This window comes from Cucumis melo, chromosome 12 (assembly GCF_025177605.1).
Source record: "Cucumis melo cultivar AY chromosome 12, USDA_Cmelo_AY_1.0, whole genome shotgun sequence".
NCBI classification, from domain to species: domain Eukaryota; kingdom Viridiplantae; phylum Streptophyta; class Magnoliopsida; order Cucurbitales; family Cucurbitaceae; genus Cucumis; species Cucumis melo.
In genome coordinates this window covers 6,683,147-6,755,235 of record NC_066868.1, presented here as the reverse complement: position 1 = coordinate 6,755,235, position 72,089 = coordinate 6,683,147, and the positions used below count along the sequence as shown (strand labels likewise).

General features: G+C 35.3%; 3 protein-coding genes and 2 long non-coding RNA genes across 8 annotated transcripts; 4 read left to right on the top strand and 1 right to left on the bottom strand.

Annotated features, from left to right (window-relative positions):
- The first annotated feature begins 1,623 nt into the window (after positions 1 to 1,623).
- LOC127144252 (uncharacterized) lies at positions 1,624 to 3,319 on the top strand. The gene is made up of 2 exons (XR_007815853.1): positions 1,624 to 2,046; positions 2,847 to 3,319. It is a non-coding gene; the product is annotated as an uncharacterized LOC127144252 (long non-coding RNA).
- Positions 3,320 to 6,364: 3,045 nt separating this feature from the next.
- Positions 6,365 to 8,174, top strand: LOC127144137 (uncharacterized). Its single transcript, XM_051079698.1, has 3 exons — positions 6,365 to 6,728; positions 6,815 to 7,468; positions 7,549 to 8,174. The coding sequence occupies exons 1-3, from the start codon at positions 6,365 to 6,367 to the stop codon at positions 8,172 to 8,174; spliced, it is 1,644 nt and encodes a 547-aa protein (XP_050935655.1).
- Positions 8,175 to 12,993: 4,819 nt separating this feature from the next.
- Positions 12,994 to 14,918, top strand: LOC127144253 (uncharacterized). The gene is made up of 5 exons (XR_007815854.1): positions 12,994 to 13,111; positions 13,202 to 13,237; positions 13,330 to 13,428; positions 14,584 to 14,708; positions 14,790 to 14,918. It is a non-coding gene; the product is annotated as an uncharacterized LOC127144253 (long non-coding RNA).
- Positions 14,919 to 29,592: 14,674 nt separating this feature from the next.
- On the top strand, positions 29,593 to 37,190 carry LOC103501218 (polyadenylation and cleavage factor homolog 4). Of its 4 annotated transcripts, none has more exons than XM_051079953.1 (8): positions 29,593 to 29,854; positions 30,203 to 30,665; positions 30,873 to 30,974; positions 31,097 to 31,345; positions 34,012 to 34,806; positions 35,242 to 36,150; positions 36,250 to 36,798; positions 36,966 to 37,190. In XM_051079953.1, exons 2-8 carry the CDS (start codon positions 30,291 to 30,293, stop codon positions 37,008 to 37,010), a joined length of 3,024 nt encoding a protein of 1,007 aa, XP_050935910.1. In that variant the 5' UTR covers positions 29,593 to 29,854; positions 30,203 to 30,290; the 3' UTR covers positions 37,011 to 37,190. The 4 variants fall into 4 exon arrangements, with proteins under 4 accessions (XP_050935910.1, XP_008462968.1, XP_008462986.1 ...); XM_008464746.3 differs by having other exon boundaries at positions 33,997 to 34,806; XM_008464764.3 differs by having other exon boundaries at positions 29,593 to 29,858.
- Positions 37,191 to 47,293: 10,103 nt separating this feature from the next.
- On the bottom strand, positions 47,294 to 49,857 carry LOC127144136 (uncharacterized). Its single transcript, XM_051079697.1, has 3 exons — positions 48,909 to 49,857; positions 47,553 to 48,793; positions 47,294 to 47,503 (listed from the first exon to the last, which is right to left on the bottom strand). Exons 1-3 carry the CDS (start codon positions 49,855 to 49,857, stop codon positions 47,294 to 47,296), a joined length of 2,400 nt encoding a protein of 799 aa, XP_050935654.1.
- Between the last annotated feature and the right edge of the window lie 22,232 nt (positions 49,858 to 72,089).

The following is a 72,089-nucleotide window of genomic DNA, read 5'->3' as shown; positions in this document are numbered from 1 at the left end:
ATTGCCACCATAGACATTCAATGATCATGTTAAACGTTTGGGCTTTAATAGATATTGTTATTGAAATCAAGATTATGTTATTTGACACTTTTGAGCTCATTTATTTATTGTTTCTGATTTTATCTCATGGTTCTGTTCTTATGATTAGTATGTATATAAATGAATTATGTTAAACAGGACATCGTCTTTTGATAAAGAGTTATTGTTGGACTGTTATTGATTATCTTTATTATAGAACATGTTAATAGGACTATTTCAGTGATACATGGAATGGAGTATGTTAATGCAATGATGTATGACCGTCATGATTCTTTAGTAGTTTATTTGACTTGACATGATATGTTATGAAGTTTAATTTTGCACATTATGTTTATGAACGTATATGGTAAATAATGTCAATGGACTAAGAGGGAAAATGTTAGATTTATTTTAAATATAATATTATTATTAATGTGACCCATATGCATTATATGTTATTTTATCTGTTTCAGGCCTATTATTTTATTAGGCCTATTAGGAAAAATGATAATGTTCAATTAAACATCATGAGTAGTGTCTACAAATAGAACCTAAGTGATTGGTCGTCTCACTGCCTCATTAAGTAGTTCATTCTTTCCCATCAAGAAATCTAATTAAGTTTTAAAGAAGGCCAAGTGAGAGAAACTCAATTCCTTAAAAAGATTACTCATGAATTTAAGGTATGTTATTCTTTAACAAAATTTAATTTGTAAAATCATCTAGTTCAAAGTTCTTGGTACGTGTTGTTATATACAATGTTAGGGTTTTATTATATAATTATGAAAATAAAGTTTACAAACGAGTCATCGAAGTTCCTTCACGCACAGGATCCATCGAACATAAATAACATGCCTTGATACCAAATGATAAAATACTAAAATAGTTAACACTTGTGCTTCGAGCAGTTACCTCAATTAAGAACTAAAGAAACAGCAAAAGAACCAGTAAAAAAGTATAGTAACAATAACACAAGACATTGTTAACCTAGTTCAATGACACAACATCTACATCTGGAGGGTCCTTGACCCGAGATCAGAGATTTTGTCTTGCCTTGAAATATGAATCATAATTACAGACTTATGATCATCAATATAGAATCTACAACATAGTTTTAACATTTTGTACTTGAGTGATTCTATCTTACTAACTTGAGCAACAGTAAATTAATCACTAAAATCTATCGAATGCAACTTAAATAAAATCTCCCTCTTAACCATTAATCTCTTCATATTAAGGTGCATTCACTCTCCCACAGAGTGGTTCTCAATCATGATTCTCCCACAGAGTGGTTCTCAATCTTGATTCGCTATAAAAAAAGAAAAGCTTTCTTCATATTGTTGACTCACCCAAAGGAATTCACCGAAGTACTTCGTAGTTTCTCACTTTTTCTTTTCTTATAAAACACGTTCTTTTTATTGATCCTATGCACACCCGCAAACACGCCAACCAAGGAAATAAATGATAAACCCAAGATATGATCGATCCCAAAGAAATTGGAAAATTCAATCTTTACAAAAAGATGTTATCTCAATCTAGATATTTTCAACAAATGGAATAAATAAACAATAATAAATAATAGGAAACGGGACCACAAAAGAACACAAATCATCCTCTACACTCAGATCTTTCCTACATACTCCACTCCTCAGAGCATCCTCTACCCCTCTTCAATCAGCCCTATCCTCTTAATCGACACACCTCAATCTGCTCCAAAACCCTCTATCCTGGCCATAAACCTCCTCCATACTCTCCCTCACCTCCAAAACTTCCTCCACCATCAAGAAATCATCCCAAGTCCTAAAAAAATACCCAACTTCCCTTCCACCTCAAACATCTTCTACACTCTCGAATCATTTCCATATTCTTCACTTATTTTCCAAAACCATCTTCCAAACTCTCAAACCATTTCCTACATATTCCAAATCACATCCAAAATTCTCACTCACTTCAAGTATATTCACATACTCAATACTTCATGCATCATTTTCATATACCTGAAATGCCCATTTGTTTAAAAGAAAACTAAAGGTAAAAATCGGTAAGCTTCTTTTTCTTTTATTTTCTTTCTTCCATAGGATACATAAAAGATAAATGTGGTAAACTTTTTCTTTTAGTTTTTCATCATTTAATCCATTTCTTTTCTTTTGTGGTAAGCTTCATTTCCCTTATTTTAACTTCCTCCCTTCAATAGTAAATAGAGGTAAAATGTGGTAATTTTACCATTTGATTATTTTGCTCTTCATGTTTTAACCTATGTTTACTATTGAAGGGAGGAAGTTAAAAATAAGAGAGTTTACCACATTTATTTTCAATTTAGCTTCATTTAGTTGGGCTTAATCTGAAGCTTTCTACATATCTCCAATATATTTTTACAACTTTGCTTTAATCTTTAAATTGGAAATTTAAAGAAGAATTTTAACATCAATAGAAGTATTAAACCCTTTCATTTGTTTCAAATACATTTTGTAATTTCAATTCTATTTCAATATCATCATAAATAGATCTTACTTGATTCGTGTATGTCAATCGAAATTTCAATTTCATTGCAAGTTTAATTTCAAGAAAACATTCAAATTTGATTTAATTTAAAGTATTTCAAATAAAGCTCAATTTAAGTTAACTGAGTTCTAGATCTTTTCAATTTTAGATTTATATAAGAAAAAATAAAAATTATTTTTTAATTTAATGAATTTGTAAAACTCAATTTTAATTTTGTTGGAATTTTTGTCTAAAAGATTTAATGGAATATCTTTGACTAAATATCTTTGATTAATAAATTAATTAAAAGATGAGATATTTAAGAGATAAAATATTTCCCACTATTCTAGGAATCTTGGGGAGAAAAGAGGATTTATACATATAATATATATGTGTATAAATAGGACGTTACGTGGTGGTTACGGTATGACGAAAATCGAAAAACACAAGATTAAAAAGATCGTTCACATCAGGTGCCGACTGCTGAAGCTACTAGGTTCCAAAGGTACAATGATCTTATGTCTATGAGGTCGTCATGTTGATCATTGTAACAATATTTGATGAGTAAGAGACGAAACAGTGATTGGTATGATCACAGAGATCTTTAGAGGGATCTAAAGACGTTATCAAAGATATTCACGCATGTGTTCAGGGGGAGCCTGAAACTAGACATTGTGAAGATAAGTAATTCAGGGGGAGCCTGGAGTCTGATGTCAAGACGCATGTTATTAAGTTATATTATTGAACAGAGTACCATATGATGTATCAATGTATATTGACTCAAGTGAATATTAATAAAGATTACTCATCAGGATTGTACGCAGCTCCCTAGACGTAGGCAATGTTAACTGAAGTGGGTTAACAAAGTTTCAGCGCTCAGCGATTTCGTTCGTGGGGCGGTGTAGGCGGTAGCCGAGCGGGCTGCGTTCGTGGGTGGTGTGGCGGCAGACGAGCGGGTCGCGTGGACAGCAGACGAATCTTCACACGACCGACGGCAAACGACCGGCAGATGGTGAGCAGCGGCAGCTTTGGAGGACCTTGCGTGAGGGAGATAGAGAAATTGGGAGGGAAAAAACTTAGGTTAATTCCAAAAATTGGGAGAGGGAAAACTTAGGGTTAATTCCTTTTACAAAATTTGGGGAAAAAAATTGGTAAAGTAAAATTAGAAGAGGGAAAATTAATTGTTAGGGTTTAATTTTTTTACAAAATTGGGGGAAAAAGGTTGGGAAAGTAAAAATTAGAAGAGGAAAAATTTTAATTGAAAAAAATATATATTACTTGACAATTTTTTAAATGTCAAGTAATTAAAAATAATCTTGACAATTTTTTAAATGTCAAGTAATTAAAAATAATCTTGACAATTTTTTAAATGTCAAGTAATTAAAAATAATCTTGACAATTTTAACCTGTCAAGTATTTAAAAGAAAAAGACAAAAATTTGGGTTTTTTCAATCTCTCTTATTCTTGACGCTCTTTTATGTTATTTGACAGTTTTTCTTAAAACTGTCAAGTATATCAATTGTAAAAGCGTCAAGTAAACCCAGTTTTGTAGTAGTGTCCTCTTGATGAAATGCCTAAAGGTGATTTTCAGCCAGACAATGCGAAGACTAATTCAAAAATAACTGATGAGGTCATAAACAATGAAACTGTGCTTGTCCTCTCTACACATGTGAAAAAGAATCATCCTTCAAGTTCCATAATAGGCGATCCGTCAGCTGGAATCACTACCAGAAGAAAAGAAAAGGTAGATTACACGAAAATGATTGCTAATTTATGCTATGTGTCGATAATAGAACCCACATCTATTGAGAATGCTCTCAAGGATGAATATTGGATAAATGCCATGCAAGTAGAGTTACTACAGTTCAAGCATAACAACGTTTGGACTTTGGTTCCTAAACCTGATGGGGCAAACATCATAGAAACTAAGTGGATCTTTAAAAATAAAACTGATGAATCTGGGTGTGTAATAAGGAACAAGGCCCGTTTGGTGGCTCAAGGTTTATGCATAGGTAGAAGGTGTGGCTTTCGATGAAACTTTTGCACCTGTGGCTAGACTGAAGCTATTCGCCTTTTGCTCAGTATATCATGTTTCAGAAAATTTAAATTGTTTCAGATGGACGTTAAAAGTATCTTCCTGAATGGATACTTGAATGAGGAAGTCTATGTAGCACAACCTAAAGGGTTTGTTGATTCTGAATTTCCTCAGTATGTTTACAAGCTTAATAAAGCTCTATATGGATTAAAGCAAGCTCCTAGAGCTTGGTATGAACGACTAACAATGTATCTTGGTGAAAGAGGGTATTTCAAGGGTGAGACTGACAAGACACTATTTGTAAATAGAACCAACACTGATCTCATCGTAGCTTAAATTTATGTTGATGATATCATTTTTTGTGGATTTCCTAAAACACTTGTTAATGATTTCATTAAGGGATAGTTGCAAATTTAGCAATTATATTCAAAATAATTAAGTATGTAGCAACATTTTTAAAAAATTGCAAATATAGCAAAATCTGTCAAAATCTGTCAAAATCTATCAATGATAGGAGTCTATCATCGATAGACCATGTAGCAAATGTTGGTCTATCACTGATAAACCATAAGAGTCTATCAACGATAGAAGTGTATCACTGATAGATTTTGCTATATTTGCAATTTTTTTAAAATATTGCTACATACTTAATAATTATTCTAAAAATTGCTACCTATTATAATTACCCTTTCATTAACATAATGAAATCAGAATTCGAAATGAGCCTAGTAGGCGAACTGTCTTGCTTTCTGGGGTTGCAGATCAAACAGAGAAGTGAAGGTATGTTTATATCACAAGAGAAGTATGCCAAGAACTTAGTCAAGAATTTTGGTCTGGATCAGTCACAGTACAAAAGGACTTCAGCTGCAACTCATGCTCAAATTACCAAGGATACGATAGGTACTGCCATCGATCATAAATTGTACAGAAGCATGATTGGAAGCCTTTTATATTTAACAGCAAGCAGACCGATATTATCTATGCAGTGGGAATATGTGCTCGGTATCAGTCAGATCCATGTACCTCTCATTTAAATGAAGTTAAATGAATAATAAAATATGTTCACGGAACAACTGATTTCGGGATTCCGTACTCCTACGATACATCCTCTGAACTGGTGGGATATTGTGATGCAGACTGTGTAGGTTCTACTGATGATCGAAAAAGCACTTCTAGTGGATGTTTCTTTCTTGGAAATAATTTTGTTTCATGGTTCAGTAAGAAACAAAATTGTGTATCTCTATCAATAGCAGAAGCGGAGTATATAGCTACAGGGAGTGGGTGTACTCAAATGATATGGATGAAAAATATGTTGAATGAATATGGGATTATCCAAGATGTTATGACCTTATATTGTAATAATATGAGTGCCATAGATATATCGAAAAATCCAATCCAGCATAGTCGCACTAAGCACATTGATATAAGGCATCACTTTATTAGAGAACTCATTGAAAATAAGGTTATTACATTACAACACATTCGCTCAAACTCACAATTGGCAGACATTTTTACTAAACCCCTTGATGCAACCACGTTTGAGCATTTACGTGCCTGTTTAGGAGTTTGTAAAATATAGCTCCTTAATTAACTAAAAAGATGGAGCACTTTTACACGTTTCGTAATGATGGGTTTTGTCAGCGTCGTAGTCGGGATTAATGCCTATCTCTTCGGCTTCTATTACAACTTTTTATTGAAAAGAGAGAATAGTTAAGAAGGCTTCAAGGTTATTTAATCTGCTCGGTTCACTCTTAGTTTTTCAGTTTTTTTTCTCATCTTCTTTGTCCAACTATGACTTCGATTGCATTTGATTATCTTTAAGCATAGTCAACTATGGTGAACACTCGCAAGGGAACCTATCCTGACAAGTCCTCTAAAGAAGTGCTTGAAGCCTCGAGTTCAAGAGCAACTGTGCATGGTATACGAGTTTATTGGAGGTGCTTTAAAAGTACTCTGCCACAAAGACCTTATAGAATTCCTTCTGAGAAAGCACATGCAGACATTCGTAGTGGTTCGACTCAATCGGTACACGAAGAAATAGTTTCTGGGAATGTTATGAAAGATGCTGAAACTGCATCAACTGTATCTGAGGATCATCTCTCTGCCATGGACTCTGATGACCTAGATGATGTTCCTCTGGTCCAATTAGTGAAGAAGGTTGCTGCACTTGATGTTGTTCCTGAAAAATCTACTGATCGTGCCTTGTCTGATCACACTTAGGAGAGTTCATCATCTGAGGGTATCTTCGTCCCTACCCCTGGTCTTCATCAAAGTCCTCTGTAGAACCAGGACCATCGCTTTATTCTTCTCCAATTCAGTCTCCTACTCCTGACATTGCTGCTCTGTCTGATTCACATGCTACTCCGCCGGCTGCATCTAGCGTACCTGTAGGAGGAACTGAAGCTCGGAGTGAAGAAACCCCTTTTGATAATGTCGATGATGTTGAGCCTGTTGCCCCTGGTGATCATAATGACAAAGTTCTTGTTGTTGATACTGTCGATCCAAGAGCTCAACAAGAAACTCCATCACTTCCTACAGAATCAAAACCAGTTAGGAAGAAAGGTCAACAAATTCGACGAAACATTACTATCAAAGCTAGTAGAAAGGAAATTCTTCTCAATATTCCATCAGTCTCAATTGATGGTATATCATTTTATCTTGAGGAAAACGTACAGCATTGGAAATCTGTTGTGCAACGGAGGATAGCAGACAAGGAAAATATTTCAGACAAACATCATTCATGTGTGAGCATTATGAATTTGATTGAGAAGGCTGGATTATCTAAAACTATTTCTGACGTGGGCCCGTTTTATCCTCAACTTATGAAAGAATTTATAGTTAATTTCCCAGCTGGTTTCAATGACCCAAGTAGCCCAGATTATCAGACGGTTCATATTAGGGGCTTTAAATTTACAATTTCTCCTACTGTTATAAATGGTTTTCTGGGAAATGCTATTTCAATTAACTTTTTTCATCATCCCCGACAACTGATGTTTTGGCTTCTGTATTGTCTGAAGGGACATTATCCTCGTGGCCTGTGAATGGTATACCTGCAGTTGCTCTAAGTGTTAAGTATGTCATACTGCATAAGATTGGTATTGCCAATTGGTTTCCTTCATCTCATGCCTCTAGTGTTTCTGCTACGTTAGGCACATTCTTGTATCACATCTGCAATGATGACAAGGTAGACGCTGGTGCATTTATCTATAATCAACTGTTAAGGCATGTTGGATCATTTGGGGTTAAGCTTCCGATTGCTCTACCAAGGTTCTTTTCTAGTTTACTGCTACACTTAAATGCTGTTGTGTTAACCACCTCGGATGCACCTGGCCCTGATCCTAAGACATTAACACTGAGCTACAGACTCTTTCAGGGCAGTTATGTGCCTGACATAGATCATGATGTGCATTCGTCTCAAGGGCCTCGACTGTTTGATATGACGGATTGGGATGAAGCTACTGATGGGTTCTTTGTTGATAGGGAATTGGATTCCAGAATTCTTAATTCCCTTACAACCGAGTCTCATTCGCTATCTACTGCCATTAGTCTGATGTCTGAAAGGCGCTTGGAAATCGATTCTCTTATTCGTCATCTAAAGAATTTTGCTCCATCCTCAAGTCTAGGGGACCCTAGTGCTAATTGAAGTATTTTTTTCTGGTTCAAAGGGGGAGTTGGTGATTGGTGGTAATGTGCAGGTTGATATTGTTGTTGTTTTTGTGGTTTTGTTCGTTTGAAGATTGTTTACTTTGTGTGTTGTTTGTCTTTTAGTAACATAAGTTGTTTTGTTGTCCTTTTTTGATGACTGAAGAAATTGAAAACATTTTGTTCGTATTATGAGAAATGATTTCATCAGTATGGAAGTCTGTGATTTATGACACATTGTTATCACTTGAATGTGCGACATAGTTGAACCAAAAAAGAAATTATTTTTAGACAAAAGGGGGAGTTTGTTGGAGTTTTTTACTAAAAGATTTAATGGAATATCTTTGACTAAATATCTTTGATTAATGAATTAATGAAAAGATGAGATATTTAAGAGATAAAAGATTTCTCACTATTCTAGGAATCTTGTTGAGAAAAGGAGATTTATACATATAATATATATGTGTATAAATAGGACGTTACGTGGTGGTTACGGTGTGACAAAAATGGAAAAACAAAAGATTAAGAAGATCGTTCACATCAAGATTAAGAAGATCGTTCACATTAAGATTAAGAAGATCGTTCACATCAGGTGCCGACTGCTGAAGCTACTGAGTTCTAAAGGTACGATGATCTTATGTCTATGAGGTCGTCATGTTGATCGTTGTAACAATATTTGATGAGTAACAGACGCAACAGTGATTGGTATGATCACGGAGATCTTTAGAGGGATCTAAAGACGTTGTCAAAGATATTCACGCATGTGTTCAGGGGGAGCCTGAAGCTAGACATCGTAAAGATAAGTAATTCAGGGGAAGCTTGGAGTCTGATGTCAAGACGCATGTTATTAAGTTATATTATTGAATAGAGTACCATATGATGTATCGATGTATATTGACTCAAGTGAATATTAATAAAGATTACTCATCAGGGTTGTACGCAGCTCTCCAGACATAGGCAATATTAACCGAACTGGGTTAACAAAGTTTTATGTGTTATTCTCTTCCGCTGTCCCTCTAGCTATTACAACTGATATTAGCTTCAGTATTAACTGAAGACTTAATTTATTATCTCACTGTTTGTTCAAATTTCAATTTGGTAGTTTTCCCTAAATTTTCAATTTGGTTTTAATTTTGATTAACAACAAAATGATTTCCAAATGTTTGAAGAGTTTGTATAACTCATAAGAACTAATTCATGTTTTACTTTTAAAATGTGAATTGATTCACCTGAGACATTTCTTTAACATGATAACTATCATGTTAAGCCTAGGACGGAGTTAGAGATTTGTCAATCAATTTTCAAATTCTTAAGATGAATACCATGTGATGATAAAATAATGGATATTTATTCACTCGGACAAACCCAATTAAACTTTATTCTTGAAGTTATAGTTTGATTCAAGTGAGACATTTTATTTCCAATGATTTAAGGAAAACTTTCATAAGTGTAACAAAATCTCAAACTATTTACGGCCCATGTAACAAAGTTCATAAACTTAGTCATTTTTTAAATATTTCAAGTTTGTCCTTCCATCTTTCATTTCTTCCTCGCGATTTCTTTCATCGTCTTTCTCCTGCGATTTCTTTCCATCGTCTTTCTTGTTTTTCTTTTTCTTTACGTCATTTAAATTTGGGTAACCAAATCTAAATGACCGTATACAAAAAAATCAAAATCTAAAAGTTCGTGTATAAATAATTTCGAAAAAAAATCATTTAGATTGGAGTAGCCAAATGTAAACGATCGTGTAAAAAAAATTAAACAATTGTGTAAAAAAATAATAAAAGATCGTGTAGAAAGAATCTTGAAAAAAATAATTTAAATTGGAGTAGCCAAATGTAAACGATCATGTAAAAAAAATAAATATCGTGTATAAAGAATCTTGAAAAAAATCATTTAGATTGGAGTAGCCAAAGTAAATGATCATGTAGAAATAGTAAACAATCGTGTAGAAAAATTAAAAGATCGTGTATAAAGAATCTTGAAAAAAAATCATTTAGATTGAAGTAGCCAAATGTAAACGATCATGTAAAAAAAAGTAAACGATCGTGTAAAAAAATAAAACATCGTGTATAAAGAATCTTGAAAAAAATCATTTAGATTGGAGTAGCCAAAGTAAATGATCGTGTAGAAAAAATAAAAGATCGTGTATAAAGAATCTTGAAAAAAATCATTTAGATTTGAGTAGTCAAATGTAAACGATCGTGTAAAAAAAATAAATTATTGTTTAGAGAAATCTAAACGATCGTGTACCAAAAAAATTTTAAAAATCGTGTACCAAATTTTGAAAAAAAAATCGTTTACCCAAATCTAAACGATCAAATCTAAAAGATCATGTAACCAAATTTAAATGTAACCAAATTAAACGATCGTGTAACAAAATTAAACGATAGAATTAAAAAGATAAATTGTAGCCATATCTAAACGATCGCGTACCAAACAATAACCAAATCTAAACGATCGCAAATATATTACGTGCACATTGTTGACAGCGTGATTGATGGGACATTTTTGGTATTTTATACGGTGGGACTCTAGGCTTTTTTCGTTTTTGGAATTGTTCTATATAGTGTAAATAGTTTTTTCGCTTTGTTTTGTTTAAAAGACCCCTTAATTTAAATGCACCAAATATTTTTCATAATTTTTAGGCTACTTTTTATAAATGTAACAAAGCACAAAAATATTTACAGCCCTTGTAACAAAAAGCAAAAGTCCATGATGTCGGTACAATATTTTCATAAATTTCATATTTTCCCTAGAATATTGTGGACGATTTGTCACTTCTCTTTCTTCTTCTTCTTTGCGATTTATTCATTTTCTCTTCCAGATTTCTTCATCTCCTCTTCCAAATTTTCTTTCTTCTATTTCTAAATGATTCATTCTTTTGTTTAAATCTTGTATTTCATCTCAACGATTTCGACAAGATTTTTTGAAGCTACTTCCTTCCTCATATTCGAGTATATCAAGATCGTCTAAATATCATTTTTGTTGGATTTTATGTCATAAAACTTGTAAATAGTAAAGATAATCTATTGATCGTTATTAATAAAGTGTTATTATTATAATTTCAATAAGTATTATTGATTATAATATTGATTTTATCTTAATAACCTAAATCCAATAAACTAACATCCTAAGTTGTTTGATGAGTCTTGAACTATATGTTAAGAAATAAAGAAATCAATGTTCGAGATATAGCTTAAAGGGTATATAGTATAGGGATAAGGTTGGATATCTTATCCTGGTAACACTATGGATACTGCTCATTTTGTATTTGATACAAACGCAATGATCCAACGCATTTGTGTAGGTGGTATGCGTGTGAGGGTATCCTATGCAATGAGTTTGCATATATATAAGATCGAACCATGAAATAGTAACCACTAGATGTAACTCCATTAACTAGCACTACTAGAAAAATACCCTTTCTTGATGGTCGGTTTTTTCTTTTCTTGACGATTTTAAGAAAGAGGTGGTTTAATAGGAAAACCGTCAAGAATTTCGATGAAAAAGCAGAGGGGAGGCAATTTTCAGAATTCTTGACGGTTTTAAACCGTCAAGCAATATGAACGTTTTTCTTGACTATTATAAACTGTCAAGGATTATCTTCTAAATTCTTGACATTTTTAAAACGTCAAGATTTATTATAAAATCTACATTCTTGACGTTTTTCAAACGTCAAATAATAAGTAATTATATTTAACGTTTTATAAACGTCAAGAAATATCGATTGAATTCTTGACGTTTTAAAACTCAAGAATTTTAATGAAAAGGCGAAGACTGAGAAATTTTAAAATTTCTTGACATTTTTAAAACGTCAAGTAAGAGAATTTTCCTTGACGTTTCAGAAACGTCAAGAATTACTAAATTAATTGAAAAAAATAAAAAAAAATTAAAAAAAAAACTAATTTCTTTTAACTTTTTAAATAAAAAACTAACTTCATTTAAAAAAAAAAACTTAAACCCCCAATTTTCCCTTTCTTCCAACCTAAACCCCCAATTTTTCTCGCGCACCCCTCACTCTTATCTCTCTCGACCCACAACCCCACCCTTTGTTGAACTGGCAAAAACCCCTCAGACGAAAATCCCTCCACTGAAGAACCCTCCGCCGAATGTCAACTCACGACTCATCTGCCCAATAATGTCAAAGAACTTGGAGAACCACGACCCCTCCGTCGAAGAACTCGAAGAATGTCGTCGACCCATGACCCCTGCGCTGAAGAACGTCAAAGAACGCCTCTGCCGAAGAACCCCTCGCCGAATCTTCACCGTCGAATCCATTGATTCTTCATAACTGTGTGTGCCGCCACAGTCCCACCCGAAAAGCTTACCCAAGGTCGTCAGATTCTAGTAATTTATCATATATATATTCTAGCATCTTTGTCGTCCGACGATTCACTGCCATGAGCGCAAAGGAGAGAGATCTTGGAATGTCGCCTAGGACACTCGCCCGGCTCACTGGCTCCACCGTCCCAATTCGGCTTGGCTGCTATTTAGCGTCTATTCTTGTATTGCACCGCTTGATTGAGTGGATGCAAGTCATGAGGCTGTATCCTTAGATTAGAAGAAGGAAGTGTGTGAATCAAGCAGCTCTGAATTTAATCAAAATGATGAGAGCTCTACTGATTACAGGGTGATAGGTATTGTGGAAAATTTGCGTTGCAATTTATCTTGATTTGTTGAGAATTTCGTTAAAGAAGCTATCGAAAATATCAATCCCATAAGTTCTGTTTAAATAAGGGTTTACCATTTATCTCTATTCTATGTTATTTTTCTTAATTGCTTTGGTGTGAGATAGATTGAAATGACTGCTACAGGTGTGCTAGTGGATGGTGGGTGCCTATTTAGGCAATCGCTTATGGAGCTTGTTTGAGAAGTGGGGAAGAAGCTCCTGATGATGAACGTCAAAGAGAGCTCGATGATGAATTAAGGGCTAAGGTAAGACTAGAATTCATGCATAATCATCCATTTGTTGGTTAGTATTTTAGTTTCTATGTTGAATAACATGCATAATATTCAAAACTACAGGTCGTGGATGAGCTCTTAAAGAGGCGGAAGGAAATAGTAAGTTTTTCTAATGCACATTACACGGATTTAATATATTTGGTTGGATTAAAAAATGAGTGGTTGTGATTGTGATGATTGAAAATGCCTAGGTATATTGAAGGAGATTTTGATGCATATGTGAAGAGAATTCAGCAACCTTTCATGTGGGGTGGAGAACCTGAGTTACTTATGGCATCTCATGTTATAAAGTAAGTTTTTATTTATATTGCTAACCACAATTTTGTCTCATGAGTTTATATAAAAAATTTCTCCAAAACAAAAAAGAGAAGTAAGAAACAAAATTAAAACACTTTGTTCTACCAAAGAGGTATGTGTAATTAGGAATTGGTATGGATGGAAATTTAAAGGATGAGATGAATCCATATTGGCTATCTAGCTATTCTTTAACATCCAAATGTTGTAGAGTCAAACTGATTGTCTTCTGAGATTAGTTAAGGTACACATAAGCTGGCATGGGCACTTGGGGTCATAAAAAAATTAAATTAGCGCATGTGTTCTTATTGGTGTAAACTTCAACTTTTGAAGTGTATTTTAAACAGTTTTTATAGTTTATGATTTGGGGTTTAACTTTTTGTATATCACTTGATAACTTAGAATAAGGAAATCACTATCAGAATATATGCTATTTTTTACCTTAGTAGCACTAGTAGAATCTGTGAGTCAAATATTCAAACATGATGACATTGGTATAGTTTTTTAAAATAGTAGTTTTAAGTGAATCACTTTTCATAAATTAAGTGTTCAATCTAACTATATGTTTGTAGGTGTGCTTGACATAACCTTTATGGTTAAAACTTTTAAAGTGCTTTTAACCAATATAATAAAAAACTATGGGCTACCTGGCTAAAAAGTATTTTCAGTTTAATAATTAGTACTTAAAAAAAACAATTAAATTGGATTTGACATTTACTTTTAGGATAGTGGAGAATGTTTCTAAAGCTATTTATCCTTGATGCTTTTAAATTTTTTACAAAAGAAAAGTAGTTTCAAAATGTGTATTTAGATATTTTTTCAAGTATTTACAAGAAGTTATTTCACTCAAAAGCGTCATCTGTTACTTTTAGCCATTAACCAAATTTACTTTTATTTGTTTTATAAATTTCCAAAAATTCTTTGAACTGTTAGAACAAAACTTAATAAAAAGTTTAATAGGGATTTTAATCAGTAGGTTATTTCAAGAATCACAACAAACACTCTAACACTTATCAGCACAATGGTTAAACTCTCCAAGTAAAGACGTTTGTAGTTTTACATTCGTAGGGAACTTTTTATGGAGACAGCTTTGTATTGCATGACATACTATATATATGGCTTTTTTGTCTTGATGTGTGACACATCTGCAGAGTTGAAAGCAACTGTAATTGAATATTGAAAGCAACTATAAGTCGGGAGCACTGCGTGTGGATACTATGTCATGAAGTATATGAGAGAAATTGTAAATAGGGGAAGCATTGTCATATCGGATTCGGTATGTTATATATCAAACTATTTCTTTTGTGGGTATAATAATTTTCATGAATTCTAATCCATTTATTTTGCATGTCTACAGATTGATACACGAAAACCATACTCACAAGCCGAGTTAGATGAGGTGCGGGTTGAGTTGGTTGAGTTTTTGGGTTCGTACAATGATCTAGGACTTATTTGTCATCTCTGAAACAGGAAACTTTATTTTTTGTGGCTGATTTTTTGAAATGTTCATATGGAGGGGGAGGGGGAGGGGGTTGATTGATATACTTTTGGGACTTTGTTGAGGTTTAGGCTTTAGGTGAATTGTTGATAGGTGAACTGTTCATATGTAGGGGGTTGCCATTATGAAACTTTATGTATTGGGGATGATATACTTTTGGGCTAGGTTAGTTAATTAGATGTTGTTCAGTTCAATCTTGGAAATCTTATGAAATTATTTATATATATATTGGTTTTGTAAATGATATATGAATATGATGCAAAGTTTTGGAAATGATATGAATAGATGATGTTAAGTTTCCATTTGATGTATATTTGTTGTTTATATGTAGTTGAATTCTTGGACCAATAGAAGTATAATACAGGAACAATAATATAAATAAATTACAATTAAAAAAAATGGAAAATTGTTTGACGGTTCTGAAATGTCAAGAACAATAAATTTCTTCACGGTTCGCAAATGTCATAAACAACGAAATTCTTGACGGTTCAAAAATGTCATTAAAAAGCATAATCTTGCGGTTCCCAAATGTCATGAAAAAGAATACTTTTGATGGGTACAAAATGTCATAAACAATCACTTTCTTAACGATTAATAAATGTCATGAAAAATGCATTCTTAACGGTTTTAAAATGTCATGAGTATTTGTATTGTTGACGATTTTTTTCATTCATACTCACATTCTTGACGGTTCTAAACTGTCATTAAAACTTATACTCTTGATGATTCTAAACTGTCATGAAAAATTGAATACTTGACGGTTATAAACTGTCAACGTTCATAATTCTTGACGTTTTTCACAACTGTCAAGAAATTGCCTTTCTTGACAATGGATTCAACGACGGTTTTAAAATCGTCAAGAAACCGTCGAGAGAGTAGTTTTTGTAGTAGTGTAGTTGGGTTTCTATTTCATTAGGATGACCTAGTTAACTTAGTCTTAATCCTAACTTAGGTATCGGTGAGAGTGGCCAAATTGTCAACTCAATATGTTTATCATTTTGGGGATAAGACCGAGTGGGAAGCTGGAAATATAATCACACAAAATGGAATTCACTCCTTCCCGACTTTAGAGTAAGTAGATAAGTATTCCCTTAAACGGTGTCTCAAGGACTTGAACAAAGGGCCCTACCCTCTCTATGGCATGATAGGAGTTTCTGTTTATTTGTTGGACCATAAACAAGTTGTTCATTAGAGGAGCACTGGTATTTAAGGACTAGAAGTAACCCATGGGTAAAACGGTAATTTGACCCAGCTGATGCTACGAATACTTGTGAAGGATTAACTTACTGTTATTGGTCTATATCCATGGACACAGAAATATAACTACAATGAGAAGAGTTTAGTTATGAGTCTTTAGTGGAGTGTACACACAGTTAATAAACATTGATTAATGTGGTTAATGAGTTTAACCAATTAATCTCATATTATTGTAGTTTTTGATATGTAGGTCCATTAGGTCCCTTTCCTAGCTCGTAAAGGGTAATGAGATTTATTTGTATTGGTTGTAATATGAAATGTGTTCAAATTTACTTTGGGAATTAATATAATGTATAATGATATAGGGGTCTTTTCAAAAATATAAAAAAACGGTAAAATATTTACACTCTATAGAACAATTCCAAAAACAAAAAAAGCCAAGAGGCCCACTGTGTAAAATACCAAAAATGTTCCATCAACCACGCCATCAATAACGCGCGTAATATATTTGCGATTTATATGCGATCGTTTAGATATGGTTTAATATACATCCGATCGTTTAAATATGATTATAATTTATACGCGGTCGTTTAGATATGGCTACAAGGCGATCCTTTAGATATGATTCAATATATACGCGATCGTTTAGATATGGTTCAATATCTACGCGATTGTTTAGATATGGCTATAATTTATACGCGATCGTTTAGATATGACTATAATTTATACGCGATCGTTTAGATATGACTACAATTTATACGCGATCGTTTAGATATGGCTACAATTTATACGCGATCGTTTAGATATGACTACAATTTATACATGATCGTTTAGATATGGCCGCAATTTATCTTTTCAATTCCATTGTTTAATTTTGTTACACGATCATTTAGATTTGGGGACCCAAATCTAAATGATTTTTTTTAATTTGGTACACGATTTTTTTAATTCTTTTACTATACGATCGTTTAGATTTCTTTACACGATCATTTACTTTTTTTACATGATCGTTTACTTTTTTTACACGATCGTTTACATTTGGCTACTCCAATTCAAATGAATTTTTTTCAATATTTTTTATACACACGATCGTTTACTTTTTTTAAACGATCGTTTACATTTGGCTACTCCAATCTAAATGATTTTTTTCAAGACTCTTTATGCATAATCTTTTATTTTTTTTACACAATCAAATTCACTTTTTTTTACACGATCGTTTACATTAGGCTACTCCAATCTAAATGATTTTTTTTTCAAGATTCTTTATACACGATCTTTTAGATTTTGCTTTTTTTTTTTACACAATCTTATACACATTAGATTTTGCTATTTTTTTTTTGTAAACAGTCTTATACAAAGTCGTTTAGATTTGGTTACCTAAATTCAAACGCATAAGAAAAGAAAATAAGAAAGACGATGGAAAGAAATCGCAGCGAAAAAAAAGAAGAGGAAAATAAGAGAAACGATGGAAAGATTATGTAACGACCCAACTTTCCGGACTAAGCTGAGGTCACTACCAAATACCAAAACTCGACCATTCAACATAAAATTTAAAACGGACCAGTTACGATTCATTAAAGCATTAGAAACCTTACAAAAAGACAGTTTCGGGCCCTATTTTAAATCAATCATAAAAAGTCTTAAATAAAAACTCAAGACATCAGTTCAAAATCGCAAGTCAAATATTCTGACAAAATACATAGCGGAAGCGATAAGAAAACCAGACGCGTCCATATGGCCTTCACGCGTCCTTCCTGCCTCTCGTCGGTCTGCCCCTCGCTGTGCCCTTACCTGAAAAGTTAAAGAAGAGAAAAGGGTGAGTATAAACATACCCAGTAAGGGACCCACTACTGGGCCCGTTAGGGGACAACAGTTTACTTCCTATTCGGGGGTGCCCTACATAACAGTCTAGTGGTTCCGTAGAACGCACATATCAGTCTAGTGCTCCCGAAGGATGCACATATCAGTCTAGTGCTCCCGAAGGATGCACACATCAGTCTAGTGCTCCCGAAGGATGCACTCATCAGTCTAGTGCTCCCGAAGGATGCACATATCAGTCTAGTGCTCCCGAAGGATGCACCTATCAGTCTAGTGCTCCCGAAGGATGCACACATCAGTCTAGTGCTCCCGAAGGATGCACCTATCAGTCTAGTGCTCCCGAAGGATGCACACATCAGTCTAGTGCTCCCGAAGGATGCACCTATCAGTAAGGCACACTACCCCATAGATGAAGCTAACCGTTACCCCTCAGTCCATACTAAACCGTCTACATCAGTCATACCCCAACGGCATTCATATTACAGTTTCGTCATAGGCTTTGTCAGTCAGATAGTATAGGTTTAAACAACTACACCCTCAGTTGCTATACGCATCACCAATTCGCACACCATTAGGGAAAACCCTAGTCCCAATCTACTAACCAACCAAAACCGGACTCACTGTCCTTCCCCGTCCAAACTCCATGATCAACATTCAGACCAATGCTTTACTACATACTGAACCGTAACTTCAAGGTCCATCAACATAAAATCTCAATTTACAATTAGCAGTCACAGTATCTTTATATCAGACAAAATATAATAACAGTGCTTAACAGTCAACACACATACAGTTATTCAGTACAGTCACTAACGTGTAATCCCCTGTGGATTACTACGTTTTCAGCCTGGATCCGGGGTCCAGTAGTAGGAAAACCCTTACCTGATACTCGGTTATGCCCCTCGATCGAATCCACGCTCAACAGATCCACCTAAACAAAACACGAAGGTTTTAGTTGATGACTTTAGTAGAAGTCGTTTTAAAAAGTCAGAAGCGACATCCGTTGACTTACCCAAGGAAAGGAAAACTACCTCCAAGCAAGCCTACCGCGAGACCCGAGAACTCAAGCGTCAACTCTGTACTACCTTCAAGGGAGAAAAGTAGGGTCATATCTTATTCCAATATTCAAACTCTAATCGGATGTAGCAACATTAGGGAATTCATCGAAAACAATCCTTACCGAAGACTCACCGTGACCCGGAGCGGAGGAAGGAAGGCTTAGGTGGCTTGGTGAGACAAGGAGCTCGGCTCGGCTTGAAGGCGTTCGGCTCGGCTCGGCTCGGCTCCACCTCGGCTCGGCTCGGCTTGGCCTCGGCTCACAGCTCGGCTTGTGGCTCGGCTCAACTCGGCTCGCGGCTCGGCTCGCGGCTCGGCTCACTCGGCTCGCTCGGCTCGACTCACTCGGCTCGGCTCACTCGGATTCGTGTGTGGCTCGCGGCTCGGACTGGAAGCGGGTCTCGGGTTAAATGCGGGTCCTCGGGTCGGGTTGGATGAAAACGGCAGCCACGGTGATCGATTTTCCCCCGGCGAGCGATGGCGGCGGCGATTCGCGGACGACGCACGAGGAACGCAGCTGGCTGTTTCGTGGAGCGGCGACGAGCGGCGGCAGATCTGCTGTTGTGTGAGGCCGAGAAGGAATCGGAAATGGATGGGGAGCCGCGGCGGACGACGGTGGCTGGTGGCTTCAATTACCGTGGATGGACGAGGCGGCAACGACGTGAGGCTCCAACGTGCGACGGTTGCAGGCCAGCGTTGAACGGAAACGACGAAGAAGAATACTCGTCGGGTGAAGGTCGGGTGAAGGAAAAACGGAAGAAAAAGAAGAAGAAGAAGAAAATCGGGGGAGGGGGGGGGGGTGGGCGGCGCGCGAGGGTTTCCTCTCTTTTTCTTTTTAAAATATATATATATATATATATATAAATTAAATAATAAATAATAAAAAAAATTATTAATATTAAAATAAAATGATAAATTACCTAATGATAATAATATAAATAAATATTATATTATTATTTTATCGCTTTACAAAAAAAAATCCTAAATTCCCGAAAAATTCACATAAAATACTAAAATTTTACCTCGATCTTCGGGGCGTTACAGATTAAACGACGTAAATAAAGAATTAAAAAATAAGAAAGATGATGGAAAGAAATGGCAGAAAAGAAAAAGAGGAAAGAAGAAAGACGAAATCGCAGGGGAAGAACGAAGAAGATGAAATAGAGGAGGAAGACGAATTTCGAGGAAGAAAGAAAGATGGAAGGGAAAATATGGAATATTTAAAAAATGACTAACTTTATGGGTTTTGTTACACGGGCCGTAAATAGTTTGGTGTTTTGTTACATTTACAATAGTTTCCCTATATTATAGTATAAAGTTTATATTTTAATTAAACTTTATTATATGAATTTAATTTTAGATATAATTCAAAATTAATTTTTTAGAGAATAAAATATTTGAATGAGCTCAAATATTAATTTAATGTGGATAGGTTCCCATTAAAACTATAAGTTAAATTTTAATATGTATATGATTAAAACGATAGGTTATGAGAAAAATTTATATTTGAATATGATTTAAATTTGGTTTAAATTAAATATAAGATATTTAATTTAGCAATTAATTAATGAGGTATTTTCAAAAATATAACAAAGCGACAAAATAGTTACACTATATAGAAAAATTTCGAAAACAGAAAAAGATCATAGGCCCACAATGGAATATATCAAAAATGTCCCGTCAACCACGCTGTCAACAACGCACGTGATATATTTGATACACGATCGTTTAGATTTGACTATTGTTTGGTACACGATCGTTTAGATTTAGATAGTCAAATCTAAATGATTTTTTTTTTCAATTCTCTAGACATGATCATTTAAGTTGGTTACATGATCATATAATTTTGTTACACGATTGTTTAGATTTGGTTACTCAATCATTTAAATTTGATCGTTTAGATTTGGCTTTTTTTTCAAAATTTGGTACACGATTGTTTAGATTTGGCTAAAGGAATTTTTTTAAGATTCTATTCGTATACAATCGTTTAGATTTGTTTACACGGTCGTTTATTTTTTCAAGATTCTTTGATACATGATCGTTTAGATTTGGTTAAACAATTTTTTTAGAATTCTTTGTACATAATCATTTAGATTTGGCTATTTTTTGTCACCAAATCTAAACGACGTTTTTTTCAAGTCTTTTATATTTAGTACACGATCTTGAACAACCAAATAAAAGTTTGAAAAAATATATATTTTTTATATTTGATACATGATCTTAAACCAAATAACAGTTTGGAAAAAATGAGGAAAAGAAGAAAGACGATGGAAAGAAAAAAAAAATCAAATCGCAGACGAAGAGGAGAAGAAAGACGATAAAAGGAAAGGGCAAACCTGGAATATTTAAAAATGACTAACTTCATGGACTCTGTTACACAGGACGTAAATAGTTTACCAGTTTGTTATATTTATAAAAATTTCTCTTAATTAATTAGAGAATTAATTAATAGTTTAGTTTAATTTGATTTAATTAAATTAAAACTATAAGTTATGTAAGAGATATTCATTTAAATATGATTTAAATGAAATATTAATTAAATATGATTTAATTAATTATTTATTTTATTTAATGTAATTAATTAATTTAATATTAATATTAGTTTATTAAATTAATAGGGAATGTGGGTGGTTTTTCCACGTTCCCATTTTCTTGAAGAGGGAGATACTGGTACGTCAGAAAACAGAAGCGTTCGGGAGGAAAACTTTGGGTACTATGCAATTCTTTTAGAAAGAAAAATTCTCTATAAAAAAATTTCTTTCTAATTTTAGTTCTCACAAACCAAGATCCCTGGCTTAGAGAATAAGAAGGTCTCTAAGTGATGGTTCCTCAAAATTAGTGATTGGTAGATATAGAATCGTCAACGAACGCAAGTATTTTGTATTTCTTCTCTGTTTTTTGTATAAACATGTTTTACCATAGAAATTAGTTTCTATAATTTTGCCAATGTACTGGTATTTTTAGGTTCCCAAATTAAATTTGAGTTTAAGGTCTTTGTTAAATCTTCCGCTGTGTAGGGCTCTCATCCCTTCAATTTTGACATGATATAAACGATCATTTACCATGATCAAAACAATCGTTTAAAGTTGAATCATTTTTCTTATCGTTTAAAATGATCTGAATGATTGTGTTGACATGATTTGAATGGTCTCTTACCATAGTTTACACAATCATTTGGAATGGTTAACACGATCATTTAGCATGATCATTAGATTTGAAGTTTTTAATGATAATTTAAATTGGACTACTTGATCACTGACTATAATCAACATGATCATTTTTTATGATCAATATGATCGTTTGTCATAATCAACACAAACATTTAAATTTGAAGTCTTTTTCCTATTGTTAAAAAAAACTACACAATCGTGTATTATGAGCTAAACGATAGAAGATTATTCGTTTAAACTGTAGTACACAATCGTTTAGAAAATTAATCGGGTGTTGATTGGGGCATTTTTGGTATTTTCCATTGTAGGCCTATGAGCTTATTTTGTTTTTTAGAATTGTTCTATACAGTGTAAACATTTTACCGGTTGGTTATATTTTCAAAAAACCCCTTTAATATAATAGAAAAATATTTTCAAATAGGTGTTGTAAGGTGCTAATACCTCCCCTACGTTCATTGACTTTTAAAACTATCTTTAGTAAAATAAGACTAGTTTATTTATTTATCTTTTAAAAAAAATTGAGTAACTAATAACACCCTCAGATTGATTAGTGACGGCTCCAAACCATTTAACCTTAAAGGGAAGAACGTCAATTGCTTCATGTCACAATAACGTTGCGAAAATATTCAAAGTAAATGGGTAAATGATAAATGTATGCTATAGCAAAGATTATGAACAAGGAAAATTTTGTAGTTTCCCTTTGTTGAGTTAAAGTAAGAACAACTCGAATGTGCAGGCATGTTCATTTTATACGATTCTTTAAAGAAAAACCTTCAAGTTTTGAGTCTTATTGAATTATTAGCTCATTGATTCAAGAAAGTAAGCTTTAATTGCTTTTAAAAGCTAATAGTTCATCTATAAAGGGCACTTCGACAATGTGAATAATACAACTCTTTATCAAAGCGTGCAGGAATTAAGCAAATGTTGAGAGAAGAAATTTTTTGAGGGTAATGCAGTCATATCAACTAAGGCATGTAGTCACGAGAAGGGAAATTTTGGATGATGGTGACATCATTTAAAGAAGGTGTGTCATACCTACTGATAGAATACGAATTACGCTATCTTGCTCCACTTAATTTATGATTCTTTACATGGTTAATGTGCTGAAGAGGTAGAATTGATAGTTATGAGTTGATCGGAGTTAATTTAGAGCAATTAAGAGCTAGAAAGAGCATCTGAACTTCAAAATAAAAATTGCCCTAAAGACAACGCACGACGCCTAGCGAAGCGCACTGTGATGCAAATTTCTAAGAGTTTCAATTGTTGAAGCACCATGCACTCCATTAAGGCACGAGGATTCGAAGATTAGTGGACTCCCACAGAAGGTGTCGAAGTGTTTCATCGCTAAGCTTCAACAAAATTTCTAAGTATCGCAGTTAAGGCACGAGGATTCGAAGATTAGTGGACTCCCACAGAAGGTGTCGAAGCGTTTCATCGCTAAGCTTCAACAAAATTTCTAAGTATCGCAGCGCTCCGCCAATTTTTTAAATATTTATTTATCAGGTCTTATTTTTTTTCATCGCCCAAAATTTGGACTTCCAACCCCCAATCCCCTCTCTTCCCTCTTTCACTTTTCTCTTGGGTGTTCATGTAGTTTATTAGGTAGTTACAAGCCTCATCTTATTCACATTTAGAAGGAGGTAAAGTTTGAGTTTCTTAGCTTAATAGCTTGTGGATGAATTCTTTGTAACTTTGGGAGAATTTCATTAATGTATAAATTCTTGCTATAAGATTAATTTGAGTTTATTGTCATGGAATGCATAATTTTATTGTTGCTTAATGACCAATGATTTATTGTATGGTTTGAATGCTTATGAGATTGATTTATGGTATGTGACATGTAATCATAGTTTAATCTCCAAGAGGCAATAGGTTAGTTAGGCTTGAAGTTATTATCTATGATGAATCGTATTTTGCCCTATCAACCTAGAAAGAAACATAGTGAGTGTTTGACTAGACGATGGAAGTCAAATACTCATTCTAGCATCTCCCTAAAGCTTAATGTGGCGAGGTAAATATGTTTAGTATGATTTCATCTATGCATGTTTAACTAATTAGATAATTAGGACCATTCATTGGAGTTTCGATCAACAGGGCAAGACATAAGTGAGATATTTAAGTCATAGGTGACAATTCAATGATTAGAGTAGCACTAAATGATTCCATTCCACAATGCATCCCGATTAACTATACTTCTATCTTTATATTTTCACACTTAAATTTCATGCAATCAATTTCCTGTCAATTAATTTAAAACCCTCGTTTTTATCGCTTTCTATAGACCGATTTAACATTGAGAAATTTATTATAGGTTTCTTGTGGTTTGACCCTAAACCTGTCGCTATTACTACGTTTTAGTAGTAGTTGTTGTTTAGTTCGGTGACTTATAAACTTTATTTGATTTGGACAAAGTTTGTAGGCAACGACAAAAATCTTTTTGTCACCTACTTACAAATAGGTTGACCCTCGTTCGCATTCAGCTTATCGACTTACAAGCTGAGAAGGTTAGAGTATCTCCCTTATCTGAGTATCTCCCTTGTGACTATCTGAATTTCTCGTCCAAACATAACTTGTCGTCTCGATTAGCCTCTAATCCTTCTAACCAATAATAGAAAAAAAGTTCTTATGCAACCCAAAGCACTACAGATCGTTTAAGGAGCCATTTAAGGCTCAAAAGAGAATTCATCATTTGTTGCAAGCATCAACTGATTCTAAAGAAGCTCAACGAAGAGGCCCCCTCCAACCTAAGTTATTTACCATAACCCCCACACCACTCAACTAAAAGCTGGAGTCAGAAAAGCTTGCATCTGAAAGAAGAGAGAAACCCTCATAAGTTGAATCGTCATCCTATAGGCCCTTGCATGACTATAGAAGCCTATGGATTCGATCTAGTAGGTGGTGGGCTGACAATTGTAAGATGGGTGAAGTGAGAAGGAATGCCTTTTTAAAGAATTTGAGGATGAACTAGAGTCAAAGGCTACTATTCCGACTAAGTGAAATAAGTTTGAAACATTTTCTATTTTTTTTCATTTGTTGCAACTGATACACAAGTCTAAAGAGAAGTGCCTTTTAGCATAACTCTACCCGACAATGAGTGAAAGGGCATAATGAGGTGTGTTTTATTTGCATGACAACATAATAACGACAATGATATTGACAAAAGCGACAATGTAAGGAAGCAGAAAAAGCATTGAGACATACCTTGCTAAGGGTGAAAAGAAAAGAAAAGAAAAGATGGGTTAGAGAGGAAAGAGAAAGAAAAATAGTTAGTTTAGAGGGAAATAAATCAAGAGTTTTGGGTTGCAGAACCTAAGTAGTTGCCTACAAAGACCAATTTAATCATCAAGCTTATCCAACAGAGAGACATACGACTTTTATGCAAGAAGAAGATGAATTGGATGACTTCTTCAAATATGACGTCAAAAAGCATGCCCGGAAAGAGGCTAGATCGATGAGGCAGGAGGATGTGCTACAATAAAAATAAATGAAAATGATGGTAAGTATACGAAACACAAAGAAGGGTCATTAGATTGTCATATAAGAAGAGGTCACGCCCCGCTAAAAAAGATTTCATGCGACCAAGTGAAGACATGATTGCCTATACATTCAACGCAAATCTCCCGTGAGATAGCACGTGAAACGCCTAGTAAGCGGAATAAACACAACACCAACTTAATGCGAGAAGAGACTCATTTTGAAATAACCAAACCTCATTGATATTTGATAAAATGGTACATTTAAGACAACTACAAGAGTTTCTCTAAACTAAAAATATACAAATCTCAAAACAACTTTTCACTCTTTTTACCTATCTTCTACATGCTATGCGAGTTGATAGTGGTTACTACCAAGATGATACGTGCTAATCAACATTCTATTCTCTAAAGGACACTTCGCACAAGAAGAAGATTTTTAAAGTATGCTAATCTGTTAGAATTTATGTCCTAAAACTCATAGTTTGTAGTTTAAATTATATTTTATTCAATGAAATGGTTATTAAGTACTTATTAGTGAAATTTGACTACTATAATCTTGAATCCAATAAACTAAGGTCTCGAGGTTATCTAGTGTAGACTTGAACTTTATGTAGAGACATAAACATGGATCAAGTTCGAGTATATAGTCTAAACGGTTTATAGTGTATGAATAAAGTTGGACGCCTTATTTTGGGAATGCTATGGATACGGCTCGCTTTGTAGTTAGTACAAATGATATGATCTTAAATCATTCATGTAGAGACATGGGAGTGGGAGCATCCAATGTAAAGAGTTTACATAAGATTGGAACCATGAAATAGTCACTTTTAAGTTATAACACCGTTGACTATATAAAATTTGACTATTTCGATTATGATAACCTAGGTAACTTAATCTTAATCTTGAGCTAAATATGAACTTCTATTCACACGAAATTATCCTTAAATCTACATAGGTGAGGGCAGCTTAACGACGTTAACCCAACAAGCCTCCCATTTCTGGAGTAAGACCTGGTAGATTGCTATAGACATAGGATGCAAGACAGAATTCACTCCTACCCACTTTATGGTTAGTACAAAGGTTGTTCCCTTAAGGACTAAATCCAAGTCTTGAACAAGGGGCCCCACCCTTTCATTGGCCAGACAGGGATTCAGTTTATAGGTTGAACCTTAAACCAATTGTTCAACAGTGGTTCGGTGGGACTTAAGGAACAAGATGTAGTCTTAGAGGTAAAACGATATTTTGACCCATATGAGGTTACGAACAACCTATGAAGGATTAACTTACTGATCATGGTTATATCAGATGGATAGAAATATATCTATAGTGAAGGGAGTGCAACTACGGGACTTTAGTGGAATGACCCGTTAGTTAACAAATGTTGATTAGCTCAGTCTAAAAAGGTTTAGCTAGTTAATCTCAGATCGTTGGAGTCCATGATCTATAGGTCCATTAGGTTTTACTGCTAGCTCATACGGAATTAACTTATAACAATATGTTGAAATAATTCGAATTGTTCGAATTAGGTAAAGAAAGAGAAGTCGACAAATATATTTGATATAGCTGTCGAGATAGAGCTTTATGTTAAAATGTGATTTAAATATTAAAAATATGAATATGGATTCATATTTGAAAGCTCGAAATTGATGGAAATGGTCAAAGTTGTAAAAAGTCAAAATGTTGACTTTTGACTTTAAAAAGTCAAACTTTGACCAGTTTTATATTCAAATGTAATTTGAATTTCAAAAAAATGAATGTGGATTCATACTCAAGAGGCCAAAATTAGTCAAGTTGGGCAAAATGGTAATAGTCAAAATGTTGACTTTTGACTTGAAAAGTTAAAGTTTGACTATGACTAGAATGGTCAAATGACCATTTTGCCCCTTGACCAAAGTTAGTGAGAAAATCTAACATTTTATTTGATAATCCCACTAACTCTTGGTGGACTAAGTGGAAGATAATGATGATGACACCAAGCCCACTAAGAGAAAACGGAATGGTGAATAAATCCACTAATGGTTACTGGATTGTGAGATGTTTGATTTTGGTGATTCAATTACAGGCAAATTTTGCATGTAATTTGTTTATAAAATGATAGTTATTTCAAAATTTGAAAAAATTTTACCACTTTGATTTTCACTTAAAAAAATTAAAATCACCAAAGTTTTTTCCCAATTCTTCCTCCAATTTCCATCCATCTCTCTTTATTTTCTTCATTGAACGAGTCCCACAACCCGGTTCTAAAATAATTAATTATCTTCCATAATAATTAATTATTATTTATCTTTCTCCAAAAATAATTAATTATCTTCTTACAAATAATTATATTTTCCCAAAATATAATTATTTTACTTTTTCTTCCTTAATAAATATCTTTTCTCCAAAATACAATTATCTTTTCCTTAAATAATTATATTTCAACAAATATAATTATCTTTTCCTTTCACATAATAATTATATATATATTTCCACATATACATATAATTATCAAATCTCCAACAAACTTTTCACCCCACAATTTAATTAAATAACATTCATAATTATTTAATTAAATTCATCTTCAATCAACACTAAAAATCCATAACTTTACTTAATTCTCTTAACTTACCATTTAATCAAAAAACTCAACAAACACCACATGCCAAAACATTTAATTAATTAAATATTCATCCAAGAAATATTTAATTAATTTCAATTCCCATATAAATCAAATAATTCTTATTAAATGAATTCAAAATAACGCCCAATAAATTAAATCTAATTAAACAAAATTAAGATAATTAACTCCAAAATTATCTTAATTTTTGGGGCGTTACAACCCAATTCGGTTTCAAGGCTCAGATAGAATTGCTAATCGGGAGAAGTCTGTTTGAGATTGTCTGTTGTAGGCATTATGTATTGCTACCCCTTGTTGATTATCTTTGTGTAGGGGGCAGCCCCTAAGTTCACAAAATTGCGAAGGAATGAAACAAATGACCAACATCGCTCGAGCATGTCTAAAAAGAGCCTTGAGACGGATGAAGAAGATGGTAGATCAGAAGCGATGCTCCCTCGAGTTCGAGCGGGGGGATTAGGTTCTCGTCAAGTGGCGCAACAGTGGCATATGACTATTTATTGGCAAAAGAAAGAAGATTGTGAAGTCGCAGAAATCCTTCTTGATAAAGCAAGGAAGAGTGGAAGACCCATGGGAAGTATACATGAATTCCTAGTGAAGTGGAATAACCTTCCCATGGAAGAAACAAGTTGAGAATGTGTCGGAGACTGAAGAATTCCAGCTTTGTCAGTTGACAGGATGTCAACCGCTTAGGCAGGGTAGAATGTCACGGACATGCTTATCCAAGGTGTTGTTTGCCTATGGCCGCATGCCCAAATACCCCAAAATTACTTTATCTTTATGTCATGTACGTAGTTTAGTCTATTGCCTTCATTTTCATGTCACCGGGCTAGAGTATGACGTTTTGGCATTTTTATATGCAAGTCTGCCAAGACTAAAAATGTTCAAAATGTACTATAAAGGAGACATAGTAGTTGAATCCTCGACCAAGCCTCGTTGAACTCTTTGCAAGTTTAGCTTTTCTTTATAATTGACAGTCTTCGATGCTTACATTTATGATGTTTTCAATGATTTCATTTCCTTTCTCTCTCACGTTTTATAAAACAATTTTCTCAAGAACGTGAAGGGAGGCTACATGATATCGCGAGTTCGTCCATGACTTTCGAATTTTATACGACTAACTTGTTGACGGAATAGAACAAGTACCGTACAATCGTGTTTGAAAGGCTACAATTATGACACCAAACGCCCTGTTAAAGAGTATTTATTCCTATATATATATAATATTCTCTCCAAATTTTCACAAACCGGTTTTAGAAGAAAAGAGTTTGATTGAGTGACCCAAACCGGATGACTCTAATTTAATCGAAAATCGAAATATACTCAATTTAGGGCTGTTCAAATAAGGGGTGCGGCTTTCGATCCTCTTCGGGGTTCTCAAAACGTGAATCCGAGCCAATCTGTGAAGTGCGCGAGCGAGCGAACGTATCGGGGCCCTTTGCAATAAGAGGCGGCTGCTGGTTTAGCGTCCGTCGACGGTGCCTGCAACGGAGCAAGCGCTGAGCAGCGGCGGTGTGGGCACGAGTCTGGGAGTGCTCTGCGAATGATTGACTGGTAGTTCTGCGTGAAGACGGTGACAAAGTGCAGTGGACGGTAGGTAATTATCTGATCTGAGTTCTATGTCTGAATGATTGATTGACTGGGCTAGGTTGTCCGCCGATGAGAAAACTGAAAAACTTGCCGGTGGAAAAGGGCTGGGAATTTTCTTTTCTTTTCTTTTAGGTCTCTGATGCCATGTGAATGTGATAATTTTCTGTTGAACAATCTTTGCATAGGTGAATAGGAGACTGAACTGTTAATTTGGAGAATTTAAAGCTCATCCGTATTTACGTTAGAGCTAATATTGGCAGGAAATTGATAGTGTAGACTGGCGAATAATTAAACCAAGCCACACCATATCTCTCTCTAAAGCGCTCTTTCTTTGTTTTTCTCTCTCTCTAGCTTCTTCTATGGTGGGAAGGAACCCTAATTCAGTTCTCTTCCCTCCCTGGCGGGGTAAACTTCTGAACTCAATTACACTTTGCATTTCATGACCCGTTTCATGGAATCGGAAAAGCTCTTAATTTCACGAGGAAACCCTAGAAATTCTGCATATCCATCTGACCGCCCAATCCCCACCACCAGCGGCAGGACTATGCCCAATGAGTTGCCACAAAAGCCTCCCCCTTCTATAGCTCACCGGTTTAGAGCTCAGCTTAAGCAGCGGGATGATGAATTTAGGGTTTCTGGCCATGATGTTGTACCCCCTCCTACCGCTGAGGATATTGTGCAGTTGTATGACCTCATGTTGTCGGAGCTCACTTTTAATTCGAAGCCCATCATTACCGATCTCACTGTTCTTGCTGATGAGCAGAGAGAACATGGGAAGGGCATTGCCGACTTAATTTGTGCGCGGATTCTCGAGGTTTGTTTCTGTAACTATATTTTCCTCTAATTTGAGTTGAGAATACTCTTTCGAATGTTTCACTGGGGTTATCTGTCGGGCACATATTCCTTATTTTGATTTTATGGGGATTTGAGCTATAAAATATAGGCTTTTGTCACTGATTAGATTATTATATTTTCCGAGACCTTGCGGGGTTCCAGTTTATCACTTCAAAATTTTGTGCAGGTTCCAGTTGACCAAAAACTTCCTTCATTATATCTATTAGACAGCATCGTTAAGAATGTTGGGCACGAGTACATCAGTTATTTCTCATCTCGTTTACCTGAGGTATGTAAATTTTGGTTTCTGGTACACACTCTTGTTTCTTGTGTTTTCAATAATCATACCGGTATTAGTTTGAATTTCACAAGGTTTTCATCAATTCTTTGTTCTGTTTTTTTGGTTCTAAGGTGTTTTGCGAGGCTTACAGGCAAGTTCATCCTAATTTGCACAATGCAATGCGCCACCTCTTTGGGACTTGGGCAACTGTGTTTCCACCATCCATCATTCGGAAGATCGAAGCTCAACTTTCTCAGCTAACAGCACAAGAGTCATCAGGTTTGACATCCTCGAGGGCTTCTGAATCTCCTAGGCCAACTCATGGTATTCATGTCAATCCAAAATACTTGCGCCAGCTGGAACACTCAGTGGTGGATAAAGTGAGCATCTATCACTTTTGATTCTTAGAATAAAATATTGAGTTTGCTTCTGTCAATTTGAATATTTTTCATCCAGCATTCCTTTACCCAAAAAAATTCATCCAGATGCTTTTCTTGGCAATGTCATTCCCCCCTCCCCCAACACTCTCATTTTGTGAGTTCAACCAACTCTAGTGAATGAATAACTTTTTTTTTTTTTAATTATTGTTGTTTTTTAATGAAGAAATTTGATTTTTCAATCCCAGCCATCTATTATTTATGTTGGTGCCTGGGGTTGCATTTGGCCTATATGTGTACAGAAGGTGAAAAAGATGATATATGGGGGTTTTTATCTGTACATTAGTTGTGCTTTTCCAGAGAGAGATTGAAGATCATGCTAGCCTTTGCTCAAAATAAGAACCTGTAGAGTTTAGCTCCTTGACACATTACTTGTAAATAACAACTATGGAGACGTAAATTCAAATTAAGTGCATAGCACAAAGTGATTTAGAAAAAAAGAAGAACCAATATGAATATGTGATGTTGAGAGAATGAAGGAAAAATGTTCTTTTCTAGAGATGATGTAAGCCTAGTCAATTTAGAAAAATTATTGTTGATGGGTATTAATACTTCTACTATAGAAGATGTAGCTATGGGCAGAATAGACATTCAAGTTTTGGTTCTGTTCAGACTAGCTTGTACAGATCTCAATCAATCTCATTGTGCAATTGCCTGACCCACTATATTTTTTGTCAAAGATGTAGCTACATTTGTTTCTTCTTCTTTATTTGAAGATTTAGCTGAATAGGAAACTTTAGAGTTCCAATGACAGAAATCTTTAACCCTCCGTTTGGAGCCTAGAAATTTCAAGAAATGACTTCAAATTCTATAATGAGTGTATTAAAAAGCCCTCCTAGGTGCTGGGAAGAAGTGTAGCTTCTTGCCTTGCACAAATAATGTAAGGATTAGGCCTGTGCCGTCTGTGAAGCCCTGAGCCATGGGAATTTTCATTATTTTAAATTTAAAAAATTATGTTATTAAGGTTTCATAAAATTTAGTAGGCCTAAATACATAATTCCTTGTGTTTAGTTTTTTCTTTTTCTTTTTTGTCATATTCCACCTTATTCCCACTTTAACTATGCTTTCTCTCCTTTAAGTTGTACTATTATACATACCGTACCTCACAAATAAAAATTTCATGCCTTTTCCCCCTTACCTCGTGCTTAACTCTAGAAGACTATCGAGCTCTATTGTGCCTTGAGCTTTAGCAACTTTTCAGTTTTATCCTTTTTAATAACATTTAAATAGGGTTAATTTAGTCTTTTAGGATGGATTAGGGTGTTTATTCTGAAGACTATTTAAGCCTTGCTATTAGGTTGTAAAAAGAGTTTTTTGGCATATTGAATTTAGAATGAGATTTTTCTCTACGTTGATAATGGAGATTCATCACCAACCTTTGCAATTCTTGATCTAGGGAAGCATACTTGAATATTCAAGTAAGTCTGATCATCTTGCTTGTGGAGTGTTCAAACCTTAAGTCTTATCTCTTGGTCTTCGATCAAAAGGTAATCCAATTCTAGTCCTTCCTTTTGGGTTGTTATCAAATTGACTTGAGGGTTTTAGAATTTGATATTAGGGGTTCACCAATTGGTTTCTAATCAATTCCTAGGGTTTTCATTTCACTGCTTGTGATTTGAAATTTGAGAAACGATTTTGAATTGTTTATTTTCTTTGGAACGATAAATATTTAAAATGAATGTATTTAAAATTGTGTTTGGATTATATATAGTTCATGATAAAGTAGATTTTAAATCATTCTTTTTCTTGCAGTAATTGTGCATTCATTTGAGATCCCCCAAAATCTTGAGGTTTCGAACAATTATAAATAAATTATGACAGTCTATTATCTTCATCTTTCATAATTTGGACTCTTTTTAATTATTTTGTTGGTGGGAGGATACTAGTTGTTCTTGCTAGGATTTATATTTCCAAAATAACAGAAATGAAGATAACAAGAAGGAAATGAAGGTCACAAAAAGAATAAAAGATAGCCCCAGCCAAATCAAGAGGGCTGGTATCTCCCAAAAGATTATCACAGCCCTTCTCCCACTTATTCCCAGACAATGACCCTACACCCAGTCCCAACAATATAATGACATTCCTTCTCTCACCCAACACTGCTACACGGCTGGAGCACTGTTTGTCTGGGGTGAAAACCCTTCTTTCCCCTTCTAGAATTAACTTTCGTAACTGGAGGCCCGATAGTTAGTTTCGTATTTAAGTGATTGTAGTTAATAGGAGAGCCCTTTCATCATTTCTCTGCTTGTTTTGGGTGTTTGTCTTTTCGTATTTTGTCTACAATTTAAATTTGTTTTATGTCAGAAAATAGGGGGAAGATAGAACCATGTTCCTCAGGCGCTTTTGTGCAGCCGATTGTGTTCAAATATGAGATTCCTATCCGATACAGTGTTGTGTACATCATATATATATATATGTATATATATATATATATATTTGAATGTGCATGTGAAATACATACACAATGCACACAAGCCTCTCGATGTGATTCCTTGACATTGATTTAATGCAATTAGGACTGAATTTTGTTCTTTCTTTCTTTTTATAATCTCATGCGTACATGGTAAAGAAATAACATACAAATGCGTAACTAGCTTTTAGCTTTACAGCATACCCAAGATTCAAGAGGGACCTCAGCTATAAAAGTTCATGATAAAAAGCTTGCTTCTGGATATGAAGAGTATGACTATGATCATGCGGATGCTCTTGAACATGGTGGAGCTCAAGAATTCCATTCAATGGGAAGCATGGGCCATGATTCTTTTTCCCTTGGAACAAATAAAGCAAATGTAAAGCTAGCAAAATCATCTCTGTCTTCAAGAATTGGACACCATAGACCTCTACAATCACTTGGTGATGAACTTGAATCAGTCAGAGCCTCACCCTCGCAGAATGTATATGATTATGAAGGTTCTAAAATTCTTGATAGAAATGAGGATACCAATAAATGGAGGAGAAAGCAATATCCTGACGATAATATGAATGGACTTGAAAATACTTCTTCATATAATATTAGAAATGGACATGCACTTGAGGGACCAAGAGCTTTAATTGAAGCATATGGAAGTGATAAAGGAAAAGGTTATTTAAACGACAATCCACCTCAAGCTGAACATTTTTCTATTAGTGGTATAGACAACAAGGCAACTCCGGTAACATGGCAGAACACTGAAGAAGAAGAGTTTGATTGGGAAGATATGAGCCCCACATTAGCTGATAGAGGCAGAAATAATGATATGTTGAAACCAACTGTCCCACCTTCAAGATTTAGGACAAGATCAGGATTTGAAAGATCAAATGCTATGCCTATAGAGCCAGGAATGAGAAGCAATTGGTCTAGTCAGGTTCAGCTACCGGGTATTGATTCCTCCATAGTTATTGAAGATGTGGTCCATTCAACACCTGTAAGTTTCCTGAACTTATTTGCTCTGTCATCTCTTTATTGTCATTGTTATCATTTGCTTCTGGCATTTTATTATCGTTCTGGATCAAAGTAATCAGTAATTAGTATTTTTTGTGTTTTCAATCTGGTGATTTCTCATATTACTTGACATTGGATTCTTATCATACACTAGTAGAATAAACCTATTAGATTCTCAGAGCTTGTTAAAGCTTTGTTATTGGTGATATACCACCTTTTCTTCCACTTGTCCTTTCTCTTTTTCTTATTGGCACCACTTACTGAGAGGCGTGTAAGACCTTATGTGTTCAGATTCTATAGCATGCATTTGGTAATTATTTTCTGTTGAGAAGTGTGTAGTAGGAACACTGCATTCCACTAGGTAATTATAGTATGGGTTTTTTTTTTTTTTTTTTTTTTTTTTTTTTTGATTTTGCAGGATATTTGGAAAATGCACAATCACATTTCTCAGACATCTCAGAACCTCATGAACAATAAAGGACCGGGAAGAAATTTCCAGATGCCTATGTTGGGGAGAGGCATAACTTCCTCTGGTGGTGAGAAGATGTCACCCTACGGTGACAAGCTTTTGACCAATGATGCTTTACATAGGCCCACTAACATTGCTTCGAGATTGGGTTCTTCTGGTCTTGACTCTAACATGGAGTCGCAATCAATTGTACAATCTATGGGCCCAAGGCATCCTCTGAATCTTTCTAACTCTTGCCCACCCTCCAGGCCTCCTGTTTTTCCTGTACCAAGACACAATACAAGTCAGTTTGAGTCTCTAAATGGTAGCAATTCTTTCATGAATTCTGCAAATAGGACTTTTTTGCCTGAGCAGCAGATGAATAACTTGAGAAATAAGGAGCTAAGTCTTACAACTAAGTCACCACAAGTTGGCAACCAACATACTGGGCATATTCCTTTAACTCGGGGAAACCAATTGCAGTCCATGCCTTTAAAGCCGCAATTTCTACCATCTCAGGACATGCAAGATAATTTTAGTGGATCAGCAGTACCTCCAGTGTTACCACATTTAATTGCACCATCTTTGAGTCAAGGATACATTTCACAAGGACATCGCCCTGCTAATAGTGAGGGTTTGTCAAGTTCTGCCCCTATTGGACAATGGAATTTGTCTGTTCATAATAGCTCCAGTAACCCTTTGCATTTACAAGGAGGGCCGCTGCCACCTCTTCCACCTGGGCCTCATCCTACTTCTGGTCCAACTATACCTATCTCTCAAAAGGTTCCTGGTCAGCAACCTGGAACTGCAATTTCTGGCCTCATAAGTTCTCTCATGGCCCGGGGTTTAATCTCATTGAACAATCAAGCTTCTGTACAGGTATATACATCTGGGTAGTACCCCTCTTAATAGCTTTAGTTTGGGCATTTAATTTTTTCTACTGTTATATTTTATCCACTAAGAGAGTTAAATGTTTAGGATTCTGTTGGGTTAGAATTCAATCCAGATGTACTCAAGGTGCGACATGAATCAGCAATAACTGCTCTATATGCTGATCTTCCTCGACAATGCATGACCTGTGGTCTTCGATTCAAGACCCAGGAAGAGCATAGTAATCATATGGATTGGCATGTCACTAAAAATCGTATGTCAAAAAGTAGGAAGCAAAAGCCTTCACGCAAATGGTTTGTAAGTATTAGCATGTGGCTTAGCGGTGCAGAGGCTCTGGGAACGGAGGCAGTTCCAGGATTTTTGCCTGCTGAGGTCGTTGTAGAGAAAAAAGATGATGAAGAACTGGCTGTTCCTGCTGACGAGGATCAGAAGACATGTGCATTATGCGGAGAACCTTTCGAGGATTTTTACAGTGATGAAACAGAGGAGTGGATGTATCGGGGTGCTGTCTATATGAATGCACCTGATGGACAAACAGCCGGCATGGATAGATCTCAATTAGGGCCCATAGTGCATGCTAAATGCAGGACTGAAACTAATGTGGTTCCCTCTGAAAGTTTTGACCAAGATGAAGGGGTATGCTTAATATTTTTTGTTTCTCTCCCCTAGACCCATGTCATGTATACATTCCTTGTATTTCGCCCTCTAATTTGGTCGATTGTTGATGTATACCAGGTGGTTTGTTAGCTGCAAGATTCTTCTTGTGTTTATTTAGACTCACACTGTTAAATTTTTTACTGCAGGGAGTTAGTGAAGACGGTAATCGAAGAAAACGATTGCGGAGCTAGCCTAGATGGATTTCTTTACTCTCTTTGTAGCCTATACAAGTTTTTTCCACATGATTTCTTGTTCTCACAGTAGTGTTAGCTAGAATTTACTTGGATTATGCTTGAATCATTGTATATTTAAAAATGGAAATTTTCATGCGCAATATATTGCAATCTAAGAGAGGCTAACCCTCAATCTCATCTTCTGTGCTGTGGAATTTCAGTTAGATCTAAATCCTTATCTTTCAAGGGTTGGTATGTACGTTGGAATGTTTTACTTTGCAAATATCTTGTAGGCTTTCGTATAGATGAATAATTTGAGTCGGAATCGTAGTCGTAGTTGTAGCTGCTTGTTACATCTATGCTGTGTTTGACTTAACATCTGCAGGGGATTGAATGGAGCTTTTAGTTGCGGCTTATCAGATCTTGCTCGATGTTTATCCCATTCAAACTGAAGCCCCAAGATACACACGATGGACCATCCACAGAATCTTTTTTGTTTTTGCTTTTTGATAATTAATTTGAGTTCTCTTTGTAATGTGTTATTTTTTTCCTTTGTTTTTCTTGGTTCAAATTGCTATGAAGTTGGATCGAGCTTGTACTGTGACAATTCATGAACAATGCACTATGTTTAATGTTCTAATTCGCTAAATTTGCAAGGACTTGGTTTTGTTTAACGACTGTGTGGATTCAATTCTAACTTTTTTGTCTTTTAATATGCTGAAGACCCCAATTTTGGTTTGGGGTTAGGAAGATTTGTTTTGAGGCAACAACTCTAAGATACGATGTAGATCTTATTCATAGGACATCGATGACAGACATAATGTAAATTTCTATATTTATGTGAAAGGGACAGGTGCAAAGAATTGGAAAAAGTAGTTTTTAATTAAATAAAAGATTTAATTTTCTTTTTTATTATTTCAATCTTATTATCTTTGGTGATCAAAACATAAATTAGTTAATCGATATACTTTATTATATCACTCGACGACAATTTTGTTTTAGCTTGAAATAGATATTGAGGGTGAACACCTCTAGTGGTGTGGTCTCATTCTTACATTTTAGCAAACTCCATCAGTGAGAAAATTCTCACTCCATTCTTTGATTTTCATTTCCATAAAAATAAAATAAATAGACGTGTGATAGACATGAGTGATAGAATTTTCTATTGTAGCGTGGGCTGTGTGAAATTTATAGAAAATTTATATTTCTAGTATATGTGAAAATAAGCATATCTCAATTGATAGAAAATATGTCCTATTGAAAAAATATATTAAATAGAATGTTTATTATCTATCAATATCAACTTATCTCAATTAACGTAGACTAAATACTCTTAAAGAAAAGATATTTGAATGCTTATTCAAATACCATTTTAACGTTTGTGGTGGAAAGGGAATGAAGAGAGGAATACAAGAAAAATCTTATGATATTATAAAAGTCATAGAGCGGAAAGAAGGAAATTGTCATTTGCAAACTTGATAGGTTTTCATCTTTCACAAATAGCACTTGTTTTAGAAATTCATTATTATATGTTTTTTAGTATTTTCAATTGATTCAAATCTCTCTCCATTGTCTGACTCTCTTAGACTATTATTATTTTTTAAATATAATTTTGAATCAAATAATATTCTTTAGTCAAGTGAATTAAAGGGAATTGTAAGGGAGTGGACTTTAGCTCAATAGAATAGAGTCAAAAATCAAGATAAAGGAATATATTTAAGATAACATGAAATTTGATCCAAGCTTGCTATGAATTAGAAAATTCATATTCTAATCCTTATAAATTACACACTTTTATAGGGAAGGATTCTCTTATGGTGAGAACCAATTCGATTTACCACCTTTTTTACTGGTTCAAGAGTCAAACTATAATCGATCTTTTTGTAAGTTGTGGATTTACATTATTTTAATATTTTTGAACAGGATTAAGATCAAACCTCTAAAAATTTTTTTTGGGGCTTATGATCCAACCAATACACTCGAATCCTTTGTCGGGTTCAAGAATAAACCAATATGCACAAACTCAAGGTGCACCCACACCTACAAATCCTAATTAAAATGATGAAACTAAAAACCCACAAAAATAACTATTAAACCTATCAAGGTAAATAAAGCTGATCTCTTTGGTCCAATGTTGTCTACATAGAAAATAGAATGGGAAAATGTAAAAATGCAAATATACACATAATAGGAAAAAAGATGTGGATGACAAAGTCTTTGTGGACACATCAAACAAGTTTTTGGGTTCGAATAGGAAGCAAATTCGAAAATGTCATTCACAACTTTCTCATGAATAAAATGACAATCTAACTTCATATGTTTTGTGCGTTCATGAAAAATTTGGTTAGATGCAACGTGAGAATACCAATATCATTCTCACGAAATAAAAGAGGAAGAGAAGTTAGACAAATGTAATTCTAGATATCCAAATAAACTCACAACTGTTAGCAAAACCATAGACAATATTTAGCTTCAAGAGATGAACAAGAAATAGCTAGTAGTTTGCTTTTTAGTAAATAAAGGAAGCACCCATAAAAACATAAACCAGCAGTGTGAGTCCATATATGAAGTCCAATTAAAATCCTAAGTAGGCCTTAAAGCTGAAAATTAATACATGAATGAACTTTTCAAAATACCTGAGAAGATGATAATCTGAGTTCCATCAAGATGACACTAACGAGGTTAAGGTAATGACTAAGCTCGTGAACTGCAAACACAATATCAAACCTAGATAGATTAGTAAGACTTAGAAGCTTGCTAATCAAACACAAGATTTTGTAACAAAGGTTCTTTATCAAAGACAAACGAGTATTGGCGGGTTCATAATGACATTGAGAAAAAAAAATACCTTAAAATGTCCGAGCAAGCTCTAATCAAAGGCTATGGAGATCACCAAGATCCTTTAGAACTTGATAACATCATTCAAATGAGATTTAAAACTATGAATATTATCAAGAGAAGTATCGGGAGAATAATATCATCAACGTAAACCAATAAAGCAACAAAGCTTACATCATACCCCACAAAAATAGAGCAACAACTTGGATTGTTTAGAACCAAAAAGAAGAAAGGATGAGAAATTTTGCTAGAATTGAGATGTCTATTTGAGTCCATATCTAGACTTACTCAAAATTGAAAAAACAGTGAGATAATCAATTAGGACTCGAGTTATTACTAAAGCTAATAACAGTTGTAATAGTTAGAGGGGCAGCAGAGAAGAATAACACACAAAATTTTGTTAACCCAGTTCGGCTAATATTGCCTATGTTTGAGGAGCTGCGTACAGCCCTGATGAGTAATCTTTATTAATATTCACTTGAGTTAATATATATCGATACAACATATGACACTCTACTTAATAATATAACTTTATAACATGCGTCTTGACATCAGACTCCAGGCTCCTCCTGAGTTACTTATTTTCACGATGTTTAGCTTTAGGCTCCCCCTGAACACATGAGTGAATATCTTTGGCGATATCTTTAGATCCCTCTAAAGGTCTTCGTGATCATACCAATCACTTGTTTTGTCTGTTACTCATCATTAATTGTTACTACGATCAACATGACGATCTCATTGACATAAGATCATTGTACCTTTTTAACTCTCTAGCTTCTGCGGACGACCTTGATGCAAAAGACCGTCTTCAACCTGTATTTTTTGCTTTTTCTCTGCACACCACCTAAACTGCGTAACGTCACATATATAATATATGTATAGATCTTCTTATCTTAACAAGATTCCTAGAATAGTGGGAAATCTTTTTATCTCTTAAATATCTCATCTTTTAGTTCATTAATCAAAGATAATTAGTAAAAAATATTCCATAAAATCTTTTAGACAAAAACTCCAACAAACTCCCCCTTTTTGTCTAAAAGAGAATTTCTTTTCTGGTTCAACTGATTCGCTGATAACAATGTGTCATAAACCACAGACTTCAGTACTGATGAATTCATTTCTCAAAAAAATGAACAACATGTTTTCCATTTCTTCATGCATAAAAAAACACTTGTTAAAAAGAAATATACAGGCTTCAGTACACAGTCTTCAACCAAACAGAAAGAACAAAAACAACAATCTTCAACCAAACAAAAACAGCAACAAAAACAGCAACACTATCCGCCTGCACCCAAGCACCACCAACAGCAGACAGCAGCCATCCACCATTCCCCCTTTGAACCAGAAAAAAAATACATTAATCAGTACTGGGGTTCCCACGACTTGAAGAAGGAGTAAAAGTCTTCAGATGCCGAATAAGAGAGTCGATTTCTAAACGCCGTTCAGACATTAGACTAATGGCAGTGGCTAGGGAACGAGACTCAGCTGTAAGAGAATTAAGAATTCTGGAAGCCAATTCCTTATCAACAAAGAACTCATTAGTAGCTTCAACCCAATCCGTCGTATCAAATACTCGAGGACCGCGAGTCGAAAGCACGTCATGATCTATGTCAAGCACATGACTGCCCTGAAATAGTCTATAGCTTAGTGACAAAGTCTTAGGATCAGGGCCAGGTGCGCCTGCGGTGGTCAATATAGCAGCATTTAAATGTAACAGTAACCACGAAAAGAACCGTGGTAGAGCAATTGGAAGCTTGGCTCCAAAGGATCCTACATGCCTTAACAGCTGATTGTAGATAAATCACCAGCATCTACCCTGTCATCATTGCAGATACGATACAAGAAGGTGTCCAACACAGCAGAAACACTAGAAGCATGCGATGAAGGAAACCAATTGGCAATACCAATTTTATGCAGTATTGCATACTTAACACTTAACGCAGCAACAGGTATACCATTCACAGGCCATGAGGATAATGTCCCTCCAGACAATTCAGAAGCCAAAACATCGGTTGACGGGGATGATGGAGCAAAGTTAGTGGAGACAGCAGTACCAAGAAAACCATCTATAACAGCCGGAGTAATTGAAAATTTAAAGCTCCTAATATGGACCGTCTAATAGTCCGGGCTACTTGGGTCATTGAAATAAGTTGGCAATTAACAACAAATTCTCTAATAAGTTGAGGATAAAACGAGCCCACATTAGAAATCGTTTTACATAGTCCAGCCTTCGCAATCAGATTCATAACGCTCACACATGAATGATGTTTATCGGCCGTTGTACAACAAACTTCCAACGCTATACGTTTTCTTCAAGATGAAAGGATATACCATCGATTGGGACAGATGGAATATTGAGAGGAATTTTCTTTCGACCAGCGTTAGTGGTAATGTTTCGTCGAAGTTGTTGGCCTTTCTTCCTAGATGACTTTGGTTCTGGGGGAACTGAAGGAGTTTCTTGTGGAGCACTTGGATCGACAGAATCAGTAACATGAACTTCTTCATTATGATCCCCAGGGGCAACGGGTTCAACATCATCAACATTCTCAAGAGGGGTATCATGTTGTTCATTTGGAGCTTCAGTTCCTCCTTCAAAAGCAGTAGGCGGAACATCTTGTGAATCAGTCGGAGCAGCAATGTTCGGAATAGGAGGCTGAATTGGTGAAGTGTAAAGCGATGGACCTGGTTCTATAGAAGACGTTTGACAAAGACCAAGAGTAGGAACGAATACACCCTCAGACGATGAGCTCTCTTGAGAATCAGACAAGACATCATCATTAACACTTTTAGGAATAGCATCAGGCACAGTAACCTTCTTCACTAATCGGGCCAGAAGTACATCATCTAGGTCATCAGAGTCTATATCAGAGAGATGAGCCTCAGATGCAGCCGGTGCAGTTTCGGCATCCTTCATAACATTCTCAGAAACTGTTTCTTCGTGTAACGATTCAGTCGAACCACTATGGATGTCTGCATGTGCTTTTTCATATGGAAGTTTATACGGTCTCCGTGGTGGAGTACTCTTGAATCGCCACCCATGGACTCGTATGCCATGCACAGCTGCTCTTGGATCTGAGGTTCAGGCACTTCCTCAGTGAACTTGTAGGTTCCCTTTCGAGTGTTCACCATTGTTGAATCTTCTTAAGAGTAGTGAACTTCAACTAAGATCACAGTTGAATATGCGAAGGTGAGGAAATCTGTCGATTCGCGTAGCTTAAAAAGCCCTGAAGCCATCATAATTGCTCTCACTTACCAAGGTGGATCTCTCACTACCGAAGAGATAGGCGTTACTCCCTATTTCGGTGCAGACAAGTCCATCATTACGGATCGTGCAATAGTGCTTCGTTATTGTACCTAATTAAGGAGCTATATTTTACACACTCCTAAACACATTCATAAATGCTCAAACGTGGTTGCGTCAAGGGGCTTAGTGAAAATGTCAACTAATTGTGAGTTCGAGCGAATGTGTTGTAATGTGATGACTTTATTTTCAATGAGATCCCTAATAAAATGATGCCTTATATCAATATGTTTAGTGCGACTATGTTGGACTGGATTTTTCGAAATATCTATGGCACTCATATTATCACAATACAAGGTCATAACTCTTTGCATAATCCCATATTCATTTAACATATTTTTCATCCATATCATTTGAGTACACTCACTCCTTGCAGCTATATATTCCGCTTCAACTGTTGATAGAGAAACACAATTTTGCTTCTTACTGAACCATGAGACAAGATTATTCCTTAGAAAGAAACATCCACCAGAAGTGCTTTTCCGATCATCAGCAGAGCCTGTCCAGTCGACATCACAATATCCCACTAGTTTAGTGGATGTATCGTAGAAGTACAGAATCCCGAAGTGAGTTGTTCCATGAACATACTTAATTATTCATTTAACTGTATTTAAATGAGAGGTACGAGGATTTGACTGATACCGAGCACATATTCCCACAGCATAGACAATATCAGGTCTACTTGCTGCCAAATATAAAAGGCTTCCAATCATGCTTCTGTACAATTTGTGATCGACTTCAGTACCTACCATATCCTTCGTAATTTTAGCATGAGTCGCAGCAGGAGTCCTTTTGTGTTGTGACTGATCCAGACCAAACTTCTTGACTAAGTTCTTGGCATACTTCTCCTGTGATATAAACATTCCCTCACTTCTTTGTTTGATCTGTAACCCCAAAAAGCAGGACAGTTCACCTACTAGGCTCATTTCGAATTCTGATTTCATTATATTAATGAAGTTATCAACTAGAGTTTTAGGAAATCCACCAAAGATGATGTCATCAACATAAATTTGAGCTACAATGAGATCAGTGCTGGTTCTATTTATGAATAGTGTCTTGTCAGTCTCTCCCCTAGACTATCCTCTTTCACCAAGATACATTGTTAGTCGTTCATACCAAGCCCGAGGAGCTTGCTTCAACCCATATAGAGCTTTATTCAGCTTGTAGACATACTGAGGAAATTCAGAATCAATAAATCCTTTAGGTTTTGCTACATTGACTTCCTCGTTTAAGTATCCATTCAGGAAGGCACTTTTAACGTCCATTTGAAACAATTTAAATTTTTGACAACATGATATACTGAGCAAGAGGCGAATAGCTTCAAGTCTAGCTACAGGTGCAAAAGTTTCATCACAATCAACACCTTCTACCTGTGTATAACCTTGAGCTACCAAACGAGCCTTGTTCCTTATAATACTTCCAGATTCATCAGTTTTATTTTTAAAGATCCACTTAGTTCCTATGATGTTCGCTCCATCAGGTTTAGGAACCAAAGTCCAAACGTTGTTACGCTTGAACTGTAAGAACTCTTCTTGCATGACCTTTATCCAATATTCATCCTTGAGAGAATTCTCAACAGATGTGGGTTCTATTGCTGATACATAGCATAAATCTGATGGAAAAACAAAAACCAAGCAAAGACATGTAGCAGCGGAAGATAAAGATCATGCTTTACTCTATATGCATCTAAACGATTTAAAAGCTAACATGCAACTACCATGCGATGAACCTAAACGAAGTGAGAGGAAGGTAAACGATGAACTTACCTTTGTAATTCTGAACTTCTTCTTTGATCCAAAACTTTCTCTTCCTGAAAATCACGAGCAAGGACAACCACCAAGCTGACCTACTATACTTAGGACCAAGAACTGAGTTGTGGGACTCGGTTATGTCAAGTAAAGATTGAGAGATGTGAGTCGATCGTTTAGGTGTTACAAGAGCAAAAAGTTCATTCTTTTCTCATTCGGTAATGAGAAATTTTATATGAAATCTACATGCAAATTACATGCAATATTATTTCATATAAGTTCAACACTTCATTAATCCATTAATTATCAATGGGATTAGTAGCTTCAAATTCAGAATTAATTGCCACATTTCCCATTAACCGTTAATTAATAGAATAATTAACCAAAGGGGCATTTTGGTCATTTGAAAAACTTTAGTCAAAGTCAAACTTTGACTTCTCTCAGTCAAAAGTCAACTTTTTGACTTTTTACTAATTTTTTCGTCTTGACTAATTCTAACCTCCTGAGTATGAATCCGTATTCATTTCTCTAAAATTCAAACCATATTTGAAAATAAATCCGGTCAAAGTTCAAAATCAACATGTTGACTTTTTAATCGTTCTCTAAACTTTTAAAGCTTTTAAATATGAATCTATATTTATATTTTTTTAAATCATATTTAAACACAAAGCTCAAAGTTTATATTTACCAAAATATATTTGTCGGTTTCTCTCTCTCTTCTCAATTCGAACAATTCGAATTACTTCAACATACTTGTTCTTAGTTGAATCCATATGAGCTAATAGGGGAACCTAATGGACCTATAGATCATGGGCTCCAACAATTCGAGATTAACTGGATAAACTCTTTTAGACCAAAGTTAATCAACATTTGTTAACTAAAAAGTCATTCCACTAAAGACTCTTAGTTGCACTCCCCTCACTATAGATATATTTCTGTCTACCTGATATAACCATAATGGGTAAGTCTATCCTTCACAGGTTGTTTGTAATCTTGGCTGGGTCAAAATACCGTTTTACCCCCGAGATTACATCTTCCTTCTTAAGACCCACTGATCCACTATTGAACAATTGATTTAAGGTCCAACGTATAAACCAAAATCCTTCTCGGGCCAATGAGAAGGTGGGGCCCCTTGTTCAACACTTGGATTCAGTCCTTACGGGAACAACCTATCTACTATCCCAGAAGTGGGTAGGAGTGAACTCCATCTTGCACCCTGTGTCCCTAGCTATCCACTCGGTTTTACCCCTGAAATGGGAGGCTTATCGGGCCAGCGATGTTGAGCTGCCCTCACCTATGAAGATCTAAGGATACTACTGAATGAACAGAAGTTCATAGTTAGCTCATGATTAAGATCAAGTTACCTAGGTCATCATAAATGAAAATAGTCAGTTTATAGTTTACGGTGTTATAACTAAAAGTGACTACTTCGTAGTTCTAGTCTTATGCAAACCATTTACATAGGACGCGCCCACACCCATGTCTCTACATGAACGATTCAGGATTACATCGTTTATACTAACTACGGAGCAGGCTACATCCATAGTGTTTATCCAGGCACCCAACCTTATTCATACATTATAGACCATTTGGACTATTAACTTGAACTTAATCCATGTTTATGTCTTTACATGAAACTCAACTATATATGACAAACTAGTAAATAGCCTTGGGACCTTTAAATTTATTGGTTTTAAGATTATAGCATTCAATAATAAAATTTATCGAATCAAATAACAAAGTATGATTTTTAGGACATAAACTCCAACAAAATTAGCAATCATTTTCGTATAATCTACCATTTCTTTTCTTCTGGTAGTAATTTCGGCTGAAGGATCGCTTATTATGGAACTTGATGGATGATTCTTTTTCACATGTGCAGAAGGGACAAGCATAGTTTCATTGTTTATGACCTCATCAGTTATGCTTGAATCGGTCTTAGCACTGTGTAGCTGTGATTCACCTTTAGGCATTTCGTCAAGAGGAGTAGAAGTAACTTCAGGTGTCACATGGGTCTCATCATCCTCAATATTAAACTGATTGACATTAGACTCAAAATCATTAACCACAACATTGATTGTTTCCATGACTATTCCAGATTTAATATTGAAGACTCTGTACGCTCGACTATTCTGAGAATAACCAAGAAAGATCCCTTGACCAGACTTCGCATCCCACTTACGATGATACTCTCTATCAGCCAAAATGTAACAAGTACTTCCAAAAATATGAAAATACTTAACGTTTGGTTTCCTTCCCTTACATAATTCATACAAAGTAACTGTCATACCAGATCGTGTAGTTACCCTGTTGTGAATATGACATGCTGTGTTTACAGCTTCTGCCCAAAAATTCAAAGGCAAATTTTTGGCATGTATCATAACTCGAGCCATTTCTTGTAACGTTATGTTTCTCTATTCAACTACTCCATTTTGCTGAGGAGTTATGGGAACTACAAATTCATGATGGATTCCTCCAGTCTGACAGAAGTTATTCAGATCTTCATTATCAAATTCCTTCCCATGATCACTACGAATCCTGATTATCTTTTGCCCCTTCTCACGTTGCAAGTTCAAACATAGACTAATACATAGTTTAACAGTATCTGATTTTCCATTTAAGAACTGAACCCAGGTGAATTTGGAGTAGTCATCCACAACAACTAACACATACTTCTTTCCCCCCCAAACTTTCAGTTTGCATGGGACCCATGAGGTTAAGATGTAGAAGTTCAAGTACTCTGATCGTATAACATTTCTTTAGCTTTCTGTGGGAGGTTTTGGTTTGCTTTCCAACTTGACAGTCACCACAAAAGAATTTTTCATTTATGTCTAATGAAGGAATGCCTACAACTGCCTCGTTTCTGATAACTTTATTTAAACTTCTCAAGCTGATGGGCCCCAATTTCCTATGCCACAACCAGGTTTGATCAACTTTAGTTAAGTGACATATGTTTGAGCCATTTGAAATCCAATGATAACAGTTATCTGCTTCCCGTCTGCCACTCATGAACACTTGATTATTCTTGTCTGTAACTACATAACCAGTATTGTTAAAGTTTACACTGTATCCTTGGTCACATAGTTGACTTACACTAATCAAGTTTGTCTTCAGTCCATCCACATATCTAACTTCATTCAGATAAGGTAGATTACTTTTGTCAATGTTTCCTTTTGCAATAATTTTTCCTTTGGCCCCATCTCCAAAGGTGACATGTCTTAAGGCACATTCTTCTAACTCAGTAAAGAAGGATCGATTGCCAGTCATATGTCTTGAGCATCCACTGTCAAAGTACCAAGCATCAACATGGGTTTGGACTGTTGTAAATGCTACATTGCACTTCTCAGAAGCCTTCACCCTCCAGATCCAGTGAGTTCCCCTTACATCATCATTCCTTTTGATGGTCATATACTTATTTTGCTGGTTTACAAGTTTTGGTCTTTGCTGATGTCTCCTATCTCTCAGTAATTTGTAGCAGAATGACCGTATATGACCTCTTCTGTCACAATAATAGTAGACCCATCTGGAGAATTTGGCACCTGTATAGACACTCAACTTTTTACAACTGGGGTCAGTTGTTTCTTCTACTGAGGCTGGAACAAATTTTACTTCTGGAATAATCTTAACACCCCTAGTTGAAGTATCAAATCCGAGGCCATATTTACTTGAACCATTTTGCCCTAAACTCAGGATTGAGTCTAAGCTGTCAGTTCCAGAATTCAACATTTTCCCAGACTTAATTGTCTGATCATACACATTTTGTACTTCTTTCAACTTTACTTTTAGAGATGATATAATCCCCATCAAACGTTCATTTTCATCCATTAAATCTTGAATTCTTTCTTTTTGAATAGTTTTGGCTTCTGAGTCTTCCTTCCTCAGGATTTTGAGTTCTTCAAGAGTTAGCTCTTTATCTTCATCAATATCGGAACACTCACTTTATCATCATCTGAATCCTCATCAGATAGGGTAGCACAATAATTTGTCTTTTGTCTTCTAAGATAAGTGGGCATTCGGCCTGATAATGACCAAACCCGTCACATTCTCTACATCTAAACGACCTCCCTACATCCTCTTTTTTCTTTCCATGGTCGCTATTTCTTCTGTAAGAGGAGTCATTAACCTTTCTTATAGAGTTCTCACCATCATGTCTTCCACTTTTTTCAGTTTTTCCACCAGTATTCAAACTTTTGAACTTTCTGGCCATCTTCGAGAATTGCTTCGTTAGGAGAGTTATTGACTCATCTTGATTAGCTTCATTACCAGACTGATTTACAGTGTTCTCTTGATCATAAATTGATTTGAATGCTATCCCCTTACCTTTCTTACTTTCTCTATCCGAAATAGCCATTTCAAACGTAAGTAGCGACCCAAATAGTTCGTCAAGTTTTAACGTCATTATATCTTGGGCTTCTTCTATGGCAGTGACCTTCATGTCAAACTTTCTGGGTAAGGAGCGCAACACTTTGCTAACAATCTTAGACTCTGGAATCTTTTCACCAAGTAGTAACGAATCATTAGCTATCTCCAGGACCCTCTCATTGTATTCAGAGACTGTCTCATCTTCAGTCATTTTCAAGGCTTCGAATTTTGAAGTTATCAACTGCAGTCTGGATATCTTCACTTTAGAAGTTCCTTCAAATGCAACTTCCAGTATTTTCCACGCCTCTTTAGCAGTAATGCAGGAATTAATAAGTTTGAATACGCTTAAATTGACACCGTTGAAGATAGCATTTATGGCTCTTGCATTTCCAACCGAAGCTTGTTCTTCAGCATCTGTCCAGTCAATTTCTGGTTTTGGCACTGATACTCCATTCATAGTGATCATTGAAGGCTCATAACCACTAACAAGTGCTCTCCATGCTTTTCCATCTAAGGTTTTAATGAAAAATATCATGTGAGGCTTCCAATAGGAGTAATTTTTACCGCCCAGTATAGGAGGACGAGAAGCTGATGGTCCTTCCCTGATTATCTCCATGATCTAATAACCCGCTCTGATACCAATTGAAAAAACAGTGAGATAATCAACTAGGACTCCAGTTATTACTAAAGCTAATAACAATTGTAATAGTTAGAGGGGCAGCAGAGAAGAATAACACACGAAACTTTGTTAACCCAGTTCGGCTAATATTGCCTACGTATGGGGAGCTGCGTACAGCCCTGATGAGTAATCTTTATTAATATTCACTTGAGTTAATATATATCGATACAACAGATGGTACTCTACTCAATAATATAACTTTATAACATGTGTCTTGACATCAGACTCCAGGCTCCCCTGAGTTACTTATTTTCACGATGTCTAGCTTCAGGCTCCCTCTGAACACATGAGTGAATATCTTTGGCGACTTCTTTAGTTCCCTCGTCCTCGTGATCATACCAATCACTTGTTTTGTTTGTTACTCATCATTAATTGTTACAACGACCAACATGACGATTTCACTGACATAAGATCATTGTACCTTTTTAACTCTGTAGCTTCTGCGGACGACCTTGATGCAAAAGATCGTCGTCAACCTGTAGTTTTTGCTTTTCCTCCGCACACCACCTCAACTGCGTAACGTCACATATATAATATATGTATAGATCTTCTTATCTTAACAAAATTCCTAGAATAGTGGAAAATCTTTTTATCTCTTAAATATCTCATCTTTTAATTCATTAATCAAAGATAATTAGTCAAAAATATTCCATAAAATCTTTTAGACAAAAACTCCAACAAAAATACAAACCAAATACTCCCCTTAGGTGCAACAACATTATGCCTGTATCCAAAGAGGTCAACATGTAAAAAGGCATTCTTTACGTTAAGTTATATCAATTGCCATTTATAAGAAACAACAAGAGTGAGTAAAACTGTGCACTAACCATCTTACAGTGAAAAAGTTCCAATATAATCGACATATTTTTTGCTGAATATATCCTTGTCAACTAAACAAGCTTTATAATGTTAATGCTCAATGAAACCATTGAAGTTATGTTTTAGATTGTAAATTTGCAATTTAGAATTCATAGCATGTTGCCTATGAGGAAACTTAATATAGCTTGATGAAATAACTAAGGGTCATAGGTTGCAGAAAGTTATATAACACAACCGTGGCAATTATCAGATAAATGTGTATAAGATAAACAATTTTATAGAAGGTACTTAGTAGAAGTACTCGATGCCACATAACCACTCGATAACAACAAATTATGATGATAATCTCTCAAATAACAAGGAGGTTTGGAAACTTCTAAAAGAACTGCGAGAGTCCAAAACCTTTTTGTATTATATTCGTTTATGAAAGGATAATTAAATAATGGCAAATCAATGCCATTTACAACAATAGTAGAGGTATCATGCACAACAACTACATTATTATTCACAACAATCATAGTATCACCATAGTTTTGAGGGACAGTTATATAATAGGTATAGATGGAGTAATAACAAAATCAAAAGAGAACGACATTTTGTAACTCTCAAAACACTTTTAATAAAATTAATAATAAAATAAAATAAATTTTAAAAATAAAAAAAAGGAACGCTTGCAAAAGTAACAAATTTTTTTTATGATAATATGACTATATCACTACATTTTCTAAATTGCAAAAATAATAAATTTAAAATCTGATAACTCTAGACCTCTGATAACCCTCTCATAGTCGATATCATTAATTGCTTATCATATTTGCTATATTCGTAATATGCAAAAAAGAGGTGCTATGGGCTGTTTTTTTTTTAAATTGTTTTGTCATCTAATGCAATTTCTCAAAATATATATATATATATATATATATATATATATATATATATTTGACATATTTTTTTGATATTTCCATTTTGGTTGGATTCATCTTTTCTTAAGAAAATTCTTCCATGAAAATTTTAAATAATAGAAAAAAAATCAAACAATTTATAAAAATAACAAAAAAAAAAAAAAAAAAAAACAAAACAAAACTTTTATCAGCAACTAAAGTCCTTGTAGAAATACAAACAAAAGTCCACATGATATAGATTTACATAAACACCGAATAATATGAATCAAAATAATAAAGTCGGTCTAACAAAAAGTAATCATTTTCAACTCATTTAGTAATAGTCGAACAAGTCTCTAGTGCACAAAGACAAATGAACTAAATTATAATAACGTTCACATAGTAATTTGGAAAAATTTGCAAATTGAAAACAAGTTTTTTTTTTTACGTTGTTTCCTTTGCAATAAGGAATTGTAGATAAAGAAAAAAAAACAAGAAAAAAGAAAAAATGGAGGGTTTTGCTCCTTTATGTAAATAGTTTTCTTTATTCTTCTCTTTTTTAAAATCCTCTCTTCAAATAGCAATTCAAGATTTGCTGGAATCTTCTCCTCTTTGCTATGAACAAATATACTAAAAATCTATAGATAATTAAAAGTTTGTTATTATTGAAAACCAATTTATATCTTTGAAGATCTTAGAGGTAACATTAGCTTGGGGCCAACATATGCCAGCTTGGCCTAGGCCTCCATGAGTGTAACGCCCCAATATTTTTTTTGAAACTTTATTTATCTTAAGTGTGGTTTTGAAATTTTTGGATGTGTTGGAGGAACTTGAGTAATTATATGTGATTATGAAATTCATTAAGTTTTGAGGGCAATTTAAGTATTTTATTGGGTTAATAAAAAGTTATTTGTTGAAGATTGAGAATATTGGGTTGAGGAGAGAGAAAAAAATTGGATTAATTGATTAAGATATTGGTATGTTTTATTTGGAAAGAAAATTTCTATTAAATAAATAGATAAATAATTTTGACCAAGTTCGTGTTTAAAAAGCCCTTGGAACCTGTGAAAACTATCATCTTCTTCTTTGAGAAAAAAAGAGAAAGAGAAAACCCTAATTGGAAACCCTAGCCGCCATCGGACCCGTCACCGCCGCTGCTGTCGCCGCCGTGACCAATCCCAGCCACTCGCTGTGCCTCCATCGAACAGCCGTCCGCGACCCGAATGAAGCGTCCGTCGACCCGTGCCTCTCCAGCCGCCACTCTTCACGGACTGAAAACCCGATCCACGTCGCCGACTGCTTCCAAGCGAAGCGTCGATCGGACCCGCATCGCCTCCGCCTACAAGCCGTCATCAAGCGGCCGCGTTCCGTCCCCACCGTCGCCCGAGCCGGAATCGCGACCTATGCGCCCCTCCATGTGAATCCAGCCCGACCCGCATGTCTCCTTCTGTAACCCGAGCCGCACCCACACCTGTTCGCGCTGTAGCCGTGTCGCGCTTGCACCTGTCCGCACGAGCTGATCTCAGCTCCCTAGCCGAGCTGATTCCTGCTTTCTACCCGAGTCGATTCCTACTTTCTAGTCGAGTCGATTCCCCTGTCTTTGAGCCGTTAACCTGCTCCGGTCCTTTGCACCTATTTTGGTAAGTTGATTGGGTTTTTGGCACACCTAGCAAGGACTTAAGATTTTTGAACCTAAATAAATTATTTGGATTAAACTAATTTATTTCTCTTAAAAGGACAGCTTGGATCAATTAAATTGTAGAGTGTAAGATTTCTCCAGTTAAGGACCATCTCGTTGTAACCCCGACCTCGGGTGAGTATTCCAATTGAATTCTTGCATCCTTGTTCATTTAATGCTCAAGTTATAAAGACTGGTGTTTTCGAACCATTCAGGACCCCGCGGCTTGGAAGGCGTGTTTTCTTGCGTTAGAACTCGTTGAGCAAATCTCCAGGTAAGAGATTTCCACTACTAGCTCTACAACTAGAATCACGAGATCGCATACATTCTTAGTTATGCACATTGAGGACTAGACTGTATAATGATATGTCAATTAATGAGGGTATGATGGGACTGATGATGTGATTTGATATGATGACATGGTATAACGTGATGACGTGGCTTGTTATGACATTATGTTTTGACATTTTGATGAGATGTGATATGATGATTAGGCGTGATATGATTACGTAATAATGCTATGATATATGTATGCTGCAGTTAAGGTGCATGTTAGCTTACCCTATTAGAGTCGTACCTGCATGAGTGTCCTTCGGGATCACCACCTATTTAGGACTGTGTAGTCCGACAGGACCGCCAGTCTAGCATAAAAACAAATATGATTCAAGCGATTCGACGGGATCCTCGCAGCCCGATTGGCTTAGCGCTTCCTCCGGGTACGCTACAGACCAGTTTGTCTTAGGTGTTCCTTTGGGTCATCAAAGACCAGATTTTGTTCCTACGGGATCACATGTTGCACGTGTTTGGGAACGTGTCAGTTTTTGGGTACCATTTTAAGGACTCTAATAGGAAGTTAATAAGCACCTAGTGCGACTAGTAGTGGGTCCCTTATTGAGTATTTTATGCTCACTATTTCCATTTCATATTTTTCAGGTAGGGGCAGAGGTAAGGGCAAGGGCAAGCTGGCGAGCGACTAGAAGTGACTGTGGTGAGCCATAGGGATCTCTGCTTCCGCTTTACATCCGAGTTTAAACCTTGAGTGTTTGAATTTTAATTATTATTTATTTGTTATTTCGTTTCTTTAAAATTAGATAGGGCCCGAGTTAGGATTTTAATTATTGTTTAGCACATTACTTTTGATTTGGTTTTTAAATAAATAAAATTTTGAGGTTTTGTTCGTTTTAGCCAAACTTTATAACTTTATTTGTGTTATTCACATTTAGTAATGGCTTCGACTTAGTATAAGGAGTTGGGTCATTACAATGAGGTATTATCAAATGTTTTAAAAGTCAAGACCTTAAAGATGCCATTAGAGTATCAAATCTATTAAAACAATCACTACTAAAGAAACTGACTCTTGATGGTTTTAAACTGTCAAGAATGATTCTTGACGGTTTTAAAACCGTCGTTGAATCCAGTGTCAAGAAAGACAATTTTCTTGACAGTTGTAAAAAACGTCAAGAATTGTGAACGTTGATAGTTTATAACCGTCTAGTATTCAATTTTTCATGACAGTTTAGAACCATCAAGAGTTTAACTTTTAATGACAGTTTAGAACCGTCAAGAATGTGAGTATAAATGACAAAAACCGTCAACAATACGAATATTCATGACATTTTAAAACCGTCAAGAGTGCATTTTTCATGACATTTATTAACCGTCAAGAAAGTGATTGTTTATGACATTTTGTTCCGTCAAGAGTATTCTTTTTCATGACATTGGGGAACCATCAAGAGTATGCTTTTTATGACATTTTGGAACCGTCAAGAATTTCGTTGTTTATGACATTTGCGAACCGTCAAGAAATTTATTGTTCATGACATTTCAGAACCGTCAAGCAATTTTCCATATTTTTTATTGTAATTTATTTATACTATTGTTTCCTATATTATGCTCCCATTGGTCCAAGAATTCAACTACATTAAAACGACAAATATACATCAAATGGGAACTCAACATCATCCATTCATATCATTTCCAAAAGTTTGCATCATATTCATATATCATTTACAAAACCAATATATATATAAACAATTTCAGTAGATTTCCAAGAATTGAACTAAACATCATCTAACCTAGCCCAAAAGTATATCATCCCTATCCATAAAATTTCATAATGACAACCCCTTACATATAAACAGTTCACCTGTCAACAATTCACCTAAACCCTAAACCTCAACAAAGTCTCAAAAGTATATCAATCAACTTGCCCTTGTAACGTCCCGAATTTTTGAGGTAAATTTTATCTTTTTGTGGGGATACGAAATTTTTTGAATTTAATGTTTTGTAAATTGCTATAATAATAATATGATATTAACTATATTATTAATATTATTTATTATTATTATTATTATTATAATTATTATTTAATTTAATATTTATATATATATATATAAAATAATTTTCTTTTTTTAAAAACCCTAACGCGCGCGCCTCCCCCCCCTCGGCTTCTTCTTCTTCTTCTTCTCCGTTCCCAGCCTTCATGCCGCCGCTGTTTTCTTTTCTTTTTTTTTTCCCTTTCCGTTCGCGCGCGTCCTCATCCTCTCCGTCTCCGTCCTCTGTCCCCGTCTCCATCTCCGTCGGCGTTCTTAGCTTCACCGGTCATTCGCCGCAGCCACCATTCGCGCGTTGCGCCGTCTGCCGTCCATCTACAGCCGACGTCTCTCTCTCTTCGTTTCTGCCACCGCCGGCAGCCTCTCCGTTCTCATCTCGTGTTCCCGACGCAGACAGAACACCGAGGGGAGCGCCGTCGTTGCCGGAAGGAGGAAGGAATACACCGAGCCGTGAAGTGAAGCCGACCCGAGAACCCGTTTCCAGTTCGACCCGTGTTTCAAGCTGCGAGCCGCAAGCCGAGCCGCGAGCCGAGCAGCGATCCAAGTCGAGCCGCGAGCCGCGAGCCGAGCCGAGCAGCGACCAAGCCGAGTTGAGCCGAGCCGCGAGCCGCGAGCCGAGCCGAGGACCAAGCCGAGTTAAGCCGAGCCGAGCCGAGTTGAGCCGAGTTGAGCCGAGCTGTGAGCCGAGGCCAAACCGAGCCGAGCCGAGAGTGAGCCAAGCCGAGCCGAGCCACCTAAGCCATATTTTCCTTCCTCCACTTCGGGTCAAGGGTGAGTCTTCGGTAAGGGTTATCTTGATGAATTTCCTAATGTTGCTACATCCGATTCGATTTTGAATATTGGAATAAGATTTGGTCCTACCTTTCATCCCTTGAAGGTATTACGGGGTTGACGTTTAAGTTCTCGGGTTCTGCGGCAGGCTTGGTTGGAGATAGCTTTCTTTTCCTTGGGTAAGTCAACGGTTGTTGCTTAGGGCCAAGTAAAATGACTTCTACTAGTATCATCGTTTAAACACCCTTGTGTTTTCGTTCAGGTGGATCCGTTGAGCGTGGACTCGATCGAGGGGCATAACCAAGTTTCAGGTAAGGGTCTTCCTACTACTGGACCTCGGATCGAGGCTGGAAACGTAGTAATCCACAGGGGATTACACGTTAGTAACTGTACCGAATAAATGTATGTGTGTTTGACTTTTAAGTATTGTTGCTATACTCTTGTCTGATGTAAAGGTAATGCAACAACTAGTTGTAGCTTGTGTGCTATCGGGTGTAAGGAGTTGCTTGCGGATAGACCTCGATGCTGGATGTTCGGTATAGTGTAGTTATGTTAATAGGCTACGTTGTAAATTGGAATTGTATGTCGATGGACCTTGAAGTTTACGGTTAGGTACGTGGTAGTCATTGGTCTGGACATTGATCATGGAGTTGGTCGGGGAAGGACGGTGAGTCCGATTTTGATTGATTAGTTGATTGAGTCTAGGGGTTATTAATGGTGTGCGAATTGGAAATGCGTATAGCAACTGCGGGTGTAGTTGTTTAAACCTATACTATCTGACTGGCAAAGCCTATGGCGGAACTGTAATATGAATGCCGTTGGGTATGACTGTTGTAGACGGTTTAGTATGGACTGAGGGGTAACGGTTAAGACGGTTTAGTATGGACTGAGGGGTAACGGTTAACTTCATCTATGGGGTAGTGTGCGTTACGGATATGTGCATCCTTCGGGAGCACTAGACTGATGTGTGCATCCTTCGGGAGCACTAGACTGATGTGTGCATCCTTCGGGAGCACTAGACTGATGTGTGCATCCTTCGGGAGCACTAGACTGATGTGTGCATCCTTCGGGAGCACTAGACTGATGTGTGCATCCTTCGGGAGCACTAGACTGATGTGTGCATCCTTCGGGAGCACTAGACTGATGTGTGCATCCTTCGGGAGCACTAGACTGATATGTGCGTTCTACGGAACCACTAGACTGTTATGTAGGGTACCCCTGAATAGGAAGTTAACTGTTGTTCCCTAACGGGCCCAGTAGTGGGTCCCTTACTGGGTATGTTTATACTCACCCTTTTCTCTTCTTTAACTTTTCAGGTAAGGGCACAGCGAGGGGCAGACCGACGAGAGGCAGGAAGGATGCGTGAAGGCCATATGGACGCGTCTGGTTTTCTTATTGCTTCCGCTGATGTATTTTGTTAGAATATTTGGTTTTGTGATTTTGAGTTGATGACCTGAGTTTTTATTTGAAACTTTTGTGACTGTGATTTAAAATAGGGCCCGATACTGTTTTTTTGTAATATTTCTAACGTTTTAAGAAATCGTAACCGGTCCGTTATGAATTTTATGTTGTGTGGTCGAGTTTTGGTATTGAGTAGTGACCTCAGCTTAGTCCGGAAAGTTGGGGTGTTACAGCCCTCCCCCTCCCCCTCCATATAAAAATTTCAAAAAATTAACCACAAAAAATAAAGTTTTCTGTAAGTCCTAGATCATATGTACGAACCCAAAAACTCAGCCAACTCAACCTACACCTCATCTAACTCGGTCTGTGAATATGGTTTTCGTGTATTAATCTGTAGACATGCAAAATAAATGAATTAGAATTCATGAAAATTATTATACCCACAAAAGAAATGAAGATCACGATACACATACCGATTTAAAACTTGACTTGGATTTGATGATTTTTCCTTAACTTGTTTCTTTGCAATATTGGTGACCACTTCAAATACTGTTGGCAAATTATATATAACATGGAAAGACATTTTATAGCAAGATCAACCATCATGGTTATTGAAATAACACCTACATGAACTAAAGTCAAAATTAAAATACCTATTAGATTTATCAAATCCAAATATCGCACCAAAACTTAAATAATCTTTTCCCGCTTTTACATTTTTCCTTTTTCGCTTTTTTTTCCTACTTTTTATAGTGTTTATTAGAAGTGCTATATATAAACCAAATCCAAATTACTTAAGTTCGGATAAGGAATCAAAAACCATAAGCGAAATATTAAAACAACAACATGAACAAAAAAATATTAAAAACATTAAGGGGCTAAGATTCATAACGAACTTAAATGAATGGAGCAGAAAATTAGAGCAAAAAACAAACACTTACTAACCAAATCCAATTTACTTAGGTTCAGATAAAAAACCAAAACCGATACTCCTAACAAAAACAAAAACCAACATTAAAACAGCAACAATAAGAACAAAAAAGTAATCAAAACTTAGGGGCCTAAAACATCAATCTTTTTTACTAATTTTTTTTCTATGAGACAACCACACCATATTCAATGCAAGAACTAGAAGTAAATAAAGAAACCCTTATTGGTTTCTATGGAGACTCCACAACAAAAAAACTTAATTCTCAATAGAAAATTGGTCTCTACCACGTCTTACAACTGACTGAAAAATGCCTAATCACTTACACATAGCAAAAACCTTAGAATAAAATAGTAAAACTATAGTATCCCAAGGAGTTAAATGGCCAACAATAACCATCCACCATTCTCAATGCTTTGTACATCTTGTTTCCACTCATACTTCTACTATCTAAAGAACAAAATAAACTAGATCAATCTCAATTCTTCAACTCAATCGAATACCAAACTAGAATCACATGACCAGAGTAAAAATGAAGACAGATTAAAACGGTAAAGATTAACATAATTATGCTAAAGATTAAGATAATTATGGAAAACTCTATCATTGATTGCATCAATCTCATCATCACGCCATTCATCCAATGTTATGGACAAAAACTAAACCAAACCAATAATGTCTTTAGAAATGACAACAAAAAGGATTAACACAAGCAACTCTTGAAAACAAAAAGAAAAGAATGTTACGAGAATATGAAACTTAATCTAAGAAGCTCCATCTATGAAACTTAACAAGAAGGAAACTGGCAATGGGATACAGTATTCAGCATGAATATAAAAGCTCCATCTATTTTTATTACTTAAAAACTAATACAATTTGTCCAAATTATAGCTAACAGTACAAAACCAATTACATAAAAACAGAAAGAAGTAAATAAGTAGACATGTCTTTCTTTTTTCTTAGTTAAATATGATTTCTCGTTCCGCTGTAGCAATAAAATGTCGGATCAGTATCCTTGCATAGATTTTAAGACCAATTTTTGGATTATAATAATTATTTAGAAACAAAAAAACTATAATTAAAAATAAAAAGTACCTATCTTTGACACTAGAGCAAGGCTCCATCATCTCTAACTTGGCAGCTACCCGAGCCACGCAGCCATCAACAACACGGTTGAGATATACAAGTGGTGTATTCCCAATTAGCTAAAAATTTTAATATATGAAAAATGAATGTAATGAAATTCAAAAGTTCTTGATAATAGGCTAAGTCAATCCTTGAAATTCAATTAAGGAAAAAGAGAGAGAGGAAGGTCAGTGGCTCACTTCAGTAACATCTTCAACTATTGTAGACTTTGTATCAACCATTTTGGACAACAACTATGCAGCTGGAAAAAAATAACTAGAAGTCAGAAAATCAAAGAAATACACTTCAAACAACATTTTTCTGCCTAATGTAAAGTTATTGACTCAAACTGTAACGACCCAACTTTTCGGACTAAACTGAGGTCACTACTCAGTAATAAGACTCGACCACAAAACACACGAACTCATAAAGAACCGGTTACGATTCATTAAAAATGTTTTAGAATATTACAAAAAAAAAATAGTTTCGAGCCCTATTTTAAATCGCAATCACGAGAGTTCCAAAATACAGTACTCAACTCATCAACAACAAAACCACAAACCAAATATTCTAAACATGACTCAATCCAACAATGAAAATAACGAGTAACAAAATACATCAGCGGAAGCATAAAGAAAACCAGACGCGTCCATATGGCCTTCACGCATCCTTCTTGCCCCTCGTCGATCTGCCCCACGTTGTACCCTTACCTGAAAAGTTAAAGAGGAAAAAGGGTGAGTATAAAATATACCCAGTAAGGGACCCACTACTGGGCCCGTTAGGGAACAACAGTAAACTTCCTATTCAGGGGTACCCTACATAAACAATCTTGTGGTTCCGTAGAATACACACATCAGTCTCGTGATCCCGAAGGATACACGTATCAGTCTAGTGACCCCGAAGGATACACTTATCAGTTTAGTGATCCCGAAGGATGCACATATCAGTCTAGTGATCCCGAAGGATACACATATCAGTCTAATGATCCTGAAGGATACACCTATCAGTAAGGTACACTACCCCATAGATGAAGCTAACCGTTACCCCTCAGTCCATACTAAACCGTCTACAACAGTCACACTCCGACGTTCATATTACAATCTCGTCATAGACTTCGCCAGTCAGATAGTATAGGTTTAAACAACCATATCCTCAGTTGCTATATGCGTATCCAATTCACACATCATTGTGATATTCTTTTAGATCCAGTTAACCAGTCAAATTAGAATCGGACTCATAGTCCTTCCACGACATAACTCCATAACCAATATCCAGACAATAGACTACCACATACCTAACCTTAAGACTTTTAAGTCCATCGACATACAATTCCAGTTCATAACATAGCCCATTAACATAACTACAATACACAGAACGTCCGAGCATCGGAGTCTATCGGTAAACAACTCATTACTCACGATGGCACACAAGCTACAACTAGCGGTCACGTTACCTTTAATCAGACAAGAGCATAAAAGCGATATTTAATAGTCAAACATGCGTCAATTCATTCAGTATAGTTACTAACGTATAATCCCTTGTGGATTACTACGTTTCCAGCCTCGATCCGAGGTCCAGTAGTAGGAAATCCCTTACCTGAAACTTAGTTATGCCCCTTGATCGAGTCCACGCTCAACGAATCCACCTAAACGAAATCACAAGGGTTTAAACGATGACACAAGTAAAATTTATTTTTAAATGGTCCTAAGCAACATCCGTTGACTTACCTGAGTAAAGGAGAGCTATCTCTAATTAAAACTGCCGCAGAACCCGAGAACTTGAGCGTCAACTCCCTAATACCTTCAAGGAATGAAAGGTGGGACTATGTCTTACTCCAAAATCTAAACTCGAGTCGGTTATAGCAACATTAGGAAATTCACTAAAATAATCCTTACCGAAGACTCACCGTGACCCGAAGTGGAGAAAGGAAGGCTTAAGTGGCTCAGTGAACAGGGAGCTCGGCTTGGCTTAAAGGTGATCGGCTTGGCTCGGCTCGTAGCTTGGGTTGGTCAGTTCGCGGCTCGGCTCTGCTTGCGGCTCGGCTCGGCTCGCGGCTCGTGGCTCAACACGCGGCTCGACTTGGTTTGAATTCGCGGCTCGGGTCGGCTTGAATTCGCGGCTCGGGTCAGTTTGGTTCAGCTCGGCTGGGATTCACGGTTCGACTTGCAAGACCGAAGATCCACGACCGTTCAAGGTTCACTATCGGCTGCTGGGCGAACGATGCGGTGGAGGGCGGCTGGGCATCGGCAGACACGGTCAGACGAAGGACGCACAGCGGCGTCTGGTTGCGTGAGCTTGAGAGGGAGATCAGAAATGGTGCGGCCGCGACGAATGGACGTTGGAGTTGTGAAACCGCCGACGACGAAGACGGAAACGGGTACCACCACAGAGACGGAGACAGAGATGGAGATAGAGGCGGAGACGGAGACGCGTGCAGAAGAGAAAGGATGGCGAGACGGCGGCGGCGTCGGCTTCGCAAAGCTGAAGACGGAGAAGGAGAAGGAGAACGGATGGGGCGCGCGTACTAGGGTTTTTTTTTAAAATAAATATATATATTAAAATAATAATAATAATAGTAATAATAATAATAATATTAAATAATAATAATAATAATATTAAATAATAATAATAATATAATTAATATTATATTATATTATTATTATATTAATTTACACAATATTAAATTTAAAGAAATTCATATCCCCCAATGTCTTTTTCTTCCCTCTTCGAAACCAACCAAGAATTTACACCAAAATTTTAAATTTCCGAAAATTCACATAAAACGATAAAATTTACCTCGAAAAATTCGGGGCGTTACACAAACTTCACAGAAATAAACTTCCCGCTATTCAAAATTGTTGAATAACTAAGATTCGAAAACGTAAAATAAACACGATTGGAACCATTTCCTTTTCACGTTAATCTCCCAATGGAGGATCACACATATCATATTTGATTCTAAGTTAAAACAGAGACTAAGAGCCGAAAAAAATCAGAAAGATATACAAACAGAAATCCAGAGGTCTCGTTTTACTGCTAATTCGTTTCTTATAAGAGACAAAACATATAAATCAATCCAACAGGCCAGAGCACTTCTGCAAGTATATATATACATCAACCATCTGTATGATATATTCCAATCAGATCACTCAAAATTTAGTCCAATACGTTTAAAGGAACTTTTGTCTTAAAGCCACAAAAATGAACAAAACGATAAAACTAAATTAAAAAATGAACATATATTCTTTTCATCCAGCCATTCTATTCTCAACTTCATATGAAGAAACAGGTTTGCGGAAAAGATAAAAATGTAAAACGAAGCGATCCAATACATCCAACACAGAAACAAAAGAAGTCCTACAAAAAAAAATGTATAGAATTAAATCAAAAAACAAATAAACCCATGAGAAACAAAACCAACCCAAAGAGCAATTTCGCGATAAACAGTCGAAATGTTGATGATTTTCACAGCAAACTAGATTTTGCCATATTCTAATAAGAAAATAGCAAAGAAAAAAAACATTGTTGGGTTCCTTCACACACACAAGGAGGTTATTGGTTATTGTTGTTGCTTTAGGTCATTACTTACTGGTGGTTGGTGCCCGCCTCAGAAGAAGAAAATCAAAAGGTGGGTGTAGATGTTTCACGCACAAGAGGGACAGAAAACGTAAAAGGAAAAATCTTCTTTAGAAGAAGAAAATCGTGTTTCACGCACGATCTAGTTATTCAAACTGAAAAGAGTATATTAAAAAACCAAAAAGACTGAAGAAGCAGAAGGCGCAGTTAAAGAACAAAAAGGAGTAGACAAAACCTACTAAAAAGTGAAAGGAAGAGAAAAGGAAGAAAAGAAAGGTAAAGTCAGAAGAAGAGAAGCTTACCCGTATGGAGTGACGAGCTGGCGACTAGTTCGGCGAGTAGGAAACCGATCGATGAGGATTGCGGCAAGTCGATGATGATGTTCGAATGGTAACGACGTCGGTGTGGAGGGGTCTGAGAAGAGGGAAATAGTGGGAGGGGCGTGTTAGAAGAGGGAAATTGTCGAGGGGGAGGGGTTGTGAGGAAGAAATGGAGGAAAGCGTAATGTGAAAAAGAAAAAAGAATTTGCGCAGTATTTTCATTTTTCCCCTTTTTTCCTCCTATTTTTTATATTTTTTTAATTAATTTAGTAATTCTTGACGTTTTTGAAACGTCAAGGAAAATTCTCTTATTTGACGTTTTAAAAATGTCAAGAAATTTGAAAATTTCTCAGTCTCCACTTTTTCATTAAAATTCTTGACGTTTTAAAACGTCAAGAATTTAATCGATATTTCTTGACATTTATAAAACGTCAAGAATGTAGTCGATATTTCTTGACGTTTTTAAAACGTCAAATATAATTACATATTATTTGACGTTTGAAAAACATCAAGAATGTCGATTTTATAATAAATCTTGACGCTTTAAAAACGTCAAGAATTTAGAAGATAATCTTTGACAGTTTGTAACAGTCAAGAAAAACGTTCATATTGTTTGACGGTTTAAAACTGTCAAGAATTCTGAAAATTGCCTCCCCTCCGCCTTTTCATCAAAATTCTTGACGGTTTTCCTATTAAACCACCCCTTTCTTGACGATTTTACCAAAAACCGTCAAGAAAGGGTCTTTTTCTAGTAGTGAATGTCTTAATAAAATTTATTGGTTAGTTGATTTTTTCTAAAAAAAAAAATCATTTCTTACATTTATATGTAAGTTCTTAGCGGCCAAGAAAAATTAAAAAAGAAGCAATCATAATGAAGGTAAGTAGTTTTGTGAAAATTCTATATGTAGTTATTACTAATGAATTTAAATGTAGTGTGAAAACAATTAATTTATGTTGAATATGTTTGACATAGAAGAAGAAAATGGAAAAAGTACAGGTTCAACAAAGTGTACTTGAAAAAAGTGTTACAGTCAATGTACGTATATTATAAATGGTATATATAGATATGTATATATATATATGACATAATATGTTATATATACCATGTTAAGTTCTATCTAAATTAACAAGCTTAAGGAAAAGATATATTTGCTTATTAGTAGGATGTAAGGAGGAGCATGAAGATAGGAACTCTACATTTAATGATAATGAGGTCTCCGTTCACAACAAAATTTGGATCCGTCAAGCCAAAAAAGGGAAAAAGTAAAGTTCAATAATGAATGATTTCAAGGACCAAGTTTTAAACTGCTTTCACAAGGACTTTAGTATATTCAAGTTGACTAGAATAGAGTAACTGATGAACGTTGAATGTAGAAACATGTTTATGGATTATTGGATTTTGTTTTGGTTAGTTAATATTTTATATGATTTTGAACATAAAACAAAAACAAGTGTATGTTTTTTATATGATTATATATATGAAATGGTATTTATGTTTACAAAAACATGGATTAGAAAAAATTATGATTAGTGGCATTGTAAAACATTTCTTATTCTCTAGTATATGTAATGTATGTGATAAGTACGAGATAATAATGTTGGAAAAAAGTTGAATATGTTTGCAATGTAGGTACTTTAATAGTTTTGAAGATCCAAGGACTTTGATGAGAAGCTCGTTGAATAGAGAGAATATGTTGAATTGGTTTATATATAATATATATGAAATAATACTACGTATATATTTTTTTCTAGAACCTAAATAAAATATATGCTTTATCTTCTACTTCAGCAAACTCAAGACTACTCTTGATATGATTTTATAATATAGAATAATGTTTATGTTTACAGGAACATGGATGAGAAAAAATTATAATAAGTGACATTGTAAAATATTTCTTGTTCTTTGGTATATATAATTTATGTGATAAATAGGAGGCAATAATGTTAGACCAAAGTTGAATATGTTCGCGATGTAGGGACTTCGATGAAAGTTTTGAAGATCCAAAGACTTTGATGATAAGCTGGTTGAATGGAGAGAATATGTTAAATTGGTTTAGGTATATTATAATTCTAGAAGCTAAAGAAAATATATGGCCCCTCTCCTGCTTCAGCAATCTGAAGACTATTTCTTGACAAAATTCCTCAGATAACCACTCTTTAGATTATGTTACAAGTATGTAAACCATAGCCATATCAAGATTTTCAGAAGCCTGTCCAAATATACAAAGAGTAAATGTCATATATACCACATTATGAAGATAATTGTAAGTTTCTCATCATTCAATAGCCAATAATTAGCTTACTAATCATCCATCAATTTTGGTAAATTGACAACTATGGAAAATTATGGAAAGAACATAGTTAGATATGGAAAAATATGGAAATTTATGGAAAGAACATAGTTAAATTAAAAATTGAGTTTTAACCTCATTGAAATATGAACATTTGAAATAATTAGCTTACTAATCATCCGTCAATAAGGAAAGCTTGCATTTGTTTCAATTATGGCCAAAACGGCTACTTTTAAGGTGCCTCTTGAACTGCATTTTAGAATGAACTCTAATCTTCTTGGATCGACCAACTCGACGTTTTACATTCGATGAGAGGATGACAATCGACATAACGTCATCAGGTATTTGCCATTATCGATGATCGCCTAAGGGATTTATTAATCCTCTATATATTAAACTCAAAGTGTTGTTCAAATAAAAATATGACACATATGGCTTAATTGATAAATGCTTCATGGTGAAAACAACATATGCATGCGCACAAGGTATTTCCATTATTTCCCACATCTTGCAACTACAAACCTTCGAAGATAAGTACACAACATATTGAGAGGTGTCATGGATGACCTGGTATTTCATATTGTTAGTGGGATTGACGTCCTACATATGTAAAAAAATACATAATTATATAACATATATATTTAATATGATTATGTATATATAGAACATGTAAGAAAATTTAAATGAAAAATATCTTCATTGATCAACTATATTCAATATGTTCTCATAAAATACCTTCATTGTTTTTGTAAAATATGTAACTTGATAATCAGCTTCATTTCTTCGATAAAAAAACCATCTTTGCAACATTATTCTTAAAACCTTAAGCATGGAACATATTGGTAACTCCCTAACCTTATCATGACAAAATTCAAACTTCAGATATATTAGTGGTTATGACATTATATCTCCTATGTGGCGAGTATGCATGTGACCACCTAGAAAAACCACTTGAATGTAGATCCTCACGCATACTAGGGGTAGAAGATTCCATCAAACATATCTCATGTTCAAATTCTATAATATTATAAGCCTTACCACATGCATGAAATACGATATCGACTATTCTTTTATACTTCAACTTTAGGTTCCTAAGTAAATGAACCAGACACATGCAATGTAGAACATTGAGAATACTACCTCTATGACTTTGCATATACTTATATGTCTGTCAGATACTATTACAACATCATTCCTCTCACCTATTATTCTCTTTAATTGGTTACAAAAGAACGTTCAAGAGGAATCATTCTCAGAATTGACCATACAAAAGGCTAGTAAAAATATATGATCATTGACATAAGGTGTTAAAGCAGATAAAAGAGTACCACCATACTTATTCTTGAGACTTGTTCTATAAATAGAAACGATTGGACGACAATGTCGCCAACTAGAAACAGAAGTAGATAATGCCACAAAGAAGTATAGAAATCTACCATCGACTTCAACTTTGTATTCAATAACAGATCCTATGAACATGAAAATCTGTATATTAATGTTACCAAAATTTTAAAAAGAAAATTTCTTATATGAGGATCTATATTAACAATGTACTTAGGTTGTTGAGTTCCAACATGTTAGCAAATTTGGGTAACATCTTGTAAAAGTTCTCTAGAGATCCTTCAATTTCATCCAACGTAGCCTCACATGCATGCCATGCTTTTTGGTAACTAATGCTTAAACCATGCTCAGAACGAATGTAATGGACTATATCTTTAGGAGTGGACAACTTTGAACCAGCTAAACTTATTTTTTTTATTAAGTCCTTGATAATAGAAAAAGTAACATGTTTATGATATGTTAGTGGAACATCTACAAAACATGTATGTTCAAAATCAAACCTAGTAATAATCCATAATGTCCTATCCCCATGGAAACAACAAGAAGCATGTAATTACCATAAACAATCTTCAAATACGCATTGCAAAATCAACACTTCCTTGTTTGATTTAACTGTAATGTATTGAAAATTGTCTTCAATAACAATGGCTTGCAAGGACTGTTTCAACAAAGCTTTGGTTGAAAACATGTCATGTATTTTTAGTTCAAAGGTGGAATCTATCTTAGACATATCTATATTTTAAAAAAAAATGCCCCTATCACTAGTACAAATTCGGGTTTTAACGATGCAAAAATTGCATCATAAGACTTTCGATGACACAATTTTCACATTATTAAAGCCACTGTTAAGAAAGGCTATTTAACAACACTTTGTAAAATGTGTCATTAAATATGCTTAGATGACATCAAAATTTTGTCATTAATACCTATACCTTGATGCAATAAGAATGTTACTGTTATCTATAACTTGACATAAATATATCAATACCCTTACATTGATGCTTTACATGTGTCACCGTTACCTATACCTTGACACAAATATATTGTCATTAACACTCTTACATTAATGCTTTAAATGTGTCACCGTTATCTATCACTTGAGACGAATATATTGTCATTAATAACCATATATTAACGCTTTAAATGTGTCACCATTATCTATACCTTGACATGAATATGTTGGAATTTATGTTCTAAAACTCGTAGTTTGTAGTTAAATTATATTTTATTCAATAAAGTGGACATTGAGGACTTATTAGTGAAAATAGAATACTATAATCTTGAATCCAATAAATTAAGGTCCCGAGACTATCTAGTGTAGTCTTGAACTTTATGTAGAGGCATAAACATGAATCAAGTCTAAGTTTGTAGCCCAAACGGTCTATAGTCTTACTACTAGAAAAACAGGTTTTAATGACAATATTAATTAAGACATTGTGTCGTTAAAAATAAAAAAAAAATGTGGGGTGGAGTAAAATGTGTCATTGAAAATTGAAAATGCGGAATTTTTTCTTGACACAATTTTTTTTCTTGACATAATTTTCACGTTGTTAATTAAGGACATATTTTTTATGTCATTAAAAAAATTTCCTAAGAAAATCAATTATTCTCGTTTTGTTGGCAACACTTTCCCTTCTTCTTGCAAACATGCTCGTAAAAACCTAGTTGTCGTCGTCTCTCTCTCTTGCAAACACTCTCCGGTTCATTAGAACGCAAAAATTTCCCTCTCTTGCAAGCGCTCCAACCGCCGTTTAAAGGAGCTCACCCAACGCTCGCAAAAACCTTTTGCGTCCACCATGATACACGCTTTCCTTTTCTCTCACAAACGCGCTAAAAAAACATTTGTATGTTCCCTGCCCCCTTCGATGGTTTCTCCGTCGTATCTTCTTAAGCACCACCTCCACAATCACCCATGTTTTTGGAATAGGATCAAATTCTGTCACATTATACCAAGGTATTTAATCTTTTAGAAATGGCATTGAATATTTATATGTTTCGGCTGATAAATTGAGAAAAGTATTATGACTGTTTTGAGCTCAGGTCCATACGAAGGAGGAAAGTCAGACACCAACTTATCCTTCAAGGATGAAGATTTTGTTAAAATTGCTTTAGGGAAGATGAATCCTCATATTGATTTCTTGAGGTATTTTAGGTCACTTTTATCATCATTATTTTGGGTTGTGTTTTTGCCTATTCTTCAAATTTCTTATTTTGAGTTAAATTAGCATGACTTTGAAGTCAATGATGTTTGTTATCACTTAGAATTGCTTTTCAAATTTGTCATAATGTTTAGTTTGTGACTAAGAGCTGCATGAGTTAAGTGTGACACATTTTGATAGAAAGCTAATTAGATGCTTCATCCAAAAGTGCTTCACAATTTGAAATTCATGTTTTGAATACTACAACAATTTTGACGTGCTTTTTAGTTGGCTAAAACTACTTCCCACCATAATTAAATCCATACTCATACTAAACTCCTGAAATACTCGAGTTATGTTTCGTTTAGAGATTATTGAATACGTTTTTTCCCCAAGTCAAACAAAACTCAGTAGCACAATAGTCCTAGCTTTAAGCAAAATGTGTTAACTCCGTAGGGGTGCTTTTCAAATCAGGGAAGTATCGGTGCAGCACAGAAATTCACTTCCGACACTTTGTCAATGTTGGGAGATGCATGGGTATTTAGGCAATAAAAGTTAAAAGAAGTTGTTTTCAATTGTCTCTAAATCAATAATTCCAGCGTGAAAAGTATTAGTCAAATTCTCTTTTAGGATATCATAACATGTTGGGAACTATATCTCCTTATTTAATGTTCAAATCATCTTCTCTTGGTGCAATAAGGCTCCAACCTTTCACAGGGCATGGAAATTGCTCTTTTAAGTGCTTTGTTGTTTGTCTTCTCTTTTTTGTTACATTTATTTTGTCTGAATTGCTATGTTTAGAGTTGTTAACACTTTCTTCTTACCTCTTTTTTTAAGCCAATGTCATTATTCTATGCTTACAATTCATGCTTAGTTTCACATTTTCATGCAAGTTTGGTTATGCATGCTTATATGTTGAAGGGATAAGATTAAAGTGATAACCACTTGCACAATAGAAGATGTGTGTATATATATACAATATATATAATCTGTGTGTGCAGACCAACTTATGTAAACTAATTTGAAGTGCTTTTGTAGTTTCCCTTTTGTAATACAATGTGATTGTTAGAGGCGGTCTCCTTGTATAATTTCTCATTCATTGGGAAAAGAATATTAATTTTCATTGTTCCTGGTAAAGATGTCCACGGAACGGGGTGGGGGCGGGGATACCACTCCTCATCCCCGTCCCCGCCAATTTCCTCATGGGGAACGGAGTGGGGATTCTCCACGGGGATTTCGCGGGGATCGGGTTCCCCGTTTTGTTTTTTTTTTTAGTTTTTATCTCATTATTTTTTTAAAGTTTTTATCTCATTTTCCATTCTACATTACTTGAAATATGCATAATTTTTTTTTTAAGTTTGAATCTTATTTTTCTTTCAACATTTTTTTGAAATATGTATAGATTTTCGATGTTATGTTTTCGATAGAATATTATAAAAAATTCAACTATTACAAGAAGCATATAAAAATCCATCCATAAAAAAACATCCATAAAAAAAAAAAATCAAAGATCAATCAATAACTATTCTAACAAAATATTCAATTACACCAAAGTTTTTAAGAGAAGTTCACAAAATAACTATTCAAGGCACAATACATATACTTTTAGGAAATGATGGGAAAAGGTTCACAACGTAGCCCAAGTCGACCCAAGCCATCAACGAATTTTATCCACCTTTGTAGGAAATGGTTCCTAAAAAAGATATTATACAAATTAGTATGAATAAATATTCAAAAAATAATAGTAATATGCAAACTTATTACTTACATCATCGTTTAAGTCTCGATCGTGAAGAACATTTTTCAACACTTTAGCATCAATAGGAGTATGCTTATCTATGTGAGCCATGTACAAAAAAATTAGATCTACAATCATAGTTAGTAAAAGTTTGTTAAATAATCTAAACACTAGTATTAACTCATATTTTCAGCCCATAGCCAATCTTGAGTACACATCCAAGCTTCCAATAAGTTTTCATGAATTAGAGAACGATGTGGACCCGCATGTTTACCACCAATACTAAATCCAGATTCAGAAGCAACAGTAGTGATGGGAACAGCTAAAACATCCTTTGCAATTTCATACAAAACATTATACTTGACTCCACTCAATTTCCACCATTGCAAAATGTTAAAGTCTTCCGTTCACGATAAAAGAGACTCATCCAAACAACGATCAAGCTCTGATTTGACATTGTTAACAACATTCTCCACATTACTAACAAACTTTTCAAACTTAAGGTGGCGATCTTTCCTATTAGCAAGAGAAGTTTTACTACTACTTCCATCTCGCTTTGAAGTTGAATAAGATGTAGATGTAGAATGTTGATGATCTTCTATTGTACTTGATTTTGAACTATAAAATGTGATCAAATCACAACACAATTCTATAACATGTTTAATTTCTGTAGTATAATGAGATCTATAGATTTGAGGAAAATACAACTCAATCAATCTCATCTTGAATCTAGGATCTAATATTGTAGCTATTGCCAACACACCATAAATCACACTCCAATACTTTTCAAACTTGGAAATCATTCTTGACACCATTACTTGTATCTCCT

Excerpts from the sequence above, each read along its gene's own strand:
- LOC127144137 (XM_051079698.1), top strand. The coding sequence starts at position 6,365 with ATGGTGAACACTCGCAAGGGAACCTATCCTGACAAGTCCTCTAAAGAA. Across the intron at positions 6,729-6,814 it reads TCCTGAAAAATCTACTGATC|AACCAGGACCATCGCTTTAT; the intron begins GTGCCTTGTCTG and ends AGTCCTCTGTAG. Across the intron at positions 7,469-7,548 it reads TTCTCCTACTGTTATAAATG|GGACATTATCCTCGTGGCCT; the intron begins GTTTTCTGGGAA and ends TATTGTCTGAAG.
- LOC127144136 (XM_051079697.1), bottom strand. The coding sequence starts at position 49,857 with ATGGAGATAATCAGGGAAGGACCATCAGCTTCTCGTCCTCCTATACTG. Across the intron at positions 48,794-48,908 it reads TAGAGAATGTGACGGGTTTG|ATAAAGAGCTAACTCTTGAA; the intron begins GTCATTATCAGG and ends ATATTGATGAAG. Across the intron at positions 47,504-47,552 it reads AAAGTTTGGGGGGGAAAGAA|TTCTTAAATGGAAAATCAGA; the intron begins GTATGTGTTAGT and ends ACCTGGGTTCAG.
- LOC103501218 (XM_008464746.3), top strand. The coding sequence starts at position 30,291 with ATGACCCGTTTCATGGAATCGGAAAAGCTCTTAATTTCACGAGGAAAC. Across the intron at positions 30,666-30,872 it reads TTTGTGCGCGGATTCTCGAG|GTTCCAGTTGACCAAAAACT; the intron begins GTTTGTTTCTGT and ends AATTTTGTGCAG. Across the intron at positions 34,807-35,241 it reads ATGTGGTCCATTCAACACCT|GATATTTGGAAAATGCACAA; the intron begins GTAAGTTTCCTG and ends TTGATTTTGCAG.